This window comes from Erigeron canadensis, chromosome 9, assembly GCF_010389155.1.
Source record: "Erigeron canadensis isolate Cc75 chromosome 9, C_canadensis_v1, whole genome shotgun sequence".
Taxonomy (NCBI): Eukaryota; Viridiplantae; Streptophyta; class Magnoliopsida; order Asterales; family Asteraceae; genus Erigeron; species Erigeron canadensis.
The window spans coordinates 27,655,844-27,706,368 of NC_057769.1; the positions used below are offsets into that span (position 1 = coordinate 27,655,844).

At 33.4% G+C, this 50,525-nt stretch overlaps 6 protein-coding genes across 7 annotated transcripts; 3 read left to right on the forward strand and 3 right to left on the reverse strand.

The window, feature by feature from the left end:
* Nucleotides 1-346: 346 nt before the first annotated feature.
* Nucleotides 347-4,775, reverse strand: LOC122583468 (chloroplastic import inner membrane translocase subunit HP30-2-like). Its single transcript, XM_043755869.1, has 6 exons — nucleotides 4,763-4,775; nucleotides 2,599-2,793; nucleotides 1,833-1,989; nucleotides 1,611-1,725; nucleotides 1,174-1,298; nucleotides 347-416 (listed from the first exon to the last, which is right to left on the reverse strand). Exons 1-6 carry the CDS (start codon nucleotides 4,773-4,775, stop codon nucleotides 347-349), a joined length of 675 nt encoding a protein of 224 aa, XP_043611804.1.
* A 5,882-nt stretch (nucleotides 4,776-10,657) lies between these two features.
* LOC122582618 lies at nucleotides 10,658-11,377 on the forward strand. The gene has a single exon (XM_043755036.1). It carries the CDS (start codon nucleotides 10,771-10,773, stop codon nucleotides 11,293-11,295), a length of 525 nt encoding a protein of 174 aa, XP_043610971.1. The 5' UTR covers nucleotides 10,658-10,770; the 3' UTR covers nucleotides 11,296-11,377.
* A 7,130-nt stretch (nucleotides 11,378-18,507) lies between these two features.
* On the forward strand, nucleotides 18,508-20,836 carry LOC122583469 ((+)-neomenthol dehydrogenase). Its single transcript, XM_043755870.1, has 3 exons — nucleotides 18,508-18,837; nucleotides 19,764-19,946; nucleotides 20,422-20,836. Exons 1-3 carry the CDS (start codon nucleotides 18,508-18,510, stop codon nucleotides 20,815-20,817), a joined length of 909 nt encoding a protein of 302 aa, XP_043611805.1. The 3' UTR covers nucleotides 20,818-20,836.
* A 1,043-nt stretch (nucleotides 20,837-21,879) lies between these two features.
* On the forward strand, nucleotides 21,880-24,120 carry LOC122581333. 2 transcript variants are annotated; one of them, XM_043753549.1, is made up of 2 exons: nucleotides 21,880-22,008; nucleotides 23,748-24,120. In XM_043753549.1, exon 2 carries the CDS (start codon nucleotides 23,781-23,783, stop codon nucleotides 23,961-23,963), a length of 183 nt encoding a protein of 60 aa, XP_043609484.1. In that variant the 5' UTR covers nucleotides 21,880-22,008; nucleotides 23,748-23,780; the 3' UTR covers nucleotides 23,964-24,120. The 2 variants fall into 2 exon arrangements, with proteins under 2 accessions (XP_043609484.1, XP_043609483.1); XM_043753548.1 differs by having other exon boundaries at nucleotides 21,882-22,023.
* Nucleotides 24,121-24,758: 638 nt separating this feature from the next.
* On the reverse strand, nucleotides 24,759-29,765 carry LOC122581334 (beclin-1-like protein). The gene is made up of 11 exons (XM_043753550.1): nucleotides 29,601-29,765; nucleotides 28,509-28,881; nucleotides 28,004-28,356; nucleotides 27,740-27,910; nucleotides 27,351-27,475; nucleotides 27,213-27,261; nucleotides 26,717-26,875; nucleotides 26,302-26,387; nucleotides 25,870-25,941; nucleotides 25,587-25,736; nucleotides 24,759-25,251 (listed from the first exon to the last, which is right to left on the reverse strand). Exons 2-11 carry the CDS (start codon nucleotides 28,657-28,659, stop codon nucleotides 24,993-24,995), a joined length of 1,575 nt encoding a protein of 524 aa, XP_043609485.1. The 5' UTR covers nucleotides 28,660-28,881; nucleotides 29,601-29,765; the 3' UTR covers nucleotides 24,759-24,992.
* Nucleotides 29,766-33,532: 3,767 nt separating this feature from the next.
* On the reverse strand, nucleotides 33,533-34,747 carry LOC122582315. Its single transcript, XM_043754685.1, has 2 exons — nucleotides 34,581-34,747; nucleotides 33,533-34,317 (listed from the first exon to the last, which is right to left on the reverse strand). The coding sequence occupies exons 1-2, from the start codon at nucleotides 34,703-34,705 to the stop codon at nucleotides 33,660-33,662; spliced, it is 783 nt and encodes a 260-aa protein (XP_043610620.1). The 5' UTR covers nucleotides 34,706-34,747; the 3' UTR covers nucleotides 33,533-33,659.
* Nucleotides 34,748-50,525: the final 15,778 nt, after the last annotated feature.

Genomic DNA, 50,525 nt, shown 5'->3' on the forward strand with positions numbered 1-50,525 from the left:
ACAATTGTCACTCAAATCACGAGTCTTTATTGTTATCAAAAAATATGAAAACATATAGAAATTATTGTAGCATGTGTCTTGTGGAATGACTATGGCAAACAATTTATCAAGATGTCTCAGCTAATAATGACAGTGACGAACCTGTGGTTATTTTACTACAACTTACAAAATATAACACTTAGAACCGTATATCTACAAATTTATAAGTTTTTATTAATTAAATGTATGAAGATCTAATATTGATAATATCGTAAATCCGTGTCCAGTGTTAGACACGTCTAAAATCTAGTTACTACACTAAATAATGTGGTAATGCATATATGGTTAAATCGATATTGGATGAAAATCAAATCATCGCCGTGTAGAAAGTCTCGTCGGAAGGAGATGAATACTTCCTTTCATCGAACACCAGGTAGCTAAAAGACCGGACACATAGTAATATCGATCAATACTGTGAGACAACGGTTCAATAAAAAGAGCATTCACCCATATAGGCAACCAGAAGCTTAAATGGCGGTGTCAATGTTTTTGCACTCTTTTATTACAAAAAATTCACCTTCGACAAGAGCCTTACAGATTAAGCAGAGTTCAAGATCTTATGCACGTCGTTATTAGATATTAGATAAAACAAGAGATGGGTGAACAAAAAATGGCAAAGTAAAGATCTAAAGGAAGGAAGTATGCCTCACATATACCGCACTGGAGCTAAAATATCAAAAGGACTTGAATCCAAGAACCATGATTTCATCAGGCGCGCACATTAACTGACAAACATTTCTATACGAACAATATCACAAGTCTTATGTATTCCAAAGATAAAACTGGAATCTTGGATAATTCCCGATAAATCCCTTAAAATCTCTTATGTCACATCTTGGTACTAATTACTAATGGTGAAATCTTCTAATAATAACTAAACATTTAAACTGCAAAGTCAAGTTCATCAATATCATGAATTGTAAGTTTGTTCGAAAATTTCATTGATCAGCCTTTAAACTGCATCAGTAGCATCAACTGTTAGAACTCGAAGATCTCACCGTGCCCTTTTACCTCTGATCTTCACATCCTTCCTACAAACACTAAAGACAGAAATAAAACACCGGCCCAAAGTAATTTTTTCGATATAAAGACATGGTTTGGATATCAAATGATGACATATTTGCTATTACTTGCCTGTCAGTTATCAAGCTGCTATTAAAGTTCATTGGATAATTATCATGGCCAAGACCCATACAAGAAAACACGCCTCGTGTCTTATCATGTGACACGTCTTCCTTCTCTGAGTATTTCTCCTCTAGCTGCAAGTATGTCTTGGTCAGAACAGATAAATATTTGTACAAGATTAAACGGGCAGGGTTGGTTTGATGGAGGAAGCGCGTTTTTGTCCAGCTTTCTTTGACTTTTTTGAAAGATTAGTATGTTAGGTACTACAAATTATAAAAACTTTATGAGCGACTTTTGACCCGCTTCTTTATCTACCTTCTTTTTTGCCCATTTGACATGAGAGCTCATATATAACCAAAATCAACCCCATAAATGAATACATGAAGCAATATTGTCAAATTTAAGATATTTCCTGGGAAATGTGAAGAACAAAGGTACATAATCACCTTAAATAATCCAGCACTCCCGAGAGCAAAGACAAGGCCAACTGAGAGTACACTGGGGCCCCTCATACCACTAACAAGTGACACCGTGACTCCGGAACCAAAACCTGCTACAAAACTGCAACGAGATGCATAAATGAGTTTAAAATCATAGATACAGAAATATGTATTGTTCCCAAAAGACAGATTCGAGTCAAATAGCGTTATGTATTGTACAAAGCTTACCTTGACTGGACATCCTCCTTGCCTCTTAAGTTTTTCATGACACAAGATATGCCGGACTTAACACCGGTAAAAACAGCAAAGTTTCGTACATTTTCCAAGGGTCCTCCTGCTACAAAAGACTGTACCAAAGGTTTATACCCTCTAAAGTAGCCATAGCCTGTAAAAACAATAAATTTTTTAGAACAATTTAAAAAGTCGATACATTTCACATTTCAATATCTGAAAAGTCATAATCACCAAGCTAGTTTTAGTTGCATCTTTTCTGGTAATTAAAACATCCCCAGTTTCTGTTTTACTGGGGTAATGTGAAAAGTCTAGCAACATTATTCAGTTGTAGCCAAACCACGCACTTCCAAGAATAAGAGCATATAGATATGCACAACCAAGACTTTTATGTATCAAATAAGAGATTTTAACACTATAACAGTAAGTGGATGGGAACGTCCTGGTCCAATGTACCGTATTGATACCTAGAGCGCACACCGCATAGAACTCATGTCCGGTGAAGCATCATCTTCACACATGGATCACAAGATATAGGTTCTCCACCCGCCTTTGGCAAGTTTCGAACCTGTGACCTACAACCTTCATCATTAAGCCTTTATGGTCACATGATGGCGGTACCGCCGGGGTATTGGGGTTTCACACTTTCACCGGTAACTTGGACAGTGCATATACTTCAAAATATAAATTAAAGGTAAATATACCTCTGGATCAAATGTGGCACCAAATGTTGGTGTCTGAATGTTTGCTACTAAGCAGGTACCTTCGAAAAGAGTTTCCAGAATAACGCCCATGATAGCTCCTGGGACAGTGCCAGTGATGGTTGCGACGGCAGCCTTGACGGGTAAAGATTGTCTGGAAACCCAATTATTAAACTTTTTACATCTAATCTCAAAGTCATCGACTGCCTGCTTCCGCTTACAGTACACTGTTAAAACCCCTTGCTTTTTTTCATCCCCTGTGATTAATGATAAACTATCTGAATAGAGAGAATGCAGAACATGCACCCAAATATTTACATAATTATCTCAATGATCCATCATTAGTTCATGACTCTAAATTTTTAAAACCAAGTAAAATTACAAAGCCATCTTTTTGGAACTTATTTTATGCACATTTTCTTTCTATTATCACTGGTTCAATTTGTATATATGTATCCGTATTATTTTACAAAACATCTGTTCTGTGGGTCTTTCTAACTTGTAAAAAAATAGCATGGTACCCAAACAAATACGACCACGACAGTCGATGGTTTACAAGAATTTGTTGGCAAATTTGTTAATTTTAGTTTCCATTGGTCTCAATATGTGGGTAGCTGGCAATCGACGGCGTTTGCCACCCCATATGTTTACCTAATATAATTCGACTCTAAGTTGTCTTGTGAAGACATCATTAGGCCATCTAGATGGTGGTTCATGATAATAATAATAATAATAATAATAATATAATAATAATAATAATAATAATAATAATAATAATAATAATAATAAGAACAACAATAATAATGATAATAACTTATTGTAAACTCAAGACATTGGTGCGCGTGTTGGATAGTCTATTCATTAACTTCTTAGTAAACTCTACAAATTTCTAATAGAAGTGGTGTTTATAATTTGAAGAAAAAGAAAATAATAAAATAATAATAATAATAATAAATAAGCATATGCATTTTGCTACTGGTATTCCTAACATGCAGAAAAGTGTTGCACATAACCCCCTAAACATAAGGATTGCGTATTAACACCATAGCCATCCCCATCCGGTTATTTTGGATGGCTATGGTGTTAATTTTCTTTCTTTACATCGTAGAAACAAGTATTTCAAAGGTAATGTAACAAATATATTATACATGTTACGTTCAATATGTACGTATTTAATAATAACAAAGAGAGGTGCTAGTAGTATATATATACCTGCTGCTACTGCATTGTTGATCTTGAACAACAACAACAACAACAATTGGGAGACATTATTATTTTATTATGAAGAAAATATATATATAACAAAACGCAGGCTCAGCTCAATGGTACGAGTTGAAAGTTTCTGGTCTATGCCTATACATATTAGGGTTAAATTAAATTTATAAACATCCGGTAAATTTACATTTTACATCTCCTAAAATATAGACTTTTGGATAATTAATCAAAAGTATAGATATCCAAAACTATTAAAATAAGGGAATACTTGGATGCTTCAATTCTATCTATAATTTATACTAGATATTAGACCCGTGTCCAACACTGGACATGAGGTTTGCGATATTATCAATATTAGATCTTCATACATTTAAGTCATAAAAGCTTATAATTTTAAAGATATACAGTTTAAGTGTTATACTTTGTAAGTTATAGTACAATAATCACATGTTCGTCACTATCATTATGAACCGAGACATATTGATGAGATTATTTATCGTAGTCATTCCACAAGGCACATGCTACAATAATTCTTCTATTATAGAATCTTTTGAAAATCACTTGGCTTGTGATAATTATATTACAGTTAGAGTTGTTTTTCATATTCTTTGATAACAATTAGGACTCGTGATTTGAGTGACAATTGTAGCTTTAAACACTAATATGCAAAACTAATATATAAAAAGGGAGAAAATTTTGTACCTTTTTTTATTGAGAGATAGAATGAATCTTGAATGGAATTCATATTGATTTGGATTTAGTATTTAAGTAACCCTCTGCTGTAAAACGTATTTTGTTTTGTGATTGTCTCATGTTATGTGATTCTTATTGCTTTTAGGATAAAGATGTTGTATATTGTCATTTATTTTTGTGTTTGGGATAGGTACCTAGAGCTCATATCGTGTTTATATTAAATATTAAATTACAGTAAATATTAATATAATAATTTATAAAAGTCTAATATAATATATTATTAAATTGGACGACATCATCAATATTGTGTTGGGATACCAATGTACGACATTTATAGGTATCAATTTATAATAATTTCTTATAAGGTAGTAATTATCTTTAGACATGTAGTCGATATTGATATTTATATGTGTAAATCTATATATATTTATAGAGAAAAGTGAGTATATGGTTGTCATGTACCTAAGCTAGGTATAAAACCACTCACATACTAATATTCTAATATTTTGAATAAATAATGGCTTTCCATGCATTTTATGGATTAAAAAAATAGGATGTGAGGGGTTCCATGCCTAAAAGGTCATGAAAAGTCAAATTTTTTATTATTGAATATATAAATTCAAATGTAAAAGTTTTAAGTAATAACAAATTTAAAAGAATATAGTTCTAGAATATTGAACATATATAGTGTATTTTATCTTTTAAAATAATCTTTTGTAGACAATTGAAATTTTCTTAGTTAATTAAATGATTAAAAATTTATAAAAAACTTTCTCAAGTAGATGACTAAAAATAAATATAAATTAAGTATTTTGGGTTAAAAGGTGTAAATTATTGATGGAAAACAAAAAAAAGTGTAAATTAAAAATAAATATAAATGAAGTATTCAGGGCTAAAAAGTGTAAATTATTGATGGAAAACAAAAAAGTGTAAATTAATGAGATTTTTTCTACAAATACTAATATAATAATATATTTGGATAATGACTATTATGAATTTTAATTTATAGTTAAATAAAATGATGACATAAGCGAAAATCAATTCGATAAAATTGAACAATTTGATTGGTCGGCTGTCGTTTGGTGGTGACGACGACTGGTGGTGGTGACGGCGGTTGTGGTGGTGACGAACTGTTGGTGGTGGGTGTAAGTAATTGATTTAATGTAATTGATGTAAAGGGGTAATGAAGATATTTTAAAATTTATCAAGGGTAAAGTGGTAATTTTGCATCTAACACTTTTATGAGAGAGAAAGTGATAATTATTATAAGATAATATATATATATATATATATATAGGGAAAAGTGAATGTGCGAGACAGCACCACCCAACTTGGGTGAAATCTCTCTCACATGTTAATTTTTTAATCCATAATTTTATAATGAATAAATGATGGCCCCCATGCTTTTCATGGATTAAAAAATTAGCATGTGAGAGGGATTTCACCCAACTTAGGTGCCTAACAGCACACCTTCACTTCCCCCATATATATATATATATAATAGAGATCAAATGTGAAGGTACCTTGAAAAGAAAAGAGCAATAACGTTCGTTTTTGATTTTTTTTAGCTTGTTTTTTTGAACTTTTTTTTTTTCACTTTTTTCATTCTCTCTTTAACTAACTAATTCTATATGAAAATTTTAAAAATATATTTTTTTTAAAAGTTGTAGCCTGTAAGCTATAGGCGAAGCCTCTCAGTTTATAGCGGAGCCATGATGGCTAAGGACAAAGCCCGTTAGGCAGATCACCCCATTACCGATCACCTCCTATGACCTATCACCCTCTATGACCTATCACTCCCACCAGCTACCCCTAATTAATATCATTAAAGGCGAAGCCTTTACCGTACCCTTACATGTATAACTCACTAACTTGGGTTAGAATTTAAAAAAAAATTTTTTTTTATGGATAGAGTTAATTAAAGAAAGAATGAAAAAAGTTAAAAAATGAAAAAAAAAATTAATAAAAAAAACAAGCTAAAAAAAATGGACCTTCTCTCCTTAAGAACTTTCTCTCTGGATCCTTACCATACATACATATATATATATATATATATATATATGGGGAGGGGAGTGAGTATGGGGTTGTTCCACATCTAAGCTTAGATGGGGAACCCCTCACATACAAATATTTTATTATTTGTTCGAATTTAAAACAAATACATTGCCCCCCATGATTTTCATGATTATAAAAAACAAGTGTGAAGGATTCCCCATCTAAGCTTAGAAGAGGGACAACCACATACTCAGTTCCCCCTATATATATATATAATTAAGTTTATAAATACAAATCAATATAGTTAATTAAATAGATTTTAGACCCGTATCCAACACTGAACACGGGATTTACAATATTATCAATATTAGATCTGCATACATTTAAGTCATAAAAGCTTATAATTTTAAAGATATACGATTATAAGTAATATACTTTGCAAGTTGGAGTACAAAAATCATAGGTTCGTCACTGTCATTATCAGCTGAGATATATATTGATGGAATTGTTTGTCGTATTCATTCCACAAGGCACATGTTAATTTCACTATTATAGAACTTTTAGACACCAGTTGTACTTATAATGTGATATTATTATGAAAGATAATTAAGAATTAAAATATAAACATACTTGTGATCTTGTACACACATAGGTTTATCCTCAATCACATGTCCCATAAGAATTAAATAACAATTAGGATTGTTTTCATATTTTTTGATAACAATTAGGACTGTTGATTTGAGTGACAATTGTAACTTTAAACATTAATACGCAAACCTAATATATAAAAAAAGAGAAAGTTATGTACTTTTTTTATTGAGAAATATAATGAATCTTGAATGGGGTTCATATTGATGTGGACTTAATATTCAAGTAACCATCTGTCATAAATCGTGCTTTGTTTTGTGATCGTCTCATGTTCTGTAATTCCTATTGTGTTTTTGATAAGGATGTTGTATATCGGCATCTGCTATTATGTTTGGGATATGTATCTAGAGTTCAAATTGTGTTTATATTAAATATTAAACTAAATATTAATATTTATAATTTATAAAAATCTAATTTAATATTTGTTAATAAGTCATTAGGTTTTGAAATATTTTTTTATAGACAATATTTAATATGTTGAATTTTTTTTAAACTAATTAAATGATTGTAAATATTAAAAAATTCACTCAAGTTGATGGCTAAAAATAAATATAAATCAAGTATTTAGGGCTAAAAAGTGTAAACTATTGATGGAAAATAAAAAAGTGTAAATTATGAGACTTTTTGTACAAAATAATATAAATACTAATTTAATAATATATTTAGATAATGATTATTAAGATTTTTAATTTATAGTTAATCTAAATAATGACATAAGCGAAAGTCAATTCGATGAAATTGAGCGATTTGATTGGTTAATAAGGTATTAGTTCAACTGTCTTATAGTATATATTAAGATGCTTGTTTCAATTCTATTACTAGACTTATGCCTGGACAATGAGACGACAATAGGGATAGTAACGGCGGAGGTGGTGGTAGTGGCAGTGGCAGTGGTGGGGACGGTAGTGGTAACAGTGATGGGGAGACGATGGTGGTACGGAAAATTCATCGGAAAACTTAAAATGCCGATATCTCACTCGTTTCTTCGAATTGGACCACGAAACCATCGCCAAACTTCTCCAAATTAATTTCCACACGAATCCTAACAAAAAAAATTCAGATTCAACACTTGCCGGAAAACTCAAAATCTCGCCGGAAAACGAACTGCCGATCATTTAGATTATTATAAATATGAAAACATTTTCGGTATAATAATATGAAAACGAACTGTCGATCAAAATCTCCAAACGAACTGCTGATAATTTTAACTTTTATAATATAGTATAGATATATAATAATATGAAAACATTTTTTATGGTTTGAGAATGTAACTAGTTTTACTTTAAACTCTTAATAATGCATTTTGTTTCGGGTTTGAATTTGTTCTTGGATTGCCTTTCGGGTTTTCATTATTGATATCTTTGAGATCAGTTGACAACATTTTAAATCATGTGATGGTCAATTTGACTCGTGGTTGACTATATGTTCATTTAATAAAACTTTTTCAATCACGTGTGGTCTTTATTTATTTTAAAATAAAAATTCGGTATTTTAAAGTTGTGTTACACCTTAAGGATGCCGATTAAACATTTATGTTAATCTTTAACGACCTTCAAGATTAACACTCGGCTATCGGAAGTGGCAAAAGATATCCCAACCCAAAAAGTTATTTTGAAAAAGCAAATTTAAATTGTTAGTTTTACAATTTGTATTTATTCACTATATTTATTTTTTATAGGGCCAAAGTTATAAATATACCTTTAAAATAAAATTAAAAATTATATGTTATCAAAGGTGTGCTGGGACAGCTGTCCAGTTCCCCATGCTAAATCCATCCATGGGACACCTTATATGTCTGCAAACGATGGACAATGTTGGGTATCCATAGCCTACTAACGTTACCAGTTCCAGCAACATACACCTCAAGGCCAACATAAGTAAAACTTGTTTTAGATCGAATTTGAACTCAAAATCTACCGTCTCAAATCCGTCTCTTAATCATCTCATATTCTCATGTCAATTAATCAAATTATATTTTACAATTTACATAGTGAAAGAGATTTTCACATTACAATACAGAGTATGCTATAAAGTGGAAAAATAAACGCGAAGCAAATTGCAGCCGATAACCATCGATTATCCCGTATTATTGCATTGCGATTACCCCATAATATAAAAGTAAAATAATATTTGAAGGTTACAACTACAATAATGTGAACATATAATGCTAGTGTAATTCTATAAAAAAAAAAAAAAATGATTAATCCTCTTAGCTATTAAAAGTCATAATCCTTGCCAACACTATTAACAAATAATGCTAGTGGCTCAATGGATACTTTGAGGTTTAATATCAAACTTCAAACCCAATTTTGTTTAAAAAACAAAAAACTTACATTTATTCAAACTCCCAACTTTAAAGTTGTCTTACACGATCGATTACCTGGGACCAAACGTCCAAACTCATGTTAGTAGTTGCTTTTTACCCATTCCATAAATATCACACACTCATGTTAAAGTTGTCTAACACAATTTTTGATATACTTTTAGGCTGTAAAATTTGGTTTGTTAATCTACAATAAAATAATGATTATGTATAAAAAATATTTATTATAATACTAATAACTATACACAAACCCCAGTAATATAAGTTAATTTTAAAACAAGGGTAAAAATTAATTAATTGAATTTTAAGTTAAATAAAAAAGATATCTTGCATATTAGAATTTTAATTAGCTAAATAAATTAGAACAATTGTTATAACAATACATAGATACGTCCCATTAAGAACATTGAATCATAAAATTTAATCCATTCAACCCATCAAACTCTCAAACATTTTTTTTTTTTTTTTTCCAATTTAAAAATAACTATAAACTTTTTTTCTTGTTTGTTTGTTTTCAATTATTAAGTTTATATATAACTTGTCGTTTAAAAAATTTTTTAATTTTGCCGTTAAAAAAAAAAGAGAAGAAGTTTTATACTCCAACTAGCATTATACCCGACCATTGGTCGAGAACAGTAACATGACATAAACTGAAACTCAATACAGTTTTTTCAACATGTTAATAGCTAGTATATTTTAAAACACAAACTTTAGTACGAAATGCAAATTGTAAAATTTGGCAACAGACAAATATAAAAAAATTTAAAAACTTAGCGAACGTAAAAAGACGGAAAGCTTAAACACCATAAATGCTAAGACATGAAATTTTAGTGGTGAAGTCCAAAAACATAATATTTGGTGGCTAAATAAAAAATCCAAGATTTTAGTGGTAAAAGTAAGAAAACCATATACTTTACTATTAACCCAAAAACATATTAATTAGGTTAACCCAAAAATATAATATAACTTTTTTCTACCAACCGGCAACCGGTAGACAAACCCCACCTTTTACATTAAAGAAAAAAACCAACAAGTCAAATATCATTTCTTTTTCTTTGGGGTTTTTTTTTTTTTTTTTTTTTTTGAATATTAATACCACCAAAATAAGCACTAGCCGTTTGTACACAATTATTTGGCCAAAACAAACTAGCCGTTAGAACCCCAAACGGTCATAACCCAGCTCATACACAATTCCTGTATCTATCTATATATCTATCCATCTATATATAAACAGCCACAATCACACATTCCAAATCACACAAATTCCTCCTTCTTCTTCTTCTTCCACTTCTTCAATCTCACATCATCTCATATAATCAAAATCCATCACAAAACCCGAAACCACCAAACCCCCCAAAAAATGGGTCTCTCAAGCGACATCAAATCACACCACAAAACCCACAAAGTCTTCCTAATCAGCAACTACATATTACTCGGAGCCGCCTCGAGTTGCATTTTCCTAACACTATCACTCCGATTAATCCCATCGGTGGTGGGGGCCCTACTAGTCCTGCTCCACGTCATCACAATTGGGGGTGCGATTTCCGGATGCAATGCGGTATCAGCCGGATCTAATAAATGGTACGCATTCCACATGGTTGCGACCGTTTTGACCGCGATTTTTCAGGGTTCTGTTTCCGTTTTGATTTTCACGACAACGGATAACTTTTTGGGCGCGTTGAAATCGTATGTGAGGGAAGACGACGCCGCGATTATTTTGAAAATGGCGGGCGGGTTGTGTGTGTTGATGTTTTGTTTGGAATGGTTGGTTTTGACACTTGCGTTTTTCTTGAGGTATTATGCTTTTGTTGAAGGTGGAAATAATAACAACAAAGTGCAAGCTGAAGATTATTCCAAGGCATGGTCCCCACCATTTCAAGTTTAGAAAAATGTCCAAGGATGGATATTATTATGATGAAATATTTATTTTCTATGTTGAATTTAATTTATTTATTGTTTGGTTTCAAGTATGGTTTCTAATTAAGAAATTATGTAAGTTTCTTATATATTAATTGAATTATTTATTCTGAAAAAACGGTGTGGTTCTCTTTTGAAGCTAATTTGCTGTCCTGTTTTTAAGTGTTCATGATTACTTTTTGTGAATTGCTTCATCTTGAATAGTCTTTCACTTTTTTGAGAATTCGGATGATTATTTTAGGGAAAAGACTGTACGGATAGACAGTAACTATTTTGGAAGGGTATGTTGTGTTTAAATCACATGAAATGTATAACTTGAAATTGTTGTTACTTTGATGTAATAAAATTTTGACAAAAAATTAACTTTTGAATGAAATCAAGAAATTATCGGTAAATTTAAGAATATATTAATTCAAAGTAAATCACAAAGGATCCAAAGGATGATAATCGAACAATTATTATAGGATATATGCCATCTCGATACAATTATAGACTAAACGAGTAAACGACCTTGTAAACTCGTACCACACCAACCTTATGAACTCGACCTTCAAAATTTGAACCATATCGACTTTTTGAACTTAAACTAGACTTGTGGATTTGAAACTACATCGACGACTTATGATCTCGAACTACGCCAACCTTATGAACTCGACCTAATGAACTTGAACTATATATATCGACTTTTGAACTACACTTGACTTGTTAGATATGTTTGAAATTTAAAACTTTCATATAGAAACAAGAGCAAGTACCCACGCGTTGCGGCGGTAAGATGGTAAGGGTGATAGGTCATAGAGTGTGATAACTCATAGGCGGTGATATGTCATATAGTGTCATAGCCAAATGCTTAAGCCGTACGGGTTCCGCCCTCGGATTTAAGAATTCATCGAAAATATATCAACTGACATCTCTAATGAAAGAGCATGAAACTTTAAGAACACCCATATGAATTTTATAATTTATCGATGTACGGTTTTTGAGATAAAAGATTTTGAAAGAGTTAGAGGAATAAAATGATTTATGGAGGAAAGGAAGAAAAAAAATGATTGGTTGAGATTTGAGGAGAGGGAAATGGTATTATAGTTATTTCAGGTAAATATAGAATAAATGGGAGGAGCATTTTGGAGAAGTACTTAAAATCAATATTGAAAATTTAAGTTGAATGTTAAAAATTTAGAGCCTTTTTGTTTTATAATATAGTATAGATAGTATAGATATACATGTGAAAACTGTCGGTTTAGAAGGAGTTATTAAGGGGTCACTCATCATGTGGAAACTCTGCTAATTGAAGGCTATGTTTGGCATAAGTTTTTTAAGAGATTTTCAGGAGTTTTAGCTTTTTATTTTAAACTAAAAGCTCTTAAAATATTAAAAGTTTTGTTTGGATGCAACTAGCTTTAGCTTTTTTTTTGAAAAAAAAAGCTCCAAAATGAAACGCTGGTTGAAGTAGCGTTTCAGGAGCTTTAACTTTTCGATGGAGCTTTTACTCTGTAAAAGTTACACAAATGCCTCTTAAAGTTGCAGCTACAGCTACCACACCAAACACTTTTAAAAAATAAGAGCTACAACTTACAGCTACAACTAAAAGCTACCGCTACAAGCTACAGTTATTTTTGCCAAACATACCCGAAAACTTGGCATTGCAAAACTTGCGTTCTTACGTGCCTCATCTAAGGGTATTATTGGTTTAGGGGTTGTCGATAATGATATCAGCTGAGCTTGTTAAGGCATTTGGGTTAGAATTTATTAAGTTAAAGTTCGAATCTTGACAAGTATAAATTCACATTTTATTGATTGTTAGTTGTTAAACAATTTATTTTGTAAAAGATAACAACGAATAAATGACTAATACCCCTCACGTGGATGCGTTCACGTTAGTTTGACTTCTGATAATGCCCTAAAGGGTTTGCTTCCCATGTGTTAAATGCACATTAAATTGTTAAGACTTCTTAGCCACATTTACATGTGACAAGATTCGAACCTGGGACCTTTAAAAAAAAACACATTGTTAAAAACCCTAGACCATTAGGATAACATCCCAATGACCGACCGTTGTAAAAAAAAAATAATAAAAACAACTAACTTTCCTTGTTACTTTGTCAGATAAACTCTTAGCTTTATTTTATTTAAAAAAATAATAATAATAATAATAAAAAGAAATATGTCTTGTTGACTTGATGAATTTCACTATCACTCATCAAGTTTATTAATTATTATACTTTCTTTAGAAGTAAAAACAATAGATATATTCTATGTATATTTTCTTGATTAAGTTACAATTTTTTTAAATGTCTATTTGAGAATTCAAAACTGTTAATTTGTAGTAATTTAATAAAATTTTGAATTGTGAAGTAAGCAGATGGTCATGACTAAACACGACTTTTTCAACCTAATCAACAATAAAAAACTACAGCTAAATTGAATATCCAATCACTTTCATTCGATCATGATTTTTCCGTTATCTATTTAATTTCTTATAAAAAATAGTTGTATCGTAAATACACGTGTTTCCTGCTACTCAATTTCAACTATTTATTTTAGTTGCCACATGAAATGAATTTTAGTTAAAGAAGATACTGTATCATATACATCTTACCTCTTTTTTTTTCTTTTCTTTTTATAACATTAGACATAACACTATAACAAATACACGTACGTTTCAAAGTTATACTTCAAAGGTTCAAAATACTGAATCAAAAATGTCGCAAGGATTTGTTTCAAGTTTCTTCACATTTAGTAAGCACTCAAATAGCTTTCATGTGAGCGAGAATCGTAAAAATATGTTTAAGACAATAATGCACGCACATTGATGCAAATATTTTTAAAGTTTATTTATACCATGAGGCAACATCATATCTTTTATAAGAATAATGCACCCTGTCTATATAAGTATATACTAACTCAAATAAATGATTAAGTTATACTATGATGTAAATTATACAAAAAATTCATTCAGATATTTTAACATTTTATTTAACCTGGCGAAGGCAATGATATCCCAAATTTAAAAGTAGTGGAGGAATGGGTAGCAAATTAGCAATGCCCTTTGCGATGCTACGCATGTTAGTGAAACCGGGTGTAATCGGTCCCCGTCGATGATAGTTAAAAATATAGATTTTTTTAACTAACCGTCTTAATGTTGTCATTAATTTGTTTAGATAATTTGTATTTTTTACATCAAAAATTTATCGCCTAAACTTAATGGTAAAAATAAAACTAATTTAAACACGTTAATGACAGTCACAAAACTCCAAAAATATTAAAAAGAATGTCATTATCCAAAAATGCTAATACAAATTTCACGAGTCATGGCTAATTAACTTTAGAGGTCAAAAACTTGAATCCGTAAACGAAATTGAGATTTAAGATGTATTAATAAAATGAAAAGTAAGATTCCATCCTAAAATTAAACTAGCTAATAAACCCGGGTTCAACCCGGGCCGCTTAATTAAAAAGTTAAAACGAACAAATATATAGACTTATGTATGTAATTTAGGAGAGTTTTATGTATGTCTAGTTCAACCGTATTTGCTTTTTTGATTTGCTGGGAGGGGGTTTAGAGGAGTTTTTACACATACCGCTCGTAATTGTTGGATTCCTGCTTGGTTGTATGCACATGGACATGTTTAATAGGTTTAAATGTCCTTTTTACTATGTATTGTCCATTTTGCGCTAAAGTGTGTAATGTGGTGTCTGCTATTATTTTCTAATTGTAATGTAGTCAAACGATATTCGACCAACATGTATGGTTACTAAAATTTTTACACTCTATATTTTGCCTCTTTTTGGCGAGAAATCCTTTTGGAAGCAACCTCTGTACCTTCATGTAGGGGTAAGGTTGTCTACATTCTATCTCCCCCAAACTCGGCTTTTGCCGAATTGGGTATCGTTTTTGTTGTTGTATGTAATTTGTTGTCAATATATTACAAGTATATTTTTTGATATGGAGATAGCAATATACTTATAAAGATGAAAATTAATATATAAACTGATTAGGGTGATGAAAAGTAAAAAATAAATAACATAAATCAATGATAGATATAAAATTAAAATTAAAGAACTTAAGAAAAATAATTTGTAGAAAATAAAGAGCTTAAAGAGTTTTTAAAAATAAAGAAAAACAATTATGACATCATAAATTTTTAGAAAATAACTTTAAAAAAATATTAGCATGCCACATAAGAAAAAAAGTTCTAGAAACAATTCTTTTTTATTAATATAAGAGATTAAGTTAGGATTAGGGTTTTAACTTATTGAAAACATGAATTAGGAATAATATATATGCTAACCGACTCCACTTAGGTGGCCGGGTTGATCAGGGGTATCTTCTAAATCCATTATGTGGGTCCCTGATGTGAGTTTTTTCCCAAGGTCTCGGGTTCAAGTCTTGGGTTTCTCATCTCAAGGTATTTTTCATGCGAAGGGGGTTAGAGGTCCAGCGATTTGTTGGTTAAAATTGCTTCCAATACGTCTGAATCGAAACTAACTTTAAAAAATTAAAAAAAGGAATAATATATATGCTAAACACACGTTGCAAACTTGAAGAACTTAAATACCAAACGGGAGCTCAATATTCATTCAAAGGCGGTTCCCGATTTCACATTTGCATCCTTCGTGGGTGTCCTTTGTTAGCATCCCCAAGAGCAAAAAATGTTTTACCTTTCCTTTTTTGTCTTTTTTTAAATTATACATGTAAAACAAATTCTTTACAAAAATTCTAAGTTTTTGCAAAAGATTCTATTAAATAGAAAAAAACAAAAAATTATAAAAATAAAAGCATTCTGTTGAGCCAAAAAACCTTATACGAGTATTTAAAAAAAGTTTAAAAGTGAAGATAAAATAAAAAATAAGTTAAGTTCTATTTAAAAAAAGAAGTGATATTCATACAACAGAATTTAGCCATCTACAACAAACGTACAAATTATAATGCACAGAATACAACTGAATAATACAAGTATTGTTATAAATGTCTGATTTTTGTTGTAGCAACATCATTTCCATTTAAAAAGACAAAGTGAAAACTTTATTTGTTTATATATATTTAAAATTAAAGTATATAGTCTATAATTCTGTCCAATAGACAACATACTACCAATAATTTTATCTTAATCATGTGAAGTGATATATCTTCTTAAATTTTACGAGTAGCATATTAATCTTCTTAATTCATTCAGAATTCGACATATGTAATGCACTCAATCACATCATCTCGTCCATTGAATATACATGTGTTATGATCTTATGAATTAAGAGAATTATCAGAAAGATGAATTAATAGAATTTGATAATTTCTATAAAATTATTATAAATAAACTAATGATAATCTTTCAAGACATCCAGCATGTCTAGGGGAGAGCAAAAAGTCCACAGTCTCAAATCATGTCCTGGTATTGTTCGGATCTTGATATCAAAAAGTTGTACTGAGTTCCGAGTAGGATCAGGACCGGTACTCAGTTTTGAGTTTTTGGGATTGGGTCTGATAAATAAAAATCTTACAAACACTGAAAGACACCAGTTTATATAAAATTGGGAGTAGCTAGTAGGAAGTTTTAATGATTTTTAGGTATCGAGTACCGATTCCCTAAAAATTTCATATCCATCTCTAATTGGTGTCAATCATATGAGTTTCAATTTGTTTATAATTATTGGAACCAAGTAGTTAATTGTAACTACATGCTCGTAGTGCGCCACCACTGATCCCTTCACCACAAGTCCACCACGAATCACACCCGGTGGTGTTTGCTCGTGTTAGTAGAGTCCGCCACACGCCTTATATATACAAAGGCATTGTGACTCATCTTAATGAGAACACATACTCGTAATCTCCTAATGTGAAGTCCAATATTAGAGATCAAAAAAGACGGATCAAGGAAGCAGCGCTTTCTAGTTAATTAGGCAAGTTTTGACATATGAAATCATATACCAGTACGTTTTTACATATAAAAAAAGCATTGGTTTACAAACATGCACATGTTTTACTTTAATTCTAGTGAATAAACAAACCTACATTTCAGGACCGATGTAGACCTAGAGGAATATTATAATTCGTTAACATTCACGAGTTTAATTTTTTATTGCATCCAAAATTTTATATTAGCACTATTTAAATTATTTAGCTCTTACGTACATAACATTTTAGAATTTTACCACTTGTATGTAAAGTTGAGTAGGGAAAAGGTGGCTAGATCGAATTCCATGTTTCCGTCCTAGTGATCAATTCTATACTAATACTAATTTTATACTCTATCCGTCACATTAGAAGTGTCCTCAAGGTTGTAAATAACAGTCGGTGGTCACTCGGCGGCCGATCACCTTTAAGAATAAATCTCATTTCGCGGAGATATATCGCCGTTATAACGGAGAATATAAATTACAAAGAAATTTCTTTTTTAAAAGATATATATTAACAATATCTTTACAAAATAATTCAATAACCATAAAAACTAAAAAGTATAACATAAAATACCTATACTTATTATTATATGATTTTTTTATTTGTTTTAAAATTTACAATAATAATGTACCTACCCAAAAATGTTGGTAATTTTATGTAAACCAAGTTATCGTTCTGTTTTATAAGTTATTTGTATTGGTTTTAAAACCAAAATTAGCTTAATAAATACAAAATCATTAAGTTAAATATATGTATCTATCTATTATCCATGACCTTAGCCTTGTTAAGTTCGTTATTTGACTCTTTTTAAATGTAACATTTAAATCCACCCTACCCTACAGGACACATATCGTAACGGCAGACCACCTTTAAGCATTATAACGCCTTTATAACGGCTTTTAATATCTTTATTTACAACACTGGGTGTTCTATTTTGAATATTCAAAGTCTTTATTTATAAAATTTTGACATTGTATATATTTTTTTGTGTTATACGGACTATTAAACTTGATGAACAGTAATACCATTGAAAACACTTTAAGAACACAATCAATTCATATAAGTTTTATCAAGTATTATCTAACGCAAACAAAATTATTTACGGTCAAAGTCGAAAATGTTAGACTTTGAAAATTCAAAACATGACATTTCTAATAGGACGGATGGAGTATATATTACTCATTATTAGTTTATAATTTTATATGTACACACATTAGTCATAATCTATATATAAATAATGATTGCTTCTATATTTTTCATCTATTCTCATCAGCTGGTTCCAAAATGGTATCATCATCTACACAACATGAGCGGCCACCTATTTGTCACACCGCAGCCAGAACCTCGAGATGGTGGTCTAAGGACTCGATAGCCATTGTTACTGGAGCGAACAAGGGTATTGGATACGCGTTGGTTAAACGTTTTGCTGAGTTGGGATTAACCGTTGTGCTAACTTCTCGAGATCAATCTAGAGGTTTAAAGGCCATGGATTCACTTAAGGATCTAGGACTTGACCGAAATGTTCGATTTTTTCAGCTTGATATATCTGATCCGGTCTCCATTCGCTCTTTTGTTTCTTGGTTCCAATCCAAATATGATGCATTCGATATACTTGTAAGTACTTTCCTCTTGCAATGCATGTGGATGCATATATATATTATTATTGACTTATTGTATATACTACATTCTTTATGCATGTAGGTAGTTGAAATTACTTTCTAAGTTATTCATTCAAACCATATTTATATTTATATATACTCCTTTATAAAGCATATTAATTTTTCTATTTTTGAAAATTAAGCATTTTTTTCAGTATTCTCATAATACCCCTTATACCCCTATTTAAACATAAATTCCTTATATACCATCATTTCCCCAATTATTTCTAATCATTACACGCTTTCATCGACCTTTTATCACCCACTGCCGCCACCCTCCTTCTCCCTAGATCTCCACCACCGCCTTCTTTTTATATTGTCCTTACCTTCTAGCCGCCGCAATGCGCGGGCACTCTGCTCGTATACTTTAAATGAAACTTCATTGATGTAAGGAACTAGTTTTGTTTTTCTTTTCTTTTTTTAAGGGTGTGTTTCCGATCACATCCAATTCACCAGGGTGAAGTGTCATTTAGGGGAGACTATATTGTCTTAACGTGGTATCTGGTAACGCAAACTGGCTCCCAAGGAAAAAGGTCATACGTGTATGTCAACCAGAAGAATCTAACGATTTCCCTAATTTTTTGAGAAAGAAAAACCAGTTTGTATCAAGTATTTCAATTATGATCTGTTATATATACTTACATTATAAAGCATTTAAAAGATGTCTAAAAATTTAAAATATATTTTAAGTACATGTATCTAATACTCTATGAACATCGAATATATATCTGCCTAAGTATACTTATATAAAATAGTATTATACGTAACCCTGTTTTGTATGCTTCATTTCGTGGTCAACACATTTTAAGATTGTAAAATACTGTTCCTAGCTTGCCTTTTTATATATTAATCAAAATCATACTACAAATATACGATCTGCAGGTGAATAATGCAGCCGTATGTTTCAATGCCATCAATGAGAACTCAATAGACCATGCCGACACCACGATCAACACTAATTACTACGGGTCAAAACATTTTACAGAAGCCATGTTACCCTTTCTTCGTCGTACGCCTTCAATGAGCCGCATTCTTAACATCAGTTCCCGGCTTGGCACATTAGATGTAAGTATATATATATATATATAACCATGTATATATATGCATTATAAATATAGTACCCCAGCCAAAATCATCAATTTTGTTTAAACAATGACTATTAATTGAAGATGTTACAAACAAGGCTGGCTCTAAGGAAACTTGGGTCTAGGACAAGTTTGAAGAAAGGTCCCTAAGCTAAGAACAACGAATTTGACCTAGGGACCTAAAAACCAAAATATGTTTGTACCTAACGTCTTAACCACCAATCCAAATGCTAATAGTTTATTTATAAAGGTATAGACAATACATAGAATATAATTTTTACAAGTATATGTATATATGAAAATTGAAAATATGGGCCCCTGAAAAATCGGACCTCGGACGGTCGTCCACTTTGTCCTATGTCTAAGCCCCCCATGGTTACAAATTAATTAACCTTATTTTGTAAAACTAAGTAAAAAATTGTTGTGCACATATGATCACTCTAATTTAAAAACAGAAGCTTAAAAATGCACAAATGAAGGAGATACTTGAAGACAAAGAAAGATTAAGCGAAGATCGAATAGAGAAAGTGGTGAGAAAGTTTTTACAAGATGTAAAGGAAGGAAGATGGACGACGCAAGGGTGGCCAGAGATATGGACGGATTATGCAGTTTCCAAGCTTGCTTTGAATTCATATTCTCAAGTTTTGGCACGGAGATTACAAGGCGTGGCAAGTGTCAATTGTTTTTGTCCCGGGTTTACTCAAACGTCGATGACAGATGGTAAAGGAAAGCATTCGGCCGATGATGCTGCAAAAATGGCTGCGGAAATTTCTCTGCTTCCGACTAACCTTTTGACTACTGGCAAGTTTTATTCAGGATCCACGACTCGTGGCATATGTTCGAAACTGTAGAGCTAATTAACATGTTTGATTTGGTACTGTTACTAAAAATTAATCAAAGTTTTATGTTATTACTTTTGAGAGTTCATTTGGTATAAAAAAAAATGTGGTGTTTCCTGTTGTTAATTGTGTTTGAATGAATATGATGTATGAAGGTGATTCAATTCCGATTAGGAGTGGAAATTAGTTGAGTACTTGAATTGAAACATGTAAATTTCAAGGTTTTAAAATGGATTTGGTTGAAATATTAATTGTTTTAAAGAAAACAACTGAATAAATCTCATCAATATCACACGTATTTTTAAAGTTTCAATAGATGAACTAAGCTCAAGAGTATGATTGAAATCGAATCACATAATTTTTTTTAGTTATCGTGTATTAGATAATTTTTTATTTAGGGTTTGATAGATTGATATGATATTATTCATGCTCTCGTTATCTAATGAATAATGACTTATTTCCGTATGAACACGTGTTTGGAAATGTATTGAAGTTTACTCTAAAGTCAGTTATTGTGTGTGTATTCAATTTAAAACGCTCTTTTCATTTGTATTCGACTTTCAAATATCATTTGTATTTATTTGGTGGTGGTATTTTTACTGAAGTGTATCCATATAAGTTGACACATATGCAAATATATCTGAAAGATAATAGATACTTTTAAAGACATATACATATTCTAAAATCGGGCCATAGTTGGATACATTTTCAAACACCTTGACCATATTTAATATTGATGAAATGGAGTTTTAGATTCTGATTGGGAGGAGATTATCAGATTTATGGTATTTACGAAACACAAATAGTCAGATAATATTGTTTAGAAAACTGCATAATAATTTTCTGATGAACAGGGCGGTTTGGCTATGATCTCCCATTTTTTCGCTTACTAGTGCAGCAGTGCTAATTCCATATTTGACTCAAAAATTTTTCATATTTATCGAAAGAGCCCCTACGGGCCTACGGATTAGTTTTCTTAACAATTTTGGGTCCCCTCCATTTTTTTAGCCTAGCAATTTTATAGCCCATAACCCACTTAACCTATTTCAAGCCCAAACAATTAAAAATTAATCTATTTTTATTGCTTTTCCCTCTTGTGCGAACCTTTCACAACCACCATACCAGTGACCACGACAGCAGCAGCCCACCACCACGCACCACTGATTTCCGACCCCCCACTCCATCACCAACCACCATTCTCCGGTGAGCCACCATACGGTACGGTTCACAATAGCAATTAATTTAGTTTTTGCCCTAAATCTTTATATTTGCTATTCTATTGATATCCAATCAATTGAATTAGTTCTGTTACAAATTTGTTTCTTTGTGTATGTCTTTTTCTTAATTTAGTTTGTGAATTCTGATTGTCATATTGTTATTCTTTTTACTTTTTTTTTTTGTTATTATAGCTTAAATAAATAAATGAAAATCAAAAGTATTTGTGTAATATCAATTTTCATAAGTATTTTAGTTTTTGTTAGTTAGAAACTACTTATTGGTATTTTGAATGCAAAACTTATATTTTAGTGTTATTTTTGTTTCACCCGACCCGAATTACATGACCTTGACACATAATATATGAGAAAAGTAAGTATGGGGCTGTTATGCACCCAACTTGGGTGAAAAACCCTCACATACCAATATTTTAATATTTTGAATAAATGTTTGGCCCCCATGATTTTAATGGTTTTAAAAAAGGTACGTGAGGGGTTTTTCACCCAACTTAAATGCTTAACAGCCTCGTATTCCCTTTCCCCACAGGCCCCCGCTGTTAAAACCTTCAAGATCCGCAACTGCTAGTAAGCCATTTGACCAAAAAATGACTATCCGTATTTTTTTTAGTAAAAACCTTATTTGAAGAAGCATGTCGAGATATGCTTTCCTTAAACATTTATTTTGAAACGCGTAATCTTTTTTGTTTGTGTATGCTTTCCATACACCCATCCCCTTAAAATGATTATACGTGCTGGTTTTAATTATTGTTGAAAATCTTTTGAGAATTATCTTAATTATTCCGTAAAAGTTACACAATTCAGTGGGTGAAACCAAGATCGGATATATAATTTGGGATAGAGATCCTCTAAAGTTAAAGTAACTGTAAAGTTAAGGAAATCTTGAGCCTTGGATTAAAATCAAGGGTTAAGATTCAAAGATGACTTTTTAATCTTAACCATTAAATTTAATCCAATGGTTAGAATCCCTCAACTTCACCTATAAAGTTCATTTGAACTTTAGAGGATCTCAATCCTATAATTTGCAGTCTGCTCTATGCCTATACACACTCTATGCCTATACACAGAACACACGGGTAATATCTACTGTAAATACTAAGGACATAAAGGTACTAAGTTTGGTATTTAGTATTGCTGCTCAAGTGCAGTTGGCATGAGGGTAGAAATACATATATTTTCTCTTTTCTGTTTTTTGGTTCCTATTTGAATTGCTCATTGAAGGACTTCTCTTCAGAAACTGAATGCTTGTAAAAGGGTATACACATAACACATTTCTAGTTAAGCTAGTTGAGTTAGTAAGACATGGATTATAATAATATCTGGTTGGTTTTTTGCTCGCATTGGTTGACCTTGGTGGTTTGTTTTACGTAATTCATCGTTAATTCTGTATGTTCATACAAGTTTAACCAGGCTTCATCGGAGAACATGATCATGGTACAGCTAAAATGTATGTAATAATAATATATTTTTTTAAAAAATTGTGCCTAATTTGGTCTGAAAATGATGCAATTATGACTATCTAGTATCTACACCCATAAAAACTAGATTAAAACCAATTTATTATAAAAATATGATCGATAATATATCATGTAGTAGCATCAAACCGTCATCTACTTTTTGTGATTGTTGCCCAGTAGTGGAGGTTCTTTGTGTGTTCTACTTCGTCTCAGGTCAATAATCTGATCCTTTTATTTCTTGAACGGGTTGCAGGTAACTGAAGAAAAGTCTGCTTATTGGTTAAAAATGGCTGGATTTGGTAGCCTTGCACCCAAGACCAAGAATCTGATTGTTGCTGGAGGTTTAACAGGTTTTGTGTTTGGTGTTTATTTCTACACAATGAGAGCTGTTGGGGGTTCAGATGAGCTACAAGTAGCTATTGATAAGTTTGAATCCAAGAAAATCGAGAGTGAGCCAGCATCAAAATGAAGAAATAATGCATAGCTTTGAACGTGTTTGAATAAAACTATAGACCAATCTGATTTTCTTGTATGCTCTTGTTCTTTGGTGTAATCCTGCAATTTTCGTAGGTATAAAAGTTTCTAAGATTTTGTATCTCTGTCAATTCATTGTTTTGTTTGTGTAATCGCTTAATCTATGCTGCACAATTTAGCATGAATTACCAATAGATCATGGATACTATGTGTCTTTCATTGTTACTCTGAGAATATAATTTAAACCAAATGGACTAAAATCAAAAACAAAGCTGTGTGAATATGGATTCATGTTCACCAACATATATCGAAATATACATTGTTGGTGACTTGGTACATCAAAGTTACATTCATACTAGATGTAGGTGCACACGGATTTATGGCATCAAGTTCACTCAACAGTTTAGACAAAGATATGAACCATGTATTGCACCAGAAATCAACTGTCAAGCCGTATTTCTCTACCATTGATTCACAAGCCGCATTCGTAACTTCTGCTATGAGGAATGTGTACCACATCAACTCCTGGACATGATCAGATCAGTGACGAGATAGACAAAGCAACCTTTGCTTAAAGGTGTTCCAGCGATAAGCATATAACAGTCGCAGTTTCCTTGAATCAAAACCATTAAGATGTACGTTAAGTAATGAAATAAAGAGAATTACAAATAAAGAGAAATTATAAAAGTCGTGTCTATGACTATTCACAAATGGTGTATCATTGGCGGAGGGTTATACTAATTTTTCCGACATATATGCTGCAGATTCAGAAATATGTAAAACAAGCAAGTAACCAAGTTAAATCCATCACTCTTTATTTGATCATATGTAATGAAGAAGAGATGTGCTGAACAAGAAGTCTATAACTGAGACATGCTGACATAGATAACAGAATACAAAGCCACAAGAATTCCCAAATCTCGTCATTTCCCAGTGCAATTGTTGAACTCGCTATACATATCTGTCAAATACTTCATTCTTTTCAGATTCTATGATTTTTACAAATGCTATATCGACAAATACTCTATGATTTTGGGCGGAGTTGGGACTGCTGGAACTTAGGATCGGATGCACGCTTTCTGTACAGGGAAGCAGACGAAGCAGGGGCATCAGCAGAATGTGAGGCGACAGTTGCAGCCAGCGGCTGGAAATTGGTGTTACCAACAAACCAGTAAAGTGCCCACTTCAAATTGCAAAGGGTATACTTGAGAGCTTTGGTCCAGTTTTCCTGTTTGTTAAAGCTCTGTGTGATAGAATAGCTTTCCACATGGTGGTCAACGATCCTGTTACAACACACCACAAAACAGAATTTTAACACTTAGGATATGAGGCTACAACTCTACAAGCATGCTTCACTAGATTCTTATATAGACTAGGGCTTGCCCTTAACCATGTATGCAACATTAATGTTATCTCACAAACTAAAACACTTACAATGAGCACCAAATAATACTCATTTTCTATGCATGTGCATGTAAAAGGGGTGTATTATCCACCTCCCTTGGTGAATTTATGTCTATGGGTTAAGATATATGTATATAACTCGCAGCATGAATCTATAAATATATGTATAGAACTAGCAGCATGAAACCTTTTACCATGTGTAAAGAAAACTTACTTGTACGGAAGCTTGAAACACTTTTCAGGTGGTATATTGTTTTCTTTATCCTTGGAATTTGCAAATTCCGCGAAGTCCTTCAGACATGTCAAGAACAATGCCATTGCCTTGTCATACCGGGTGCTCCAAAACAAATTCACTGGACCAAACCTATAAGTCAAGGAATGCATAAGCACCAACTCTATAACCTCTTTTATACCAACTCAAAGTCAACAACTTGCAACTAGAATAGTGAAATAAAGAATCAAGACTCTATAAAGTGGCTGGTAGCATATAAACTTACAACTCATAGGTATTGTTACTGCTGTCCATTATTTTAGGATAACTTCCCATAGGAAGAATTTTTATTCGGCATCTGTTAAACAGTAGGTTAAGGATATACCAATATACCATATCAACAAAATAATGCATACTTAGATAAAAGTAATCAAGTCTTCACAAGAGTGTCAGAAGGGACTGGTCTTAGTAGCCCTTAGAAATGGGCCACACTTATCTCCTTCCTAGGCACATAAAAAGCTTCTATGGATAACGTTCTACACAGATGTAGTAAAAATCCCACACAGATCTTGAGGAAGAGTTAAGACAGACAAGCTCCAGTGAAGGTGGCCCGCGTGGTATAACAGTTTTAAATGTTTATGAGGACACTCTTAAAAAACTATTGTGAAACCCTTTGATTAGGAGAACCAATATAAGAAAGGCCCAGATAAAAGGATACTGAAACTTTGGTCTGAAATATTGAGCCATTGTCTGAAGCAGAAGGCAAGCTTGACCCCATGCAGCATTTATCTCATCCCATTCAACCTGAGTGTTTGTCAAACAAAGCAACCAAAACACCTGGTCAACTACAAAAAGAAACAACGATAAAAAACTTATAACATAACATAAACGAAGCTTTCCCTACAGGAAAGAAGCACATCATGCACAATCATCATTGATCACTTGCAGCTTGATGCATGATTCGCAAGCATGATACAAAAGAAAAAGTTTATCCAAAGTTAATATTATTTCAAAGTTTGAAATACCAAATTGGCGAGACACAATTTGGGACTTGACTATGTTCCAAAACATTTAGGAAATATGCTTTCAGTGTTCAACCAATTGAATAGATCAATTAAGTTGAAGACACATACCTGAATATTAGGGAGCCTTCCCAATCTGAAATTGTTGATTGTTCCGAATTCCCCATCATACCCAATCGGGAATGCATCATTGAGAACATTCGTTCTCTTCAGGAGTTCCAAATGCGCTTGTGAAACTTCGATTTTGGCCAATATTGCGTCTCTCTCTTCCTGCAAAAGAAAGCTTGGAATTTACTATGAATCCAATTCTATATTAAAAAGAAAGAAGCTGCTCTATTCCCAGCATGTAATATTCTTTGAGTAAACAGTCCAACAAAATGGAATGTATACTGGCCAAGAATTAGCCGTAGAGATGCCACGTATGTACTGTAATTTTTTTAGACCTAGAATACACTACGTGAGGAAATACAAAAACAAGGGGCCTCCAGTTCCAATTTATTCATATCGAATGTCGCACCAGATTCCTAAGTCCTAACCTACTACCCCTCTCAGACTATTATAGGCAGATAAAAAAAAGGTTTGAAGGCAATAGGATAATTAAACTGACCTGATGGGATATTAACTGAAACTGGAAATTATTGAACTCGTGCCAATACCTGATATCAACCAATTTCAAAAAAACTTGTTAAACCATCAAACAGTTCAAATAATTAACTCATGTTATTCATTGTCAAAAGTAACTTACCGTTCCTCCAACTCCTTAAAACGATTCGATTTAAGCTCAAGTTCCTTCAATTCGCCGGTAACTACACTGCACTGTTTTTCAGTTTCTTGGATTGCTGCTTCAAGTTTACGTTCTTCTTCTTCAATCTTAAATAGCATTAAAGGCATATATTAATAACAACCTCAGCAGGAAACATAAACTAGTTGATGAGAACATAGATAAAAACATGTTGTGTAGAACTCTTTTCTGCTTGAATGTTCATGTACCATCCAATACAGTAAAAAGATATCATTACAGTCCATCTCAAATCAATCAAGTCATTGGATTGACAAGCAATGAGCTCCAAAGTTGTTTAATATTATACTTTGTGAAATAGCCTGAACCTTCGAATTAATAAACTGGTGTATAACCTTTAGCTTTTCCCTCAAAAAGTCAGCCTCGCTAAGCACATTTCGTGGCTCTCCCTCCAAGCGCTGAAGGCAAGCTTCATATGCCTTAATGTCGCTATTCACATCTTCAACCTCCTTATCAAGCTTATCAGATAACACCCTCATGCACTCCAGGCATAATGGTTGCTCAACCTGAATAAATTAACAACAGTTGAATGAGAATGATATGGAACTATTTTTGAACTAAAATAAAGAAAGAACAACTTTTTGAATCAGGCTCTCTACCTGCGTTTGGGTTGTGGCAATCTCGAATGCACGCTTTAAGACAGTAATTGTAGAGTGAAACCCTGAATGATTTGAATGTGGCGGAGCAGTATTAGATCCACCCTCATGTGATGGTACATGGGTCCCACTTCCATCTGCTGTAGGGTCAGACTTGTACACAGAAGCAGCAGGTGGAGGCAATACTACAAATGATTCTTCCATAGCCTTTCCAGACTGACTTGCATCAGGATTAACACGTGGTCGAGGAGGACCACCAGATGAATGGTTCCTTTGTTTTGGCAATACAACGAATGACTGGTCCATGCGAGTTCCTAACACACTGCCTGCCCCATGCATTGAAGAACCCTGCATCCCTGAATATTTTAACACATATTAACTGTAAATTCAAACTATTTTCACTTGCTTGAAATAATAATTGTAATTTCAAAATTTACACAGTTAATGTTCCAAACTCAAGATTAGTAAACAAATATAATAGATATTATTAGACGAAACAACCACTAACCAGATCGGTACGTGGAGTCATTGAAAAATTTATCATCAACACCGGTGATGGAGAGACTGTTACGGCAATTCTGGCAGACCCACCGTGGAAGATTCGGGTCAACTGGCAGGGCTCGAGTCTTATCTGCCACCATATTGTTGTTGTTCTTCATATCAAATTTCTTCTGATTGCATATGTGCTCGTGTTTTGTCAAGGAGTTGAGAGATTTTATCTGAATTAAGACCGCTTGTCACTTAAACTACCTACTTCTTCGTCTTTAAAGTATTTACAGATACTCTTCAGAGTTTTAGGAGCTCCAGAGTCGGATTGACTTATGATCAAACAATAAACGACAAAATGGAATATGTAGTCAAAAATAAGGTTGCAATTTCACCTACAAAAGCAATGTAACCGTAGAATATTAGCATGTGTAGCAAAAACTAAACAATCTTAATCATCCATTCCATTATCCATCTGAATTTATACCATCATAGAATTAGGAAATACTAAACACGGGTATGATCGGTAAGCCTAAATATCAAAAACCATTATATTCAGACTTAACATCGGCTGTAAATTATCACACATCTATATCTAATAACTATAACGAGTTAAAAATCGTACGAGTCGGGCAAATGGAAAAAGTCACAAAAAGCTCAAGACAAATTTACAAAATTTCGATATCATAATTTCAAAAACAAAAAGCAAAATTCCTTTCACTTATTTGTGATTTTTTCAAAGCAGGCATACATATAATGTCTCTATTGAAATATGTATCTTTTGATCAACACATATAACTAAAAGCAATCTTCTAAGTGGACAAAAAGTACATAGCTAATGCATTGTAATAAGTCCTATTGAAAATTTAGAAAAAAAATTGCTGAAAAATTGAGCTAGGCAATTCATCAAACACATTATGGGCATCAAGTTTGTAACTATTATGCAGAAACCCTTTACAAATTGTTCAAAATTCAACAAATAAGGGGAAATTTTCGAACCAATTAATAAGAAAATATCATGAAAATTGATAGAATTAAATTAACTAACCCTAAAAAACAGGAAAAATAGAAATAAATAAATAAAAAAAGATAAAATAATTGAGAAGGAAGTAACCTTGATGATGATGATCAAGAGTTAACAAAAAGTGTAAAGATCTTAGGGTTATATTTGCTTATTAATTCTGTATCTATATTCTGTATGTATTTATGCAATTTTGGAGGTTGAGTATTGGACGAGAAATAGGATAATTAAACTGTATTCCTTCCGACCAAGTAATTGATGATGAAATAATATGAGTAATTTTCTAAGAAAATACATAAGATATATTTATGCCCCCTTAAATCAATTTTACCATTAAAAAGTGTTGTTTTTGACGAAGAAAAAAATCATGGTTTGAGTTTGACAGTTGACATGCTTACAATGGTGTTGATGTAACTTCTTTTAACATTGTTTGCCGATGTAATTAAGGTCATTTTTATGGTCGTGTAATTATCATCGTTTGATATAAAATAACCATAAAAATGATGGATACCTTTTGTATTTTACGGTTGTTGCAATGATTCATATTAAATACGTAATAAGATATATTTATACATCGGTTTTCAGAATTTTTGTTAATGTTACACAATTATTCATTGTAAAAATTGATGTTAAAAAAGGAGTTATTACATAATTGTTTAAGCATGAATTGTTAAGTCAATCGAAGAAGAGATTTAATCATGAAAATCATCATAATCGCTTATTATGTATCGCAAACCTAATAACTTCTTTTAACATTGTTTGGCTATGTAATTAAGGTCATTTTTATGGTCGTGTAATTATCATCAAAGTAAGTAAGTAAGTAACTGCTAAGTGTCGCCTTCCGCGGGTTTTGAGCCCCAATACTTTGACGGTGTATGGGGGGGGTTAAGATGTAGGCAGACCTTACCTCTACCTAAGTAGAGAGGCTGCTTTCAGTTTCTATCTAAATGGTAGAAAAGGCCCTCCAACCTTTGCATGGAATGAGGATCGAACCCATGACCTCTGTCTCCAGAGGCAAGGATGTTTACCATTAATTCAACCATGCTGCTTTTTGGTCGTGTAATTATCATCGCTTGATATAAAATAACCATAAACATGATGGATACCTTTTGTATTTTACAATTGTTGCTATGATTCATATTAAATATGTAATAAGATATGGGTGGCTTTTGTTTTCGGCTTAATAAATTAAGTCGTGACTTAATCAAAAATACTTAATTCATTAAGTCATCAAAAGTGTTTGTTTTTTCACTTAATAAATAAAAAACAAATGTATTGACTTCATACATATAAACATTACTTATCCATTCAGTCACTTATCAATTCAGTCATTTAATGGTTAAAAAAACAAACAGGCCCATATTTATACATCGGTTTTCAAAAAAAAAATTTAATGTTACACAATTATTCATTGTAAAAATTGATGTTCAAAAAAATGTTATTACATAATTGTTTAAACATGGATTGTTGAACTCAATTACAAAAAAGATTTAACCATGAAAACCATCATAATCTCTTACTATATATCGTAAATCTAATAAATTCTTTACGAATCTAAGGTAAATGATGACTTTCTTAAAGAGATGTATCGATTTTTTGAGGATATTAAATGTGTATGATTTTGATGAGTGATTGATTAAGAATAAAAGAATTGAATGAATGTATGTGTGTGAATGTACTATTTTTCTGAATTGTGATGAATGTGAATCGAATGCTAACAATCAACAATGATTGAGTAATGAGTATTTATAAGCCCTACAAATTAGGGTAACTTTATACATGGGCCTTGTCCTTTTATAAGTCTTTACATTTTAGGATTTGACCTAAAAGATGACATACGAGGAATAAAATCTTCCAAAAATGATTAATGGTATCATGTACTTATTGCGTGATTGACTGATTATCTCATACCCAATCATAAATATACTTGTGACAAGTGTATCTTGAGAAATGCATTTGACCATATAGTAACGTATGTCTCCAAGCTTTGGTACTCTCGATAACTTGTCATATTTCATTTCATACACATATATATATATATATATAAATATGACATAAGGGAGGGAAATGAGTTATTCTCGATGTGCTCTCGTTTAGCTCTCGACGCATTAAATTGTTAATGGGTCTCTCGCTACCATTGGGTCTTTGGCCCTTCCATTCCTCTCGATCCATTCCCTCCTTGGGGCTTTAATTAGGTTACGACCAAATGTGATACACGTATATCTATCGACATACTCCCGTAGGTAGGTCAAGGAATCACTCGCCACACACTCTCGAATCTATCTCCTGAAGTAGCTCTCGCTAAGACATTATATTATATAATTTGCTTTAGCTCTCGGTGACCTTTGTATCTATCTCTCTCGACACAGTTGGGTCAAGAAAGGTCTTGGTACTCTTGACAACCTCTAGCCACATTCAACTCTCGATTATCTCTCGTCCAGAGAAACACTCTCTCCTGAAGTGGCTCTCGGTCCTCTCTTGCCAAGAGCCTCTCGATCTACTTCTCTCTCTTTCATATATGAATCATAGGCCAAGGATTTATACCATACCCCTTCAATAATCTAATATAATAATAACAAATATCATATTGTTGGTTTTATACGTTTGGTAGATTGTATTTTCAGACAAATACTATAAAAATTTAACAATGACTCACAAAATCGCAATCGAATGCATATAATTTTTCTAGTTATCAATCATTCTCAATCTATGTATTGATGAGAAATATAAATTATAAATATACTTATGTTAAAAAAACCACTTTACAGTATTTAAACTACTTTTTGATATAGAAAATACTATCTATAAAAATTTCATAATAACCATCATTTTGAGAATAATTACATAAATCGTATTTGATTAGAAAATTTGGATTATTCCAAAGATAATATAAGCCGACTACAATATATAAACTTCTTCAAGTTCATAATATTGTTATGTCATATACTCATTTGACGCTTTTTATAAACCAACATTTTACGTGAACTTATATCTTCAATGTATATACTTTTTCCAAGTCCATAACTGGATCTTAACATACTTTCTTACATGAACTTATCTCTTCAGTATAGTTTTTCAAAATAAGAAATAGGTGTCTGACCAGTTACATTTTACCCAATGACTTTGGTCATAGTGGTATACTGGTATGCGTAGTAAAGTATCAACTATCAGGTCGTTTTCAAGTCGCAATATAACCATATGTTACTTACAATTTATAAATGTTTTTTATGACAACTTATGAAAGCGGATGGTTTTGGGTGGATGCATCTAAACTAAAATCAATAAATAAAGCTAACAAGGGACAGAATGTTGCCCGAGGTGATATCATACAACCTAAATCATGTGGAACAAAACTAATTCAGGACGACCCAACTCAACCCATTTTCAGAAACCCATATTTTAACAAGGCATTAGAGAGATTCGTCCAGGTTGAGCACACCATACTTTAACAAGGCACAGGCACTACTCAGTAGTACTCACTAGAGAGACTAAGAATTTACATATACCAGAGATACATAGGTGCACTGAACTACACCGGCTAAAACAAAACATATATAGACAGGAACATTCCCATATAACCAAACTTAAAGGTGAATAGGAAACATCAGCAACTTGAGTTGAATAACCTAGAGTGATTTGAATTGCAAGACTATCTTCCCCAGTTAGATTAAAATTTGCAGTACTAGCTTTAAATCCATTAGAGCATAGTCTTTAATCTCGGCAAAAATGAAAAATCCGGCATTCAGACTAACTTGGCATGCTTTTCTATTGTCATATTTCCATAATCCACAATAGCCCATCCCAACCATAAGATAAAATGCAGCCACTAAGTATCCTAATCTGAAGCTAGAACCACATGTCCATTCTCACCCAAAACAATTTTACTTGTTTAGAAGTAAAAAGGCAAAAGAGCATTCAGGGTCGGCCCAACCCAACCCGTCCAACAAAACTCCTTATTTTGGCCCAGGCATATCTGACACAACACCTGCCCACTCATATATGCAATACAAAACCAAAGAAAACAATACAAAACCGAAATATAGATCACAGCTACTAAAATCCATGGATACATTCGATACAACTTTCTTCAGTACAAAACTACTACATACCTCAAATACCAAAATATAAACCTAAACCTTTTAGGTAAGCTTCTCAAGGGATGCTTTTGCCACTGTCTTGTTGAATCAGAGAAGCTTTCAAACTGGGTGCATATTTCTCATCATACATCGACTTCAAGTAGACTACACCATTATATGTAGCCACAGTTCCCCAGGTTACTCCTATGACCCAAAGCTTGATCCAGTTAAGGCTGTCAGGTGCGTGTAACATCAATACAGAAGGAAAAGGCGCAAACAAAACTGAGTAATTGATATAAACCTTTTCCTGCGAATAAGCTGACGAATTCCTCAACTCCTTCTCATTATTAAACAAGCTTATATGGATAGCAGACACTAGTGCAACTATGATGGCAAGGAATACACCTAACGCTAAGTACCCGATCCAGATGAGGTTTTGAGGAAAACAAAACACCATCAAAAGCGAGAAAGATGCAAGACACTCAAATACGAAACAGATACTTACTAAAACCAAGAAATGTATATCTTTGATCGATTTTACCCAGTAATTCAAAGCAAGAATCACAATCCCAATAACTAAAGATGAAGACATACTGACGATTGACATGATCATAAGCGCGGTGTGAGTCTTCAACGGGGACACTTTATCGTAGTCGAACTTCATTCGTACGAGAGCTAGTTCGACCAAGTAGAGTAAAGTCACCGAATACAACGACAAGTAAAACGGAACAAACCTAATACAAAATTAGGGCAAATGTCAATAATGTGACAATCAAAAACCGTAAAGATACACTATACAAGTAATATATATGTATTCATTAATAAAACTTGTATCTATAGGTCTATGTATGGTCAAATTCTGTATGTATAGGATCATGTAATGAAAGTGATTATTATGTATGTAAGCTTTAAAATTAGGGCAAATTGGACAGTTATCAATTGGGAATATTAAAAAAAGAAAATAAAAAAAAAGTAAAAAGTGGAAAGGGAAAGTTACCGTGGATTGACGGAGAAGGATGGTGGTGGAGGAGAAGCATTGTTGACGTTGACGGAGACGGCGACGTGATTGTCTTTTCCGGCGGGAGTCGTGGTTGTAGTCATCGTGGAGTGATCAGAATTCATAGTGTTTGTTGAGAGTGATATTTTGTTTTGTACGCTGGGTTGGGTTTTAAGGGGGCATCTTTATGAGGAATAGAATAGATATGTACTCAAGAATGAAAATAGTACGAAAGAGAATGAGTATTTGGAAAGAGAATAATTACATTGTTCGGTAATAAAAGATAATCATAATAAGAGAAATATAAAAAATAAACAAATTAATATGAATTTTTTTTTAACAAAAACTAATTATAATATTATAATATAAATAATTAAAATTAATAATTAAATACATGAGAAAAAAAGAAAAAAAAGGTAATTTGATTCCATTCTCACCATTCTTCATTATTTTGGGAGGAATCATGAGAATGGAAATGATTCTTCTTTCTACCTCTTCATTTTCATTCTCTTGTGTAACCAAACAAGGAAAGTGATTATCATTTCATTTTCACCCTTTCCATTCCACCCTACCAAACACCCCTTGAATACCTATATACAGTATACCTGATTTCTGTTTTTTATTTTTAAATTTAAATTTTTATAAGGCAACAAACTTAATTGCAGAATACATCTAAATAATTTTATTAACTAGTACTGTATATACCGTTACTAATCAAATGCTTGCTAACTAATAAACGGTTTAGTTTTTATGGTTTGATTTTCTATATGAAATTGAAACTGAACCAAAACATTCGGTTTTTAAAAAATCAAAACCGAAACCATTGATTTTTTTGGTTTTTGATTTTTTAGTTTTTATGATTTTTCTTTTTTTTTGTTTTTGCTCACCCTACCTAAATATCTATATCTCTATCTATATATAGTATAAAGTTGAGTTATAGTTATTTTTTTTAACACAAATATTTATGATCAAATTTATAAAGTACTTAATGCATTAATGTTATTATGTTCAATTCTAATTGGTTATGTTATTTGTATGTTGTTTATGGTTATGTTTGAAATTTATGATGAAATTTATAAGCAAGTTAATGTATTGATATTATATTTCTATTATTAACCAATTATTTTATAACTTAAATGTATAGTTAGTTATTGTGACTTTTTAGTGTCCACTTGATATATAGCCCAATTAATTAACTATTTAGTTAAGTGTAACCTTTTGTTGTCCGCCAGGTGTAGCCCAAACAGCCCAAGAAAATGTAAAATTGGAGTCACGACAACTCGCAGGGGTGTTGATGCATAATGCATTAGCCATTAGCTGCTGAAGTACTCTTCCCTTTTTAACGTCTGCCTCCAACTCTCTCCTCCAAACCGCCAGGTGATGCCTCTCTTCTGCATCTTATTTTTCTCATTTATTTTATCTTAGTTCTAATGCATTTTATTGTGGGGTTTATGTTTAATAGATTATTGGGCTTTTTACTCAATCAGTTCAAAATATATATGTATGAAAATTGAACCTTTTAAATTATTTTTATTGTTACGGTGTATACAAATGGGAGACTATATTGGAGATATATATTTAGTTATGATTAGAGTATTAGACGATTGGTCTTAAAGCCAGTAGCTCAAAACCCGTTAGTTATGCAAACCTGGCAATGTGTTGGTTATCGAGTAGTTGGCTCAACAAGCCACAAAAGTAGGAAATCAGCCTGCTTAAAATACTCATCCTTATATTTAGTTATGATTAGACGATTGGTCTTAAAGCCGGTAGCTCAAAACCCGTCAGTTATGCAAACCTGGAAATGTGTTGGTTATCGAGTAGTTGGCTCGACAAGTCACAAAAGGAGGAAATCAGCCTGCTTAAAATACTCATCCTTATGTTTCACTTGATACATTTATTTCATTGCAGGTATCAAATTTAAGTACTGGTGGTTTATGGGTGGGTCAAGTTGATTGGGCAATGAGTCCAATTAGAAAATTTTGTTACAGGTTGATGCGAACTGGGATGGTTGACCAAATATTATAATGATTGGTGTCAAATATGATTCTTAAAGTTTTTTTTATATTAATGATGCACTTCTTTTAAATAAATTGTTACAGGAGGTTATACGAATAAAAAACGGTACACACTTTCAGTTATGTTTGACCCATTCACCTATAGAAAGGATTATAATAGAGGTGACCGACATCGTAATTGAATCCGCTGATCCCAGTGATATAATGTCAAAGTTTGGAACATAGCAAATGTTATGATTAAGGTTATAATAGGACAAACTAATAGCAGCGAGAATATGAATAAAAGGACATATACATGGCTCCTTCTTTCAAGCTATTAAGCTAATTAAGTGACGGCGAGGTTATATCTCCTAGATTTGTAATCAATGAAAATATATATAGGTGTCGTTATCACTTTGTGACGCTTCTCCAAATTTGAGTTTGCCTTAATAGCCTAAAAGTTGCTAAAAAACTTTGTATCTCGGTGATTTGTTGTTTTTCTTTAAAGGGTTTCAGGAAATTCGGACTCTAATTGCCTGATCATAACTCGCACCAAACAAGAAACAAACATTATTCATCTGCATTTCTTATGATCTTCTATTTGCTCTTATCGAAGGTATAATTTTTATTCATTGACTTCATTTAATATTTGCAGTTATATGTGTATACTACTGTATTGTGACCCGTGGTGTATTCATACTGGTTGAAGAATATTATAAACTAAATGACTTTATAGATTGGTTGGTCGCTGGGCTCTTTTGCTTTCATTTGCTTACAAAATTTATAAAAATAATTATATTAGGAGAAAAATGCAACAAATGATCGGGGATGCTTAGATGTGCTAATTTTGTATTGTGTGACCCGTCGCTTATTCATATCTATTGAAAAGGATCATAAACTAACCCGAATGTATGTTTGCATAATTTAATCTCCGAAAACCTGGGCTATGCAGATGTGATCGAATATGTGACAGTGGTTGGAAAGCCTGCAAAGAAAGCATGACTTGCCTAAACCAGCCTTCATGGTTTGAAATTTGATGGAGCAGGTAAAGGAATGCTCAAACTATACAAATTTATCATCTTTCTGCTATTGTTAACTCAAAGCTAGGTTTGCTCACCTGAGTCCTGTAATGTCCAGGATGCACAAACAAAGCAACGGGTACGTTTTTGGTTTGTAGATTCTGCACCAGATCCAATGGGACGTTAGTTTCCAGTTCCTCGACCATTTCACCAATATAGTTTTTCTGTTTTAGATATATTTGAGTCATAAAAATATGCTTTGTTTATAGTCCGTCTCATCATTCTAACCCATCAGTTCAACTTTGTATACAAATTTAACATTTGTATATAATAGTTATCAACTTATCATCATGACAGCCTGTTAGAAGTAACCCTTTAGAAAATCAATCTGTTTTACTCCAGTTTGTGAACCAAAAACAGAATTGAATCCTCTTATTCAATTCACAACGATAGATGGTCAGAATCACAAAGACGCACTGCAACGAAGTTTTTCTAAAGTTAAATATTCTGTTGAATCACTAAGTAAATTCTATGATAGCTACATGAAAAAAAAAAAGGAGGAAAGATTAAGGGAACAATGGGGTGGTTCTAATAAAATAGAAAAAGAAGTTAGGATGAAAGCTATGCACAGAGAGCCTTGAGTGTAGTAGTGCTGCAATGAAGGCCAAACTTTCATGGTCTGCTGGTAGACAAGATTCTGTATAAACTACCCGTTGACGTGCTGAAAGATTGAGTTCGTTCAATGCCCCATCAGCTCTCAAAAGGGAGCAACCATTAGATTTTGGGCAGCTCAAATATAATGAAGATTATCTGAATTTTCAGAATTGAAACTTACGGACAACAGTGTTTATATTTATATTCAAAGTAGGCACCCTTCAGTTTTAATGATCCGTTTAAAACATGTCGCACCCTCAAAATAAGTGTCTAGAGTCTCTGTTAGAGTGTTGGCGTAGCTGGTTGAAGTTATCTAGTTACAAATGCAATTTGCATAAGAGGATTCAGCATCACAAGAAACAGAAGAAAGTAAGCATTACAGAATGAAGAAATTTGTTTTCATGTGATATCATATTCCTAAAATTACATCCCAACACAAATATTCATAGAAAGCTTTATTAGATTTGGTTATCCTATTTAGATTATTGGTTATCATACAATCACTTTTAGTTGACATCTAAAGTCCATCTTTAAAGGAAGTTAGAGAGCAGATAGGGGTAGAAAGTGAACTAGATTATCGGTAGCTCTTTTATATCATTCATAGCAAGCATCCTGGCAGGAGTTAGATCCTACAATACGAAATTCGCAAACTTGCTACTCAGGAGTTGTAAACAAATCAGGGTGCATAGTTGCATAGTAGATGGTGGTCAAAAAGTACACCAGCAGATAGAATATTAAAACGAGGGTGAATAACAAGAGAGATGGAGTTACTTCCTTATCACGTCCTAACATAGACATAGAAATGAGCAAAAAGTCCTTCCCACTATCCCCGCTTTCTTCCAAAAGAACCGTCATAATTTTCTCCATTGCAGCAAGAAATGAAGACAAAATGTTATCTTTACAAGGGAAAACTTGTGATACTATATGTAATACCAAGCTATCTCATAATTGATAATTGTTATCTTTATAGTCGGGCTAAGAACATATCGCGTAATGTGATATGCTCTAAGTGCAAGGAGTGAGTTATGGGTACATTTATTTCTATTTGTATTTACGTGTAAGAAAAGATGTTTTTGCTCTGCAACTTCCGCAGAAAGGTGTCAGCCCGTCTTGCTTTTGCTGGGGATCAATGTTGGTCATGTGTTGGTGAGATATAACGATTCACTTGCACTTCATATTATATTATAGTATTGAACTATAAAGAACTTATATTAGAGCTATGAGTTATATTATTACAAATGAAGTTTCCACTCCTAAAACAGATGGCGTTCGTTTTAAAACATTGACGGATTTAAGGGACAGGTATCCCCTTATGCTTTACGAGTATCTAACCTTTATTTTTTCTCACCATACGTAACATGATGTGGTTGTTCACGGGTTTTTTTTTATCACAACACCGAATGTTTGTACAACATGAAACAAATATGCAATTATTCATACCGTGCATCACACGAGTTTTTCCTCCTATGTAATGAAGTTTACTCAGTTTATTATCATCATCATAAAATCAATTAAAGTCTATTTAAGTATGGTATGTAATAAAGTTTAGGGACCTGTTGGAGTTCTCTACAAGAATCAGTAACACGGGTTCCTCATTAACTCATCATCATGAAGTCCAATTTATTAAATATCTGATTTAGTGATTTTATATTGTTAATAGTCAGCATTTAATATCAATCTCTTCACTTTCTCTTGGGCAATGAAAATAATTAGTTACAAAATCAAGGGCTTTTTTCAGTTGAGAAGTATTCACATATATGTTTTCTTAAGGTTTTAATATATATTCATTTGCTTAATTCAATTTCTTATATTATACTTGGATTTTTACAAATTTGATGTTATTGTAATTTTTTGTGATTCATTGGAGAGTTCATTAAGGGTATGTCTACAGGATTGAAAAAAATATGAAGACCAAAAACATATTAGATAGGGTAGGGTTTGTCAGTCCTGATGAAAAGGAGTCTGCAAGAGCGTGCCAAATGTTGCAAAAGTTGGCTCTCCAAAGTTCGAGTTTGCGATGGGTCGGAAGTGAGTATATTCATAATTTTAGGAGTCGGGTTATGTTTTTCAAATAACACCAGTTTAAAAAATTAGTGTAACATCCCGAACTTTTCAATTAACGGTTGACTTGAGTCGTTAAGTCAACACAACGTGCCCGTTAAGTCTCTATTGGATTTAATGTTTATATGTGATTAATGTGCTATATGCGGAAGGCTTCAATGCCTTAATGATATATATGTTAATGTGTTTAAGATGTCAAAGATGATTGAGTTGTGTTATATGTGTCGGTAAGTATTCCCGATTAGTCATGTAAGCCATAGATTTAAAGATGTAAAGTTGAGGGGCCTAATTTGAAAGATGGTACAGCAGGGGTTTAGGTTAGGAACGTGAGTTATAGCCTCATAATCTGATTTTAACCTCATAGCAGCCCCCTCCCCTCTCTCAAAGCTATTCTCTCCAAGATCTATTCGCTTCGTGGTGTTTCGAGCAAGATTTGATTAAGATAGGTAATATTCCTTTGGAATCTGATTAATTGAGTCATAGATGAGTATTCAATCGAGGCCATGGGGTTTGGGTTAGATTAATTGATTAAACGTTTACCGATTTCTTGTTATTCGGGTGATTAATGAGTGATTTATGTTTGTAATGGATCAAGGATCAATTGATGGTTTCATGGTGTTAATTAAGTTTTAAAAGATGCCTTGAAATGATCTAGAAAGTTTCAGGTCGTGAGGGTTTGAGATGGGTTCGAAACGAAAGAAACACAAAAATCCCGTTTTTGGAAAATCTGAAGCTAGTGAGGCCCACTAGAATGTGATGCGACCCACTAGGGGTCAGTATGGGGTCAGAAAGTTTTCAGTGAGCCCCACTGAATTGTTTGTGCGTCCTACTAACTGCTATTCACCATTTTCGCTTCGTTTAACTTGTGTAATGTATGTTTAATGTATAATAGGTTGTCGGGGATACTTAGCAAGCACTGTAAGACATACGTAACTCATTATTAAGTTGTACCAAGGTAAGATACACTACTTTGACACGCTGAGGGTTCAACAAAAATATAGTTTTCATATAATAACTTCCCAATTGATATCTTGTATACTTATGCTTAGTCGGGATTACACGGGAGGAGATATGGGCTATGTATATGCATATTGAAGCCTGAAATGCTACCCCAAAGATATGTGACGTTATGATATGATATGAGATGCTTTGAGTTATTATGAAATACGTTATGTGATGAACTATGTTATGCAATGAAAGATGATATGTAATGATATGCTATGAGATGTTATGCAATGATATGAGATGTAATGATATGCTATGAAATGATATGTAATGTTTTTGAGACGAATTGAAATGTGATATATGTTGATGATATGTGAAATGTGCATGATTACATGGCTTGTTCATCTAGTTCACTAGACTTATTAGGTTGCCATGACACGTGCACGTTTAAGGGCCCAAACGTAAAAGATGATATGTGATGATGTTTAGGTAACGTGGACACCTAAACTATATGTAATGAAAACCAAGCTCGTATATGATATGAAAGTGTTAAGCTTAACCCGTACTTGCCCTTGCCCGGTGAGTGCGTATATGGTTGCTTGGGTGGCTCCTTGCAACGTAATTATGTGGTTTGAGTATCTCCGGGTGGAGTGATTACCCACTAATGTCTTTGAACATACGGACTACTCCTGGATTGGCTTGCCATTCCTTAACGACACTGATGGACCGCTGAAAAGCTTATCCATCCAGTCGGGTGTGAGGTTCCTTGTTAGGTCTTATGACCGCCTACACACAAACTTACACCTTATATGTGATGAGTGACTTATGTCACGCCTAATGTAAGTGACTTATGTCACACTATACGATGATGCTTATATGTTATATGTAAAGCAAAAGATGATTAGGCATAGATAGGTGATTCAACCTATGATGATGATGTTTGATGCGATGATATGTTATGGATGATGTGATGCATCGATGTGATATGTGCCTTGACGATGTAATTATGACTTTTATATAATGTTTTAAATGGACAAACGTTTCATAAACTATGTGTTATCTTACTTAGCTAATTCGTTAGCTAACACTTGCTCTTTTAAAATGTGTTGTGCCCTCAGGTCCAACAATAGTGAGCAGGTAGATGTGAGAAGATGTGAGGCATGGGTAGATGATCTTGAAGTTGGCTGTAGTTTACCCATAGTGGCTGCTCGCATTAGACATTCTATGTTTAGATATTTATGATTTGTATTTACTATAATGTCGGTTGTTTAATGTTGGACAATGATATGTCCATTTATATGCATATTTCCATATCTTTTATAAGTCGTTTTAAGCTTAATTATGTGCAAATTAGATGTATATTCGATGCTTTGATGGTATTGTTAGTGATTTCAGGCTTAGAACAAGTACAATGGTTAGAAATGGCATTTGGAAGGTCAAAAGATGCATTAAGATGGTTCTTGGACAAGTTCGAATGAAGACCGAATGAAAAATACAAGTTTTGTGAGTTTCGAAGCTTTATGCGACGCATAGAAGTGGTATGCGGCGCATGGAAACATGTAATTTTGATCAGAAAATTTGGCAAAAGTTCCTCTGCGGGGCATAAAAATGGCATGCGGTGCATAACGGGAAATTATTGTTCATAAGTGAAGTTTATGCGGTGCATATCGGGTGCCCAAAATATGGAAACTCTAGTTTATTCGGTGCACAGATTCCTTGTGCGGTGCATAAACTAGGTCGGTAGATTTTCTTTTGTTTTTACACTATAAATACAAGACCAAAACCCTACCATTCGATATACAATCACCTCTAGTCGATTTTAGGGTTCTTTGGGGCAATACTCAACAGCTTTTTCGTCCATCAAGGTCTAAGGGTTGTTCGTGAGCTTCAAGGCATTCGGTTATCGATTTTCTTAGCTTCTACTTGTTTTCTACACATTGGTACAATATGTTCTCTTATACTTTTACTCTTTGTGCTTTGTTTATGATTATGAGTAGCTAAATAATTCGTCATCCACTGAGATGAAGTGATACATTGATTATGGTTGCATAATCTTTTGAATTCAAGTTGATTTGATTTAACGTTGTATCGTAATCTTAGCTTATTAATTCTTTGTTATCTAACTCTTAATTGCGGATAGTTTTTGCATGATCTTAGTGGTAACTAGGCTGTGTAAAAGTTATTTTGATTGCTTAGTTAGAAGCGATTGTTTCTATGACGGGTACAGTAGAAAGTAATTAATAGTTAATAAGAGTTAACGGGTTAATGGTTGGGTACAATCAAGAGACACAATTGTTATCTAAATAACCAAAACAATTAGTTGACTAGGAAAGTTATGAAAGGCGTCTTGGGGTACCGGTCTTAGTAATGGAACTAGTTAATTAAGGGAATTGAATAAAGTAACGAACTTGACGGGTACGGGGTGAGTCTTTGTGTAAGGTGTCCTATTGTTGCGTGGATCGTAATAAGACGCGATTCGTTATGTCAAGAGTGCGGAATCCTCTTGAGATAACTAGATTGCTATTGTCTTTTGTTGATTAATAAGCAATTAACCAACCCAAGGAGATGCACAAGGCTTGTGGTTCGTGTAGGAGATCACACGAAGGAACAAATAACCTTGACTCGTAAACTCGTGAATAATTCGAAAACAATTAACAAGGATTCACCTAATTCTATAGATTAGGTCTTGTATTTATACTAGTTAAGTATTGGATCGTGTGGGCTTAAGCCTTAATCGCAGATTAGTCCCGAAACAATGAGTCAATCGACTGCCTCGTGCTGACGTCAGCACGAGGTTGTTCCTACATGCTGATGACGTCAGCACAAGGGACGACCTTTGACTCTTTGTTTAGCTTTGTTTGGCTCGTACATAGCATCCAATCATCGTTTAAGTGTTCTACGACACTTATAAACCTTGATTCTATGTTCTTGTACCTGCAAAACAATATATAACACACAAACACAATACAATACAAAACATAAACAGATATAATATTGAAGTTCAATCGTAATCATTAAATATCAACACAAGTTCTTATTTAAATGATTACAAACATGGTTCCAAAAACATAAATGATAATCAAATCTATGTTGCGATTGTCACAACAAATCTGCATCTACAGACTCCCCCTTGACGATTGCAACTAGATCTCTTTAAAGTCTTCGCACTTGAACTTCAAAGTTATCCATTAAACAAAAGTCTTATGCTATTCGCATGAATTCTCTCTTGCAAATAATGAGCGAGAATGTTGCGATAGCGCCTTTCTTCAACTCTCCAATATTCCACTGCTGAGCAAGGTGTATCCAAAAGTCTTCTCTGATCACCTCTTGACAAGTTGACAACCTGCATTGGATCATACATGCGTAGCAACATTTGTTCTTGTGAATCATCAACAAACATCTTTGCTTTGCCTAACTTGATATCTATCTGCCAAAATGTCATCTCTGTCAGCATATCTTGATCCCATCTGATAGCAGGAATCTTCTTAACACATTTAATCCTTCGTTGTTTAAAACGAAATGTGCCATCTGGATTCTTAATCTTTTTCAAAGGTGTTGGCTTAATCAACCTTTCTTCTGGCTTCAGACCTCTATTACTGAAATACCTAATTCTTTCATCTTTGAATCTATTCCAGTAGAAATCTGCAAGTCCATTGCTCTGAAGATTAACGAACCAGCGTCTTCCCAAATCTATCATGTCTGAATCACTGAGAGAGTGGAAATGTCTTTGACTCATAGACATATGCTGGCATGCCTCCTTTCTCTTGATAATAAACAATTTGATTCTATGATCATAGAACCAACTTTGTATCACTGAGAAGTACTTGGGTGCATCCTTGTCTGAGATAAATTCCCAAAACATTGATGGTTTATACGTATCACGTATTACCAAACCAGTATGTCCTCTATAACCTGGAATCAGTCTATCAATAATAAACTTGTGATCTTGCTGCACCGGAGGTATATTAAATCTTCCAAGATCAACCTCTCGTGTAACATCTATATTCCAGTATAGATCAAAAAGATTATCATGTCTTTCATAAACTATATTTGCATATACAGCAAATCTCAAACTTGCAGCATTCTTAGGTTCATCTGGACTATCTCTGATTGGATTGAGATTTAGATGTTCTACTTCAACTATTGGTTCAACTTGAATGACTTCATCTTCATTAAAGACACGATCAAAATCATAAGGTGTCTCAAGCAACCTTTTTCTATCAGCTTCTGAAGTAATGAACTCTCCTTCTTGCATATCTTCATCATCGATACTTTCTAAATCTTCTTCAGCATCAAGATCGTCCAATTCACCTATCCTTTGAAGCTTATCTGCAATTCAAACGATTCACATATACAAAGATAAAGAACATAAATCATAAGTCAAGACATAATAAAATAGTATAAATACATAAAAGAAATTAAAATAAATAATACTATATCATAAATATAATGCAACAATTACATTAATATTTATCTTATAATCTTTATTTATTTTAACTTACAACAATAATATTATATCATAAATATAATGTAACAAATACATTCATATTTATCTTATAATTATTACAAAAACAAAAATCATTAGAACTAAGGTTCATAATCCGAATCCGAATCTGAATCCGAATCTGACTCTGACTCTGAAGGTGTATGAGTTAACCCTGACTGTTCTTTCATTTGATCTCTAAGTGATCCTGGATCATAATAATCATCATAATCCATAATCTCTGCTCTAGCTCTCATATGAGCTTGTGGATCATATCCCAATCTCTTTTCTAGTCTATGCACAATTAAAGGGTGCAAATCTGACTCTATAAAGGCATTGGTAGTAGAATCAGTCTTAGTTGACTCACTATCCTGAGTAGATTTTCCTTTGCTAAGATTTTCTTTTTCTATATGATTATGAGGATCATTCACTAGCTTTTCTCGAATCTCCCTTTCTATTCTATCAGAATTAGAATTGGAGTTACCTGAATTGGAATCTTCCTCATCATCATTGTTAGGATCATCAGGATCTGCATTTGGAGCGGTCATCACAGCTTTGCCTTTATCTTGAGTCCTAGAAATACTAGCACCAGCTGTACCAGCAATCTCTGACTCTCTTTGTCTTGATGACTCCCCCTGAATGTTTGTAGTCTCTGTATCCATAACATCATCATCAGCATCTTGACCTTGACCTTGATCTCTAATCTCTGGCTCACCAACTGATGGTTGTGCTTGATTAGGACCTTGAGCTGGATCTTGATCTTCATGATCATCATCTCTTGACTTCCTTGCTAGCTCATCATCCTTACAACCACTCTTATCTCCCCCTTGAGCCAAGAATTGGTCAAGTCTAGAACCAAGAGAATGAACAAGAGCTGTCATTATGTCCATCTCTTCCTGATGCTTAGCAGCTTGGAGCTTTAGCTGACTCTCCAAAGCTGTGACCCTCATCTCCAACATCTTCTTCTCTGAAAACAAACGACTCGGCTGCACTTGAACAGAAGCAACTGGACGTGACGTAGAAGCAACATCAGATGTAAAGGCCTGAGGTGGCATCGTAGCTTCAAATGAAGGCATACGAGCACTAAAAGTTCCTGTGGGAGGCATCTGTGGTCTTTGCAGAGGAGCCAACAGACGTCCCATGACAGTAGAAACAGGAACTGTCGCCTGAATAGGAGCAGACGAAGGCCTAGGAGCAACAAGTGTCGGCTCTGGCTCTTGACGAACTGTAGACTCCGGAACAATAGGAATCGTAACAGTTGTAGCCTCAGTAACAACTTGTGCTCGAGAACCAATTCCTCTTATTATAAACTTTGGTCTCGACCTCCTCTCCCCAACAACAACCCCAGCAGCAGAAGTAGCAGACACAGAAACAGGAATCTCAAAGACAGAAGCTCTTAAAGCAGCAACCAATGGAGTATCACCAACATTAGGTGCATGAGACCTCTCCATGGCTTCATTATATGCAGCAAATTCTCTATCAACTTCAGCTTGAGACCTTGCTTGTCTTCTTCTTCGCTTCGGCAGTCTTTCTTCCTCTTCTTCATCTTCCAAATCCTCAATAACATTAACCGGAACTTCAGAAGGACCAACATCAACATCAACTGGAGCAGAGGTAGAAGCAGAAACTCCAGTAGATGGTGGTACAAGATTTGTAGGATCATCAATATCCTCCATGAGTGCATCCATATCTGAATCATGCTCCAGTTCTCCAGTATACAGAGGAACATCATTGAGTCCCTCAAACTGATCAGCTCGCTCTTCATGAGGATCTTCTCGAGCCTGATCATCACCACCAGCAGCAGCAGCAACGGGTTTGTCATCTTCCCAACCTTGTCTGGGTGCAACATAGTTAGGATTGATCAAATGTCCGAACAAAGGTGGATTATCAACATGTATCGGATGATCTCTACCCGACAAGTGCTTCAAACTTTCAACAAATGCCTTATAAGTAAGACGACCTAAATTGAACGTAGGACCGTCAAATGGCAAATCAGCTGCAAAGTGACGAATTATGATCATCACAAATCTTGGAAACAGAAAGAATTTCGTGTCTGTTCCAAATGACCTCAACTGCTTCTCCAAATTATCAAAAATGTAATGAGAAAAGCTATACGGCTTGTTCAGCACCAAGGCAACCATCTGAGAAGCGTTCTGGATATTCATCTGGTCATAGCCTGTACTCCGATGACTAATAGCCCTCAACAAATAATAAGCAAGTAGCTTCCATTTGCCACGAAGATGATTCCTGAAGTATGGGTGAGAAATAGCACAAGTATACCCCATACAACGTAGAGCACCGTCACACACCTAAGTGTAATATCGTCCGTAAGTCTCCAGCCGAGAACGAGAATGAACGTCCTCCAACAGTAGTGTGAATGTACATATGATCACCCATCTGCACTGAACGGGCTGAGTTCCAAAACTCCCTAATGAGACTTATCACCAACGGAGGGTTCTCTGTCACTTCAAAATGTACACGAGAACGTGCAAGAAACTGTAGGACACCATAAAACTCTTGTGTGCACCCCGTCTGTGTAATGCTAAGATCGAGTGCAGCATTGTGCTCCTTGACGAACACACGAGCATTATTACCTTCTCCCGCCATACCTGTACAAAAACAGACAAAAACGACAAAAAAAAAAAAAAATTAGTATAAACGAAATAACAATTAGGGTTTTGGCTTTCTGCGACGTCATCACAAGGAGGATCTCCTTCGTCGTGATGTCAGCACGAGCTTTAAACGAAACCCAGAAACACGAAGTAAAAACATCTCCATACGATGTTAGAATTAAACAAAAAACATCATCGTGGACTTGTTTATGGTTCATGTATGCCCAGAAAACAAAATCGAAACTTATTCGATGAACACGAAGTTGGTTCGTGTTCTTCGTGTGAATAGTGACTGAAACACAAATTTCTTTGATTAATCTTGATTTAACACTTGTTTTCTTAAAGTTTTGTTAGATTTAACATGTTTAAACATCAATTAATCTAATATTAAGTCCAATTTAAGTCCAAATCATCAAAAATCAAAGATCTAATTCGTGGTTCATCCAAGTTACTGTTCACGCGAGGTAAAAACTAAAATCGGGCATAATAACAACTTGTAATCGTTAATTCTTATAGTCAAAACATCAATCAATCATCCTAGATTGGAATTATACCAACAAATCTGGATGAATAATACGAAGAAAGAAGGAATCGATCGAAATAGGGAGCAAATGAATAGTAGCACGAAGGAGACGAAGTTTGTGTGATTTACTTAGGGTTAATTTTTGATTAATGGTAATTAACGAATAGTAATAACCCATATATATATATATATTCGAATCCACATGGGTCGGGCCGAACACTCAGTTCGTGGGCTGAGTGATGACGTCAGCATGAGGCATGCTGACGTCAGCACGAAGTGATTTCGAATTTTCAGATTTTAATCCACATAAACTTCATTCCTTAGCCAAATTTCGCAAATTTTCCAGAAATTTAAACAAGGAAAAATTCCAGAAATTCCAAAAACATAAACCTGTAGATACTCGTTACTAAAAACATGTATCTACTCGAATATGCAATCAAAAATCATCCGTACTAACTTGTCATCACAATAATGTATCAAATAAATCTTACATTATTATCTTGACATAAAATCGATCATTTTTTCATTGATGTTTAACTCAACAAAAGTACAAATCATTTTAATGTAAGTTTGCATTACAAATACATCAATAGTATCATATCAACAACCTATCACAGTACGTCTTAGGTTGTGAACTTGATAAAAATAACTATAACCTATCACACTAAGTCTTAGGTTATGATCTTCATTTAAACTTCATGATGCATTCCACGCTTTCATAGTTGAATAGGTCACAATTTAATCAACCTAGCTGCATTGTCAAAAATGAAATTTGATAGCTAAAACCTGCACACTCAACAAACTTCATCAATGCATCAAAATCAACAAAATATCTCAAATATGCAAAACAATCAAAATCTTAACCTAATGATCACTACATAAACTAGGTCAAGTCCAATCTTTGTCAACCATACTTATCAACCAAAAACAATTGAAATTTCAAAACTTTACATGAAACACATTCAAAAATATTTTGACTTTTCAATTTTCAAAACATTTCATTTTCTAAATTAAACAACTTATGTCTGATGTGTCATATTTTATACCATTTCCCACGTGACTTTAGAACCAATTATTCGTCATTTTGATAGTTTTATATCCAACTTTCGATGCTTTGAAGGTGTGTTGAGTGTTTTCAGGTTGGAAATTGATTAGACGAATGAATTGGTCGATTTTGATGAGTTAAGGAAGAAATGGGAGAAAGATTCGGGTGAAATCACGCGAAAGATGAAGAAAACGAAATCTGGAAGTTGTAACTGCCGTTAGCCATTAACGGCCGTTACATAGGTGGTTTGTGGTTTCTCCTGTAACTGGCAATTAGGGAACTAACGACCGTTAGTTATCAACTGAAGAGTAACGGCCGTTACCCCAGTAACCCCCGTTAGACCTCAAGTATAATACTAACGGCCGTTAGCCCACTAACGGCCGTTACACGCGTGTTTTGTACAAAGGATTAGTTAGGGTTCTGCACTTTTGGACGAATTCTTGGCAAAAATTTCATTAGTTTTTTCATACTTAGGAATATTTTGGAGCAAACAAGTGATTAGGGTTTCACCTATTTTCAGCTTTGGATTGTAATCATCATTGCTACCGGATTATCATCATTCATTTGGTATAATATGATTTCCTCTCTATTTGTTTGTTCTTGTGTTTT

What these genes read in the sequence shown, in the direction of transcription:
- LOC122582315 (XM_043754685.1), bottom strand. Translation starts at nt 34,705, where the DNA reads ATGAATTCTGATCACTCCACGATGACTACAACCACGACTCCCGCCGGA. An exon ending in TCCTTCTCCGTCAATCCACG is followed by an intron (nt 34,318 to 34,580) that starts GTAACTTTCCCT and finishes ATTTTGTATTAG; the next exon opens with GTTTGTTCCGTTTTACTTGT.
- LOC122581333 (XM_043753549.1), top strand. Translation starts at nt 23,781, where the DNA reads ATGGCTGGATTTGGTAGCCTTGCACCCAAGACCAAGAATCTGATTGTT.
- LOC122581334 (XM_043753550.1), bottom strand. Translation starts at nt 28,659, where the DNA reads ATGAAGAACAACAACAATATGGTGGCAGATAAGACTCGAGCCCTGCCA. An exon ending in GAAGGCTCCCTAATATTCAG is followed by an intron (nt 26,388 to 26,716) that starts GTATGTGTCTTC and finishes ACAAACACTCAG; the next exon opens with GTTGAATGGGATGAGATAAA. An exon ending in TGTTTCAAGCTTCCGTACAA is followed by an intron (nt 25,252 to 25,586) that starts GTAAGTTTTCTT and finishes GTGTTGTAACAG; the next exon opens with GATCGTTGACCACCATGTGG.
- LOC122582618 (XM_043755036.1), top strand. Translation starts at nt 10,771, where the DNA reads ATGGGTCTCTCAAGCGACATCAAATCACACCACAAAACCCACAAAGTC.
- LOC122583469 (XM_043755870.1), top strand. Translation starts at nt 18,508, where the DNA reads ATGGTATCATCATCTACACAACATGAGCGGCCACCTATTTGTCACACC. An exon ending in ATGATGCATTCGATATACTT is followed by an intron (nt 18,838 to 19,763) that starts GTAAGTACTTTC and finishes TACGATCTGCAG; the next exon opens with GTGAATAATGCAGCCGTATG. An exon ending in CCCGGCTTGGCACATTAGAT is followed by an intron (nt 19,947 to 20,421) that starts GTAAGTATATAT and finishes ATTTAAAAACAG; the next exon opens with AAGCTTAAAAATGCACAAAT.
- LOC122583468 (XM_043755869.1), bottom strand. An exon ending in AAGGAGGATGTCCAGTCAAG is followed by an intron (nt 1,726 to 1,832) that starts GTAAGCTTTGTA and finishes ATCTCGTTGCAG; the next exon opens with TTTTGTAGCAGGTTTTGGTT. An exon ending in AGCAGCTTGATAACTGACAG is followed by an intron (nt 417 to 1,173) that starts GCAAGTAATAGC and finishes CCGGTCTTTTAG; the next exon opens with CTACCTGGTGTTCGATGAAA.